This window comes from Talpa europaea (genome assembly GCF_964194135.1).
Source record: "Talpa europaea genome assembly, chromosome: 8".
Classification (NCBI taxonomy): Eukaryota; Metazoa; Chordata; class Mammalia; order Eulipotyphla; family Talpidae; genus Talpa; species Talpa europaea.
The window spans coordinates 97161315-97216890 of record NC_140075.1 but is presented as its reverse complement, the minus strand read 5'-3'; the positions used below and the strand labels follow the sequence as shown (position 1 = coordinate 97216890).

The window sequence follows — 55576 nt, the reverse complement described above, 5'->3', positions numbered from 1 at the left end:
TCCCTCCCCACCCCCCATAGAGTGTTTCTGGTTCACAGTTTTTTGTTGATTTTGATTTTCACTTTCTTATAGTTATTCATTTTCCTGGTCCCTTATTTAGGTTTTCTAGATTCCTGCTATGAGTGAGACCATCCGGTATTTTTCTTTTTCTTTCTGGCTTATTTCTCAGCACCAAGTATTTTAACTTCATCTCCCAGGGCATTTCTGTGCACTGTTTCAGAGCACGAGCCTCCAGGTTCTCCCTCCAATACTTGTGCATGCCTCAAGGCCTTTGCACTGTGCTTCCCTGTCTCTGGAATACTCCTCCCCCAGAGATCCATTTGTCTGCATCACAATTTCAAGCCTTTGCCCAGTGGCATCCAATGGAGGCTTTCCACAGCCCCTTTCTCTAAATTGCAAGCCTCCAAGTCTCCTCCTTTCTTGCCGTGTTTACCCATAGCACTTACCAGCCTTTAGCATATCATACAATTCACTTACTTTTTGTTTCTTATCTATCTTCCTCCACCTCAACATGAGATCCACAAGGGCAGGGATTTTTGCTGGTTTTGTTCTGTGTTGTATCCTCATCTAGAACAGCAACTGACTCTTGGCAGGAGCTGAACAAATGTGATTGAACATACAAATTTGAGCAAGTGACTTCTCTCTCTAAACCTATATCCTCCCTCTTTTAAAAAGAGGGTGTGAGAATTAAATAAGAAAACTGCTACAGATAAAAATAATAGCCTACACATATCAAGTGCTTATTCAGTGCCAGTTTACAAATGTGCTAAGTGCTTTACATGGATTATTGTGTTTAATACTTTCCCAAATCCTCTGAGATACTCATTTTATCTTCATGTCACAGAAGAGGAACCTGAGGATTAGGGAATTTGAGTCACCTATTCAGGGTCACACAAAGGTCAGGTCCATGTTTATCTTCACCCAGAGCGAGTGCTCAGACCTGGTACATAGTCAGAGCTTAACCACTACTAGTTTCCTTCTCCACAGTGTAAGACTTGCGATCTGTTGGTCCCTCCTCTTCTGTGAATGTGTCCTTCCACTGAACCCTGACATCTGGACATATGGAAGCACCCTTTTTCCTCAAGAGGCAGCATGGTATATATAGCAGTGGGAGGTAACATTGTCCGCTGAGAGACCTAGTTTCTGGCACCTTCTTTACCACTAACTTATTGTGTGATCTTGAGCAATCCCTTGGCCTCCCTGGGCTCCACTCTCTACTGGTGTGATGAGCACCGAGGTTTCTCCCAGCTCCAAGAGTGCTCAGAATGGGGAGAGGACACCTCGGGGCTATGTGGTAGGCCAATCATCTTGCAGGATCCTACCCCAGGCTGTGGCCTCGACTAGACTCTACTCAGCTGTACCTCTTGCACTTGAATTTCATATGCTGGACTTGAGTGGGAAGATGGAAGAGGCAACATTTCCAGTTATTTTCTAAGTTGGTCTCTAGGCAAGAGGAAGAAAGAAAAGGACAGCCCTTCCCACCGAGCCTGGGATAGTCACACCAGGGAATAGACTTTCTTGGGGAGTCATGGGGGAAATTCAGTCAGTGCTCTGGAGGCTCTGTGGAGGGCTGGGGGCTGCTTGTGTGAGAGACCTCTGCCTGACAGTGCCTTTCCAAGCCCCCAGTCACACCTTCTGCCCAAGGAGTCCATCATTTGCTAACACTTCAGTTCTAAGTTCTAAACTGTACATTTTTCCCTCTTTGTGAAATAGAAGTGAAGAGGAGATTGAATAAGTCAAGCTAGCAAATTGCTTGAGTTATTTTCCTCATTCACTCATTCATTTAATAAGCATTAAATGAATATATGATAGACTCTGCCTGGAACTCAAAGAGGAAATGAGGTCCTGACAAACTTAAACTGAGTAATTGGTAACTTTGGGAGGGTTTAATATGAAACTATTCTTAAAGGTGAGAGGAGAGTATAGAGATACAAGGTATAGTGTAGGAACTAGGAATATCAGAAAGTTATTATCAACATTACATTGAAAGTACAGGAGGAAAGTATGGTGGCAGAAGGGGTTAAGCACAGCACTGTGAAGCTATCCACAGCCTCTGAGGCATGAGTTCAATTCCCTGGCCGGCCAGGGAGCTACCCACATGGCACCGCAGACCTCTCCTGTCTTGTCCGCTGCTCCCCTCAGCAGTGTATTTCAGTAGATCCGCCTTCTCCGCTACCCACTCTGTCTCTGGTGAATCCTCTCACCCCCGGCACCTCTGGCCTGTACCCCAGTTCTTGTATGCATAAATAAATAAATCTTTAGAAAGAAGTATAGGAGAGAGAAATTTTGCAGAATCCAGAATGAAAGAGCCATGTGTAGAGGGAGCTTGGCTGAAGGGACTCATGTAGCAGGGGGAGAGAAAACCTTGGCCTTCCTCTCTTCTTTTCACTGGCTGAACTCCTTTGATGTAATTAGTCTGGGTCAGCCTCTTGGGGATCACAGCAGACTAAGGATATGGAAGAACAAACAGATTTCTAGACAGAATCAGATACAACCTCTGCTTCAGGGGGTTTGCATACTTTCGGGGGAGACGGGTGCAAAAATAAATTACAGTGTGATAAATGCTTTAATAAATAAATGAACGAAGTACAAGAGAGGCTCAGGTGCTATTTAAGGTGTTAATGTGTGTGAAGATTGGTAGAGGATGTTGGTTTCTGGGAAGGGAATGAAAAGTTGTTCCTCAAATGATGAATAGGCTTCCTGGAGAAAGAAGTGTCTGAACTAAGACCTGAAAGAAGAAAAAGAATCAACTAGGAGAAGAGGAACAAAAGGATTTCAGACAGAGTGAAAAACATGTGAAAGTTAGGAACAAAAAGAGAATATACGAATCTTGGGAAACTGTAAGTAATTTGATAGAATAAAGAGTATGTAGGTTTGAGTGTACAGGGAGATGGCTAAGAGCTGAAGCTGGAGAGAGAGGGCCCAGTGCAAAAAGAATTCTTTGAGCAGACTAAGAAATTTGTTGCTCTAAGGTAGGTGGTTAATCTTTAGAAGATTTTAATCACAGCAGTGATATCAATGTATTTATGTTTTAGAAAGCCCTTTTGGCTGAAGAGGAGAGAGTGAATTATAGGCAGGGATATTGCAAAGAAGATTATTTGTAATCTAAGTGGGAGAAGACAATATCCCAAAGCCAACTCGCTAAAGAGGGGATGGGAAGAGATGTTAAGAGGATAAAAATGGGTAGGATTTGGAGCCTGGATATAGGAAAGTTTTTTCTTAGGAGATGGTGATACAGTTCACTGAGAAAAAGATCTTTGGAGAAGAAAATGTGTGTGTGTTTGTGTGTGTGTGTGTCTGTGTAAGGGGGGAGATTGGTAGATAATCCAGTTGAAGCCTATGAAATGATGACACCAATGAGGTGTCCAAGTAGAGCTGTTGGTGCTTTGCATGAATTGTTTAGAAGAGGTCTTGGTGGAAGCCACAGATGGGAGAACCATCTTAATACAAATGATGATAGCAACCATGGAGTACATGAGATAACCATGAAAAGAACTTAGAGTTAGGAAGAAAGAATGATGACTCATGTGTGTGTGCATGTGTGTGTGTGTGTGTGTGTGTGTGTGTGTGTGGTTATTTTATTTACTTTTCCTCACCATTTCTGAAATTCTATTTTCACTTTTTTACAGTACAATATATCTGTAATAGTTAAGTATATGCCTCCTCTTCATCCTGACCAATTAAATAAGTAACTTGTTATTACAAAATTGTGGTCCTTGAGAGTTCTTCACACAGTTGAGGTTAAGCAAAATTTTACTTAAGGCCTGATTATAAATGATATAGGAGTGGAGGGTTAAGAAAGGAAAAATTGACACACAGTGACCATTAGCCAGGTTAACTTCATGCCCTTTATACAAAGTGAGCACTGACACTTTAAAGGATGGTAGAAGTAGAGGAACTCACAAAAGAGAAGGAGTAGCTTGAGAAGAAGGAGGATAGCTAAGAAAGTGGGCTCGTAGAAGTCAACCAGAATATTGAGTTCCAAGAGGGAATGATAAGAGAAGTAATCATGTCAAATATTACTAAGCGTGCCTATGCACAGGAGCTAATTAATAACATGCTTGTTCTCTTTCTATCTCTTTTAATCAGATAGATAAGAAATATTTCTTGAATGACATTGAGAACCTTAAAACAATAAACACAGACATACCATATGATCCGCTAGTAGGTATTTATCTGAGGAACATAAAAACTCTAATACAGAAAGATTTATGCACTCCTATGTTCACAGCAGCATTATTCACAATAGCCAAGTCATGGAATCAACCTAAATGCCCATTGACATATGACCGGATAGAGAAATTATGGGTATATGCTTAATGGAATACTGCTCAGCTATTATAAAATATGAACAAAGTGGATGGATCTTGAGGTGATTATGCTAAGTTAGATTAAGTCAGAAAGTGAAAGACAGATACCAGATGGTTTCACCTATTTGTGGAATATAAATAACCAAAGAACACAAACTGGCAAAGCACAGCAAAAAATAATTCATAGACTCTCTGAAAAAATATATTGGTTACTCAAGGGAATGAGGGAAGGGAGGAGGGGGCCAGGGAAGAAAGGGGTTAGACACCGGCAAGAGAGATTTGGTGGAGGTTGAGCGATATAAGGGGTCTGAAAATGTACCCCAATTTATATAGACATGTAAATGACTGACAAATTCATAACATTTGAGGGAGAAATGGAGCTATATCCCAAGCATCTCCAATAAGATTGCTATAGGCTGAGTGTGTTCCTCCAAAAGATATGTCAGCGTCCTCACCCCTAGTTTTTCAGATCATGACTATATTTGGAAATAGAGCCTTTAAAAATATAATTAAGTTGTCAAAAAATAATTAACTAGTCAATCCAATTGACTAGTTGTCTCTTGAGAAAAGGGGACTGAGACTCAAAGAGGCACTGAGGGGAGTCCATGTGAAGACACAGTGAGGAGACAGTCATCTACAAGCCAAGGAGAGAGCCTTCCAGAAGAAACCACTCTGCTGACACCTATTGCTCAGCTCCAGAATTGTAATAAAATAGATTTCTTTTGTTTAAGCCACCTAGTCTGTGGCACTGCCTTATGGCAGCCCTAGCTGCAAGCGTGCCTGCAAAGCTTGACGTAGGACTTAGGACCCTCCAGGTAGGTAGAACTTTTCTAAAAATAGCAGCAACACATAAATTAAACAACTCATCATTAAGTCTAACCAGTATAGTACTCAGGCTCATGTGATTAGGTTATTAAACACTGTTCAGCATTAGAGAAGCAAGCACTTACTCTGAGCTGATGCAATCTGGGAAGGTCTCAAGGAGGAGGTGGGATCAAACTCAGCCTTGAAGGATGTACAGGGTTGGAATTGGAAGGGAAAAGGAGGGAAGACTGGGTCTTGGGCGCAGAGGCTGACTGAGGGACTCTGTCTGTTTTCCTTGGTGGTACTAGAATGGAGAGCTGAGTTAACCTTTCCACGACCCTCCTCCCCCTCACTGTAGAGGACTGTCTGGCCCCAAACACCAATAGAGTCCAGGCTAAGAACCTCTGAGGTCTATTCTACAAAAGCCTGTGTTCTTTCTATGACACCAAATGGAAAGGTGGGCGTTGAAGAAGGGGCACATGAAATGATGATGCAGGAGAATGTCATGCAGAAGCTATATTAGAAGTCATGCTAGAATGGTGAAAAGATGAGTTGGATTTGGGAGGAACTGAGGCTAAGAAGACCTGATGTGGTCCAGGCAAGTCACAGGAAGCTCCTGGAGGGGTAGGTGGGTGAGTCAAAATGAAAAGAATGTAAGGGCAGTGGCGAGAACTTCCTGATCAAGAGCCTACAGAGGACTGGAAAGGCAGGAGGAGCAAAGACAGACCTGTTAGTGATGACTTCTCTTGCTTCCCCTTCACGCCCTGCCCCTTCCAGTCCTCACCTTTCCCTTTCACCTCCCACCCCCTCACCTCTTCTTCCTCTCCCAAGCCTCCCTTTCCCCTGCAGCCTCCCCCACCTGCACTGTTTTCCCCTGGCCCCCAGTTATAGGCTGTGGCTCTGCACCCCCACCCCCATCAAATGCAATGCAGGAGAAATCTGTGTCCTTAGCTTTATCCCCGTGGCAAGAACCAGCAAGCTCCGCCAGCACAGCGACAGCCTCTGACGCATCTTTTCAATCTTGCTTCCTTTCCATTTCCTGTTTGAAGGGTGGATTAAAACTTTGATCAGTGTCTAGGATTGTTATAAAGATAGAACCAGGGCTCCTGGAAGAACCCTGAGGGGATTTCTGACAAGTCAGAGGAGGAAGGAAATCCTTTGTCTCATTTTTGCTATTTTCTCTGGAGTGTTTCGCAAAGGACACTAGCCTGTGGGCAGGGTATCCCCCGGGCTTGGGGGTGGCCTCCCTTCCTTCCTGCCCTGGCCTGTGCCTGTCTTGGCTTCACAGCCAAGGAAACAGCGTTGCCAGGCGGGCCCTGAGCCCAGCCTCCGGAAGCATTACTATATGCTCACCTTCTGCTTCCTGCCCCTCGTTTCCCCAGGACCTGGTAGCCCTATTGAGAGGGGCTCTAGGATCTTGTCTTTGGATAAACTTGGTCCAAGCAAGAAGGTTGCAAGGAGGAGCCCACTGCTTTCAGGCAGCAGCTGCTGTCTGCTGCTGATTGCCTGGGTCTACCATGAATCACTTCTGGGGTTAAGTGGCTTCCCCAGCTCCCCCAACCCTCCTGCTCCCTGACCTGCTACATCCTCTCACCACTTTTCTCAATTCAGCCTGCCTGCATTCCTCCCGGTAGGCCCCCCTCTGCTCACTCCCTGTCTCTCTTCTCTCCTCACCCATGGCGCCAGCACCACCTGCTTCGGGAGCCAGGTCTTGGAGCACAGGAGAGCGAGGCCTGACCTCTCTGGCCTTGGGCTTCAGTCCTTTTTCTGCAGTCTCCCCCTCCCCTCTCTTTCAGGTAGCCGCCTCCTCATGTGCTTCTCCACCCAGCCCACCACCACGCATTCTGAAGAAAGATTGGCGTCAGTTGTGTGTCCCTTTGTGACCTCTTGGCACGGTGTTTAAGAGCATGCCTGCACTCCGGAGTTATTAATAGTTTGGTCTGGAATCCTGGCTCTGTCTCTTACATGCAGCTTTCAATATTTTACTCTTTTAGGCTCCAATTTCCTCAGTCTGGAAACTGGAGCTGATAATAATATATTCCTCGTGGGGTTGTGAGGATTAAGCAAGTAATGCATGTAAGTATTTTGGGCAGTACCTGGCACTTGAAAAATTTCAGGAAAAATCAGGCATTGTTATCTATATGAATATAAAGTGCTCTACCGTAGCTTGGGAACAGTTTGGTGGATAAGAGGGGCCCTTTTCTAGTTCTGCTGGCTGAATCAAGAGCCATCACTGGGTGACCAGGCTGTGGGAGTAGCCAGATCAACACTGGTAATGCCCAGAAAAGGCTGAACCAAGTCCCCCAATCAATGTGAGTTGGCCTCCCAAAAGGAGTCAGACAGGCTTTTCACAGTACACCCAAAACATAGGGCTCTTGTCACCTTGGGGTGGAAATAGAGGTCATGGAGGCCTTGAGCCTTGGGAGTACATTACCATCACTTAATGTAAATTGTGATGATGAGGGCACCCACCTTTTGTCTGTCATGGGAAGTTCCCCACCCTTGATGGCCCCAGCCCCTAAATACAGGATGAGTTCCCTTGTCTGTTCCATTATCCTGTGCAACCATGCACTTTCTCCATATGCAGGCTGTTACATGGGGGCTTTTCTCCTACTAACCTGTTTGATGTTTTAATTTGTTCACCCCTCAAGCTTTAGAAGAATCCAGATAGGGTGGGGGGACTTTCCCTTGCACCCTGACATCAGTACAGCCCACTTGAGACTGGTGGCTGCTGTAAAGAGATTAGGAACTGGGGTCAAAAATTGAAAGAGGGTCTCCCACAGACAGAGGTGACATCAGGCCCATGATCACTGGACCCAGGGTGGTGGGGGGATCAGGCCAGCAGCGGGCGGGTGAACAGAGATTACACATGCCGCAGCTGGAGGACTTGGGGGTCCAAAATGGAAAACACCTGTGCTCCCTGGGCTGGGGACTGGTAGGCAGGCCCCACAGCATTGGGAGGACTGATGGGCCAGCAGAGACACAGCATCTGCCCCCCATTTCCTGTGTCCTTTCCACCCCCTTGCCCAGGTCCTCAGTGCCATTCATGGGCTCTCCTTCCCCCCTAAAGAAAAGGCCTTGCAAAGGGCTCCGACAGCAGCCACACCTAAGGGCAAGGGAATCACCTCCTCTCCATACAGGGGGATGGAAGGCTCTGGCTTTTCTAAAGAAAAGATCTCTTTACTTAGCAGGAGGGCAGAGGGAGGAGGCCCTTCCTGCTGTTTCCTGGCTCAAGGATGGGGTCCTCTTCTTGAATGAGGAGCTGCTCTGGGCACTAGGATTCAGGGGCTCTGCTCATCCCAGAGCCCCACTCAATCTGACCTCTGGAGCTTCCCTGGGGATATCTTCACATACACACCCCCCTCCAGTGCAGGACTCTGCCTCAGAATTCCTTCTTCCCTGTTCTGTGAAAGACAGGTACTTGGGGGAATGTGAGTGTGGGGAGTAGGAGTAAACAGACAGAAATGCAGGGCTGAGAGAGGCCATTGGCTGGGGCAGGACAAGAATAGTTGAAGCAGGGAGGAGGGAGGCCCAGGTTCCACCTCCATCTCTCCTCCGCTCACCTCCTGAGTGAGAGGCAGCTGCACTGCTATGCAGATGATGGATCTCCAGCAGGCCAAGGAGCAGCTATGCACCAACACAATCAACACAACCTGGTTCATAGGGGAGAGAAAAGACTGAGCCAAAGCTGCCAAGAAGCAACTCTTCAGTGTTGTTTTTGTTTGTTTGTTTGTTTGTTTTCTGGCATCTTCCACAGCATTGTCACAGTAATGGAGGGATGAGCCATATCTGATGCTGGGAGCACTGGGCAAACCAGGAGCCCACGAGGCACACAGTCAGGTGTGTGCCCAGTTGGCAGCAGAGGCCAGTGTGCTGGCATGGACCACCCTGTGGTCCCCTGGGCACAGAAGGCACCCTCTCAGACTCCCCAGTAGCACAGTGGTGTGGCTGCCAGGGCTGCAGCTGATGACTCAGCAAGGAGAGTTCCAAGCAAGGCCTACTCTCTTTTATGAGGATTTTGTAGGAGGCACATTGAGGCGGGAGAGTTGTGGCTGCGTCTGTTGCTTTTCCTCTCTTCTGTAGCAACCACCCTACCTGCCTCCTCCATTTATTGATATAATTGTTGTAGTTTTCCATCTTAAAAAAAAAAAACAAAACAACATTGTGCAAAGTATCTCAAACCAAGTGCCCTAGCCCCAGGGATGATGTTCAAACTAGTACCAGACATTAACCCTTTCATGACATGATGTCAGGGAGATTCTAAGGCCCGGAGGAGGGGCCTTTGGTGGCTCAGGGCAGTGCCATTTAGCAGCTGGAGGAGAAGTACTTTAATATACTGGGGTGGGTGGGGAGGGAGTAGGAAGAGTTGCTTTTGTTTGCTTTATTGTAGAACATGCGTAACATTAGATTTACCATCTTAACCATATTTAAGAGTCCAGTTCAGTAGCGTTAAGTATGTTAACAGGGCTGTATAAAAGATCTCTAGAACTTTCTCATCTTGCAAACTGAAATGCTGTACCCGCTGAACCCTTTCTCTCACCCCTTCAGCCCTTGAGCTTTCTTCTTTCTGTCTCTGTGATTCTGACCACTGTCAGTACTTCCTGTGAGTGGAATCACACAGTATGTGTCCTTCTGAGGTTGATTTACTTCACTTACCATAATTTCCTCAAGGTTCAAAGCGCTTTAATATTTTAACAACCTATATACACACACACAGGTGTTGTTCGAGTATCAGCCCCACCCAGCCTCCACCTCAAATTTAAGCCCTGTTGTGAAGTAGTTGCCTGAATATTCCTCATCCTGAATCTCTGCTATGGTTCTTTTCCCAGTGTGAGTTCCGGAAGTGAGTTATTGGAGTGTGAGAACTCTCTCTGTGTCAGCCAGTGTTGTGGTGATGGCCTCCTTTATTGATGTTGGCACATGTCCTTCCTTTATAGTTCATCCCAACGATTTCCTTTCAAACACCACATTCTATCTAAATGGAATTTTGTGCTGTTTTTCTTTTATCAAACACACCCAAACATTCCTGCATTTATTCACACAGTTTCTGCTCCAAGGGTTACCTTCTCTTTTCTCATTGTGTTCAACTCACCCATCTGCTATGGCCTGGTCGAATGCTACTTTCTTCAAGAAAGTCCCCAACTCTGGGCCTCCCTGGTGGTGCAAGGGGTTAAGCACAGCACTGTGAAGCTATCCTCAGCCTCTGCAGCACTAGTTTGATCCCTGGCTACCCAGGGAGCTACACACATGGCGCAGCAGACCTCTCCTGTCTCACCCACTGCTCCCATCAGCCCTGTATTTCAGTGGATCTGCCTATTCAGTTCCCCACTCTGTGTCTGGTGAATCCTCTCACACACACCCCCACCTCACACCTCTGGCCTGTACCCTGGTTCTTGTATGCATAAATAAATAAATCTTTTTTTAAAAAAAGAAAGTCTCCAGTGTGTTAGGACATGATCTCTCTTTCCTCTGACACCCTAAAATTTTAGAATGGCACCTGTAATTCTATCATCATCAGCACCGTTTCATGATATTTACTGAGAATTTATCATGTGTCACGAATATATTCTGTGCTCTGCAGTCTCATCTGCTTTTTTGATCTAGTAAAATGGTTAAGTGTGCATGTTTTCTTCCCTTCTAGGTTATAACAATAAAGAAAATGGAATTTGATATCAAAACAGACCAGGGCCTAAATCCTAGTTCCATTATTGGCTATAGTACTTTGGGCAAATTACTCAGCCTCTCTATCCTCAGCTTCTTCATACTTGGTGTTTCATATTGGGTAGTTGTATTGCATGAAATAATAATAGCTAGCATTGATTGAATGCTGGTCTTATTATGTGCCAGGCAGTGCTCCAAGTACCTCTTCTATATTATCTTATTTAATAATTTAAATCTTTATAACAACTCTAGGAGATGAGTTTACAGAGGGAGAATCTAAGGCAAAAAAGGTTTAAGCCAGTAAGTGGAAGAGCCAGCACAAAAACTTTGGCTTTTGAATCCTTACTCTTTTTTTTTTAAAGATTTATTTATTTATTTATGCATACAAGAACTGGGGTACAGGCCAGAGATGCGGGGGGTGAGAGGATACACCAGAGACAGAGTGGGGAATAGAACAGGCAGACAGACTGAAACACAATGCCGAGAGGAGCAGCGGGCAAGACAGGAGAGGTCTGCTGTGCCATGTGGGTAGCTCCCTGGCCGACCGGGGATCCAACTTGTGCTGTAGAGGCTGCGGATTGCTTAAGCCCTTGCACCACCAGGGAGGCCCTGAATCCTTATTCTTAGTCATCATCAACAACTGCCTCCTTGGAGTAGATAATGTCCAGCACAGACTGCGTAATATCTGTGTAGTACTTAGCCTATTACAGGCAAGCATTTCGTAAGTGGTAGCGGTTACCTACTTTTCACTCTTATTGTTGAGGTCTGGGGCCTCCTGTGCATATTGGTTCCCCCACAGTGCCCCATAGTAGTAAGAGCTTGTATTTGTTTGGCATTTTCCATAAATCTGCAGTGGTAAGTCTCTACTCCTAGTACAATTAACGAATGAATGGTTGAATCTGAATCGGTAAATTTTGAAAAGAGGGGACACAACCTCTTGAACAATGGAGAAAGGCTGTGTGAAGAGGGGTCATCCTTGCCAGGTGGTGAGCCAGGCAAGAAGATGCTGCAGCCATGGAGAGGCCTCCCAGCGCCTTCACCTAGACCCAATATTCATCAGTGTTTTCATTAATGACTCCAAAGATGGAGTGCAGATATGCTAATCAAATTGGTGAAGCCTGCAAGGCGGGATAGAAGCCGAGTACTTAGGAAGCAAGCTCCAGCTTGCAGGCAGTACTTGATAAATGAGAGAAATAAACAGAGTCAATAAACAGAGATGCAGGAGTTGCAGTCCTCAAGTGGTTCTAAGGGAGCAGCTACCTCTAATGGATCTGCCAAGAGGAGCCTTTGGCCTACTTCTCTTTGGGCTTCACCTAGGCTGATAGCATCTTTGGGGCAAGTCTGAATGCAGTGCCCTTGATGAGGGAGTTGGGCCTGAAGGCCTCTTGGATCAAGTTCCTGCTCCAAAGGCTAAGCTGTCCCCTTAAATTTGAGATATTTACTTCTCTGACTTTGGCTTCTTCATTGTCCTCATTCTCTTAGGTCTAGCTTCCTACAAATCAAAAGAGATTGGTGAATTACATTTTTCCCAAATGGCATGATGACAGAGGGAATGCCTTCGAGCTAGACTGCTAGGCTGAGACAGAAAGTTCATCAACCTCCTGTCAACAGGACTCACTCAGGAACCCGAGCTGAAGATGCTCCTTTCTGAGGCAAGAAGGTGTGAGTCAGCAAAAGGGGGGGAGGGAGGTGCCTCCTGCAGTGTTCAGTTTCTTCATTCCCTGTTACCTTTATTCTCATGTTTCTTGTGAGTTGTTTCTCAGAAGGTGAATGAAACTTCTCTTTCGGCTCCTGGGTATGTGGGTGGCAAAGACAAGTTGTGAAGAGGTCCATCTGTGTCTTGGGTGTCACCAGGTCACCCTTTCCTCACTAGCTCTGTTGGGGCCATCAGCTTGTTAAGAGTGCTGCGGAACAATGGCGTGAGCTCACCTAATTCTGGAAAGGGAGAATCTCTGTTTTATGGCAGCATAATCCTGCCAGTTGTCTTGAAACAAGTACAGAACTACTCCTTTAAGTCAAAGATGCAAAAGCTCAGATTCTCCCTCTAATCTTCCTGAATGGGTCACCTTAAGAGTATATTTCCTAAATGACTCCTGACTGAGTGACACTGGCTTGCTGGTTACTTTGTATGGTACTGTTGGGATTATCAGAGGAGTCACATATCCTCCAATTGGTTTTTCTTAGCTGAGATTCAGTGGCCAAACTGTGGTCAAAATTAAAGCTCATTTGGGATTTTTGCTTTGGGGTGCAAATACTGCAAAGTTAGTGTTGATCTCAAAAAGGCAACTGGCTATAATCCACAAACAGGATTATTTGGAAACAAAACAGAAGAAATGGGTGGGTGGGACACATTCATGTCACAAGCCCCCAGGTACCCCTCCTCCTTCTCCGTGGTCTCTCATCTACATGAGTTCAGATAGACCAGCAACTCAGTTCTGCAGGAAAAAGTAACCATGGGAAGATGCACAGTATTATGGGTTTTGTAGTTTTCTGATATATGTATGTGCTGTGCTGTGCTCTCCAGGCTCTCAACCTCATTTAAATAAGGCTCTGAGTATTAATGTTGACTTTAGGCAACAAGAGATGGGTGAAATGCAAACTAAGAGCAGTGGAGGCCTAGGAAAGTTGGGTTTTCTTTAGGGCAATTTTAGGGCATAGGTTTTCCCTTGCTTTAAGCTTTCTGCAGAAGTAGGCATGGCAGAACTAACTCTAACTATTCAATTTCTCTTTCTTGCCCTTGCTCTTTGCCCTCAAGAGATAAGCAGGCTAGGGGCACTATTACCTGCCTATCAGCAAGGGCACAAGTGGGCAAAAGGCAAGATTCTTTCAGGGAGATACTGCTCTGGGCCCAGTGGACCTAAATGTACCCCTTTCCAGTACAGTGTTTCATCACCAAACATTTGGTGAGTAATTGTGATATGCAAGAATAGGTCTTCCTACCTGGACTGCTCCTCCTTCTTCCTCTTCCCTTTCCAGCCAGGGACTTGTTAACCTCAGTCCTAAGCTCCCTGAGGCTTTGATCCCTTTATTAAGTGATAAGACTTAACATGCAAACTCCTCAAAAACTCATGCCTGTTGAGGCACTAATCTGTGTTTTCAGGTCTTCCTCTAAAAGAAAGGCACCTTTGATGTGGAAGGAAGGGAGGACAGAGGACTGGGAAGACAGTCTCCTGAAGTAGGTGGAAGGGGGGCTGTAATGTGGTCTCGAAGGGGTAGCAGGGAGCTTCACGAAGGCTAAGGGTCTCTGGCCAACTTCTCATGTCCTGAAGATGCTCAAAGGTTAAGCCAGATTTTCACAATCCAATGGACATTCAGAGTCTAATTCTGTTTCATTCTAGACAAAGGAGAGATGAAAGTAGCCCAGGTGGGTTAGGACCAGATACAGTTGGACTGAGAAGAGGATGTGGGAGGCCTCCACATCCCAGTAAGAATGTGTTGCTCCCCACATCACCATGGCCAGGAACTTGGGTTTTGGAGTCCAGTGGCCTGAGTCTACATCTTGGTATTTCCACTTTTTAATTGCATGAGTTTGGGTGATTTTTAAAAAATATTTATTTATTTATACATATAAGAACTGGGGTACAGGCCAGAGGTGCAGGGGGTGAGAGGATTCACCAGAGACAGAGTGGGGAGCAAAACAGGCACATCTACTGAAATACACTGCTGAGGGGAGCAGTGGGCAAGTCAGGAGAGGTCTGCTGCGCCAGGTGGGTCACCACCCTGGCCGGGGATCGAACTCATGCTGCAGTGGCTGTGGATAGCTTCATAGCGCTGTGTCTAAAGCCCTTGCACCACCAGGGAGGCCCCAAGTTTGGGTGATTTATTTAACTCCTGGGTCTTGAATTTCTCATCAGCAAAATGGATGTTACAGTAATAACAACCCATAAAGTGAATTTTATCAACCCAATATGATTGAAAGACATTGTTTTGGTGCACGAAAGTGTGAGAAACCCTTCTCTCCACAGTCACCCATCAAGCTCTCAGGCTGCACAAGTGAGATGTGTGAGTTGCTGAGATTTTTAAACTTTATACCAGGATAGGAACCAGATTACATTCTAAATTTAAATTAACTTTATAATTTAGTGGGCTCATCTTTGAATATAGTCTTTGTATATAGACTTACAGCAAGAGGGAAACTTATCACCAGTATGCCTTTGTCATATTGAACATTCTTGGCCTTGGCATATATGCACAATTGAACATCAGCGATATTCAGTATGAATTTTTTTTATCATCAGATGTAATTCCTCTATTAGTGAATTCACTAGACATTCCTTAATGCATACCTTCTATTAATAGTCTTATCAAGATTTCCCCTATTGCCACCTGTCAGGGGATGCAGAAAATCAATTCAGCCAACCTCCAGCAGTCCTGAAGGGCACTTTTAAAATAGTAAATCCCCAAATGACTGAGGCCAGGTTAGCAGTGTTCTTGCTGTGTGCATTATGGTTCCTTGAACATATCACTGCCCTGGGCCTCAGTTTCTGCTCTGCAAAGTGACCTATGTGGTTGACAAAGAAAGATCTAGATTGCTTAACAACTCTTGGATCTCTTCCCTCTTATTTCTTGTCCTACGTTTTTCTAGATCTCAAGACATACTTCAACTAAGACCTTGGTTTCTTTTAGCTGCTCATGCAAAGCTGGCAGGTATAAGATTAGACCCAGCTTAGGACAGTGGGGCTTAGTGGCTCAAAAGGTAGCTGCATTTGCAAGAAGTGGAGGTGGAATGGAGGAAGCTAAAGAATTTGGTCCTTCTGCAAGTACAGTAACAGCTCTGATGGTACCAATGGGCCCTAATTACCTCATTCTCAAAGGTTTTACATTTTGAGCCATTGGAGATGAGGTGTCAGTCCCCCACTTACACTGAATTATGTCCCACATGGAATAGTGGCCTGCCTTTTTAATCTCTCCATTTCCATCAAGTGTCTACTGTCACTTGTCACCACGCCTTATAATCTGTGAGATGTTGAAAAGGGGGCAAATCCAGCTTTCAAATGTAGACCTGTTTCCAGACAAGCAATTTTGTGGAACAGCTGAGATTCCCAATCTTTTGCAAGGTCCTCTGCCTCCTCCCATTTCCCCATGTCTTTACAAATATTAATAGCCAAGAGCCTCCCTGAATGTGGTTTTTAATAGAATCCAATTTCAGTCCATTTAGAGTGGGACTTTTCATGCTGACTTGGTAATTTGAACTCTGTCATGCCTGATGGACTGAGTGCATTTTCTCTGTGCTGCCCGCCCCCAGTAGGTGGAAAGCGAGTGTGTAGGCATTGGGAGGGTGATGCAGGGGCATCTCAAAAGGGCTGCAGACCAGCTATTTTGATCTCTCAGCCAGGCTTGTCTTTCATATCCTGAGGCATGGAATGATATCAGGGCATTGGAAGGGGAATACAGGCAACCACCACTTTTCTCCTTGCAACTCTAAGCCACTGGCTTCTGGGTAGACACACAGGAAGCAGACTGCGTTGGTCTTTGGATGTGACTGGAAGATGCTTGATTCTGAAAACCACCAGCATTTTCCCAAATGATTGTGGTGGAGTCTCTGATATGTGAGGACGCGTTGAGGAGTTGGGGCTTTCTCTGTCTGCTGGGAGTGCAGTGTGGGATATAGAAGATGAGCAAAAGTATTAGTAGCCACAGTATAAATGAGGAAATTGAGGCTGGGGGATGAAATGAAATGCCTTGCTTACTCTGTACCAGGCACAGAGCTAGGAGTCAGGTTTTTCTTACTGCTCCCAACACGCTTCAAAGGAGCATAACATTATCCTCATGGATATTTGAGCCTCTGGAAAATGCAGCAACTCCCCCGACATCACACATTTACTAGAAGGTCAAGCTGGTGTTCAAACAAAGCTCTGTTTATCCACTCTAAAAGGTAACAAGATTTTAAATAGTGAGATTGGCCTTCTGAAATGTCTGCTGGTCCACTCAGCAGTAGCTCCTTAACCCGGTTGGTTATCAGAAACATGTCAGGACATTAAAAAATTAAAAACAACCTCCCCACCCGACCCTGTAGTATCGTAAGCATTATCCCCATGAGTCTGATACAGCGGGTCAAACCAGAACCTGAAAATATTTATTTTTAAAAAGCCCTTCCAGTGATTCTGATGTTTTGAAAACCATAGCATTAGATCACGGGGCTTCTCTCTTTTTTTATTGTAAAGATTTATTTATTTATTCATACTAGAACTGGAGTGTAGGACAGAGGTGCAGGGTGGGGGGCGTGAGAGGATTCACCAGAGACAGAATGGGGAGCAGAACAGATGGACTGACTGAAATACACTGCTGAGGGCAGCAGCGGGCGAGTCAGGAGAGGTCTGCTACACCATGTGGGTTGCCTCCCTGGCCAGGGGTCAAACTTGTGCTGCAGAGGCTTCATAGTGCTGATGCTTAACCTCTTGCGCCACCAGGGAGGCCCACATGGCTTCTCTTTTAACCTAAGGCTTCTACAGTTTCAGAAACACAGATCCAGTCTAGCCCTGCATTTACCTCCCATGACATTAGCCACTGAGTCCATTATTCATTCATTCCAGACTCAACGCTCAACATTTATTCGAGCACTTACTGTGTGCTGGACATTGTGCTAGACATTCTGGCTACAAAGATGACTTGACCAATATGCTCACATTTAGAAATATTCAGGTAGTGGCGGAAATTCTAATTCATTGTAGCAAATGCGAGGCAGAGGCAGGTTCATGTGCCTAGGAATGCAGACCAATGAGTCAAAGAAAGCTTTCAAGCAAGTCCTTTATGCGTTGGCAAGATAAACACAGAGTTGGAGGGCTGAGGCATGGCCAACTAGCCTGAGTGAACAGCTTGGAAAGGCTCAGAGACCCAGAACTATGGAGGATCATAAGGAAAGCAGGACACCTTCAGGGATAGGACAGGAGACAAGCCTGGAAAGTCACGGAGAGAAATCACATAAAAGACTCTGTTTTTATGCTAGAGGTTTGGCCTTTAATCTAAGCGAGTGAAGAACCACTAAAGATGTTTAAGCCATGGAGAGTCAAAATGGTTGTGTTTTAGAAGACTCATTCTGATAGAAATGAGAAGATGAATCATGGGTAAAAGAAGCTGGCAACAGAGGAACAAATTAATTGCAGAATTAAGAATTTATGTATGTCAAAAAGCACCATAACAAAATTTGAAAGCAAAGCACTTGGAAAGCATATCTGCAATGTTTCTTGACAAAAATAATATTCTTAATAAATTACATATTGATAATAAAGGTAACCATATCAGTTTCAAATAAATAGAAAATTCACAAAGAAAGATGTATAAATGGTCAATAAGCACATGAAGATGTTATTCACTAGTAATCAAAGAAGTGCAAATCCAAACAACATTGCCATACTATCATTTTCCCCATCAAATTAGTGGATATTTGTTAAGTGACTATACCCATTACTACTGAGGATTCAGAGCAGAGGGCGCTTTCAAGGCTACACATAGGAGAGTGCTCTGTTTGGTACAAACTTTGTGGAGGAGAGTTGGCGCCATATATCAAAATTCTTAAAGGTAGTCAGGCAATTTCCTTCTAGAATTTCATTCTAAGGAGACAATTCTAGATGTGTGCAAAATTTAGCTACAGGAATGTCTGTTGCAATATTATTTACAGTGAAGATTCGGGACAAATGGAATAATCATTGTTAGGCGATTAGTTACCAAATGAGGGAGAAGCAGGTCTCTCTGTGTCATGAGACAGCCCTTGAAAAAGCTTAAGACAGGCAAAAAATGTGTTACATTCATGATGTAATAAGTGAAGTTGCGCAAGATGCAAAAAAGTGTGTCCAAGAAGCTACCATTTGTGTGTGACAAAAGAATATACATACACAAATATTTGAAAATGCATAAATGTCTCTGGAAGGACATACAAGTAATTAGAGGGAAACTAGATATTGACAGACAGGGCAAAGGAGATTTACTTTTTACTACAGAGTTTTTGAATTTTGTACCTGTTCATTACTACATATCCTAAAATATAAATACGCCTTTTGAAAAGTAAGTTATAAAATAGTATATACAGTGGGATCCAGTTTTTGTTTAAAAAAAAAAAAGTGCATGTGTACATTTACACCAAGGAGAACCAAAAGATACATCCAAAAAAGGTAGCAATGGTTAGCTTGGGTGATAGGATTATGAATTGGAGTTTGTCTTTTTTTTTGTCCCTAAAATTTCTACAATACACATATGAGGCCTTCATAAGAAAAGTATAATATTTAAAAGTGTAATATTTTCTCCAGGAAGTTTATAATGAAAGTCCAAGCAGGACATGACAAAGAGGGTCAGATCCAGGCCTAGTGCTCCAGGTATCATTCAGGTGACACTGCAAACTAAGGGCCCCATTAAATGTTTGGGATGTCTTGGGGAGAGATGGGGAGCAGGGAGCTGAATGTTTGGCAGCAGAAACACATTTGCTTTTGCTTATTAACTTGCTGAAATCCTTGTTGGACAAATGCACAGAAAACTCAGTCCGACCACCCCAAACATTAACCAACACCCCAGGCAACATTTTTCCCTAGGCTCATTTTGCATTGGATCTTAGTGAGTACAGCTCCAATAAGCACGTGTGTCGGAGTCACCAAATGAGCAGACGCCCCATGCACTCTTTCTCTGAGGCCCCACAAGTTTGTCCTCGCATAGTTCTGGTTTTTGACCTTTCTCTTTGGGATAGCAACAATCTTTCTCATTCTTTCCAGTTCTGGCCCAACTCATTCACTGAGGCAAGACCTCTCTCCTGCTCCATTAGGGACAGTTTCTCTGAGCCCCTCCTGGTGGCCTGAAGACCAGTTTGAATTGGTTCTGCATAGTTCACAGTCATTCCACCCTGAACACGCCTGATATCGCCTGAATCGGTTCTGCAGGTCAGCTCTGACCTCATTTTCATCTTTCACATCCTAACAAGCAATCTGCCAATTCACAAGCTTTCTGGCTGGAGGCTTGGGAACACAGTTTTGTACATTTGCCTGTGCTGTGTATGCTGCGGTGGGTCATGTGAAGCCATTTTGGAGGAAGAGGGCAGAGAGAAGGCTATGGTAGGGGTGGGGAAGGAGGTGTCAGCTGTAACAGGCCCTTTTTTTTGCCTGGCTGGAGACTTGGAGCAGCTATGTGACTATAACCTGTACTGCTGGCTTCTGGGCCCTTAGCAGTGACGGAATCCTGCTGTGGTGGAGACTCTGATTAAACAAATAACCCATAATTAACTCTGTGCTTCCTTTCCATCTCTACCTATAATTGTGATTCTTCCCTGATGCTGGGATGGATGAGGAATGGTAGGTAGGTTGGATATGTGCCTGCCCCCTCAGCACATAGAATAAAGACACAGAAATAACTGCTGGGTCTCAGCTGTCTTTTCCTGGTATGACGCTGTTCTGACCACTCAGGAGTCTGGTGTTAGGGCTGTTATTTTTTTGTTTTGGGCTAAAAGCAAGAGGCGGCCCATGTTCCACTGCTGACACAGTCAAGGCTTTCAACTTAATTCACACTATTCTGCCTTTGAATAGCTGTAACTCTTCAATATGATGTGTTGGAGAACAACTAACTGTACAGCAGTTAACAGCTAAAACTTTAGAGTCAGACAGACCTGATTTAAATCATGCAAGCTTTGGACAGTTAACTTCCTGGTTTTCAGTTTTTTTATCTATCAGGTGGACATATTATCTCCTAGGATAATTGCATGAAAGAAATAAGATAATACATATAAAGATCTGAGGATAGTGCATTTAATAAATGCTAACTATTAACATTATTGCATCTGTATTTTAATGTGTACAATATTATCTCTTTCACTAATCACACAAAAAATACATGAAAGTGCTTTGAAAATTTTAAAGCATCATATAAATGAAAGGTGTCATTGGTCATAATCTCAGATGAGTATTTCTCAACTCTTCCATCTCCTTGAAGACTGGAACTACATCCTTTCTTCCACAGCAGATTGCACAACGACAGGCAAACAACCAGCCCTCAGTAAGTGTTTCTTATTTGACTGAAGCAACATGGCGTAGCGCAAAGAACGTAGATATCAGGAGACCAGGCTGAGATGAAATTCGTTTAAGGCAGGAGAGCCAGTCTGCGGTCATAATTTATTCATTCAACAAATATTTGTTGAACACAATCTATGAGCTAGATATTGAGTCCAGATAATTTCATCAAAAAGAATCTGTACAAGTTCCCACAAAGCAAGTCCCTGGGCAGTCTCCACAATCCCAGCCTACTCTAAATGCACAAAGACAGCAGCCCACTTTGCCTACCACTGGACAAACGGCCCTTTGCTTTGGGGGAAGCCCCACCCCGCCTGGCTGCAAGTAGCTCCAACTAAGAGTTGGGGGAGGGGATAAGAGTGAGGGAGTGAGCGGCTTCCAACAGAATTGACAGGAACTGGCTGCCTGTTAATTTATTTTTATTTACACTTAATTAGTCCACAGTTCAACCCCCCATCTATACAATACCCTTTCACCTAGATGTCTACATCTCTCCCTCCCCCCATCACCTGCGTGGTCCACCTCTGCCCTTCTATAAATATGTCACAGCCGCCCGCTGGGTGGGCGTGTGGGAGAATGGTATGTGTGTCACCATAGGGCGCTGAGAGTGGGCCTCAATGGCATGTGAATCCTGGCAGAGTTTCAGATCCCTGAAGGGGAGAGAAGAAAGCACAAGCCAAGACAACAAGTGAGGAAGGGAGGCGGGGGCTGAGGTTACTGGGGCTGGGGGGAATCCAGTGCACAAATTCATAATCCTTGTGTTGGTGTAACAAATGCTTCTGGTGTTTGTCTCATCCCTGGACTTGTCACCATTGCCTTGAAATGCTCTGGTCTGTCTGTCAGAGGGTGTGCAGGGGTTCAGTCTGTGGGCTCCTTGCCTGCCGCCCTTGGGACGGTACACTTGTCAGGCTCTGTGTCTGTTGGAAGCATTGGCCAAAGTCAGAGCCACCACGACATTCAGGGCCCAAGAGTGTCCTCTCCAGTGTTGCTGCAGGTACTTCTTGGCGGCAGACCTTCTGAGAAGAGGATGTCTCTATAGCGGGTCCACCTGCCAGATTCCAGATTTGCACCTCTCCTTTTCACACTGGGAGTAGACAAAGAGTTGAGGGGCAACAGGTGAAGAGGGGGGCCAGAAGAAGTGGGGAGGAAAGAAAAAGCCCTGGTGGGCTCTCCAACAGGGGTGCCTGGAAGTCCCAGGTCAGGTGTGGGTGCAGCTCTCGGAGGTGCTGTAGTTACATGGCTTCCTTCTCTCTCTGGGAGCACCTGCTGAGTTTCATCTCCGTCAGCTGGATATACCGGATCACGTTGGTGTCTGTTAGAGAGAGACATACCTTAGGGAACAGCTGGTGAGGGGACCAGTTGGGTCTCCATAGAGTCAGGCAAAAGCTGTGCCTGTGGATCTTGGACAGGCCAGACTCTCAGCCAAGGATTCTTCTGCTGATCAATGGTGGCTGAGAGGGCAACCAGCATGTCCACTTCCTGACCCAGCCCTAGACAGATGGACAGGTCACTCTGACCCAGGGGACAGATGGGAAGGACAGGAGCAGGGATTTCTCCCTTCTGTGTAGCAGCCTATCTCAGTAGTATGAACTCATGTGGGGTTTAACTTTAGGAAAGTTACCAACTTCTCTCGAGCTTTGTGCAAAAAAACAGTCCCCATTTTTGAAGGCCTATTTTGAAGGCCTTCACATTCCCCTATTTTGAAAGCCCTTTTTAACCTTCATTATCTCATTTAATCCTCATGACACCCCCCAAGGTATGTGTCATCAACCTCACTGTGACAAAAGGGGAAAACTGGGCCTTGAAGAAATTAAGATATCAAGGAGACACACAGTAAATGGTGTGTCTGATTCCAAACCTTGTCTCTCTTGGGGATCATAATACCTTCCTCATAAAAGTATTGTGAGAACCAATATCCATAAGATCAATAAATATCAGTTGCATGTAATTTTCATCAAAGAGCTTAAATTGACTTTGTTTCACTGGTGGGTCTTATAAGTAGGGTCAGCAGCCATCTCATCACAAACTGGGGGATTTCCCCCAATTCCAGTCCTTAAATAGTTGGCAGGGCCTGCCATGGAATAGCTGGTTAGTTGTACACACACCAGAATATACACCAGGGGCTGCCTGGGATGTTTCCTTCTAGAAGTAGAAATGAATGCTGTGAAATACTCCTGCTTCCTTCTAGCCAGCATCCAGAACAGTGCTGGCATATAGAAGATGCTCCAGAAAATTCTGTTGAAACAGTTTAGTTCTTAGTCTTCAAGTTGCTTACAGTATAGTTAGGGGAACATGATTTATATACAGAAAACAGAAGAACAAAGACAAAAATAAAGACATTTACGTTCTTAAAAAAATTAAAAAAGATACATTTGCATATTTATAAGTTGATACTAAAGTTCTTAAAGACTTCTTAGAAGGAGAATTGCATTGAAAAAGATCAGGTATATAAGCAAAAGGGACAACCTGAAGTCAAAGTCATCATTTAAATATGACTTCTTCAGAGAGGTTCTTCCTGACCATCTGGTCTAAAAGAGCACCCCCTTTTACTCTTGTTTATTTTCTTCATAGCACTTACCACTACTAAATATTACATTATCTATTGGTCCATTTGTTCACTGTCCATCTCCCTCCATTATATCATAAACTCCTTAAAGGGAACAACCTTCCTTTGTTTGCTGTTATTTTGTTCACTGCTATGCACTTGGAAGTTTCGGGCTGCTGTACCTGCTCAGTAACTCTGTGAAATGAATGTATGGCTGAGCTCGTGGCCAGGAGTTTAAGCGAATGGCACAGAGAACACATACACTAAAGCAGAGTATCCGGCTCAAGAAGTCAGAGCATGCTTCCTGCAAGATGCTGGACTTAGCACTAAAATGATCCATTTATTTTCTGTATTGCCACCTAGAATGTGGGCTACTCACAAGTAGGGATGAAGTCTTTCATGTATATCCCTGAGTCCTAGCACAAATACTGGCACACAGGATTCAGTGTTTTTATTGGGTCAGTGAAGAGACCTGGAGTCTGGGTTGGAATAGACAAAGGAGTCCATGTTTGGCATTCTTGTATTTGAGGAGAACTGGTGCCAGGAAAGGAGTGGACTAGGGTGCTTTTGTCCTTCCAGGTCCTTGCACAGACCCGGGCCCTACTTTGACATGTCTTCCCCTGCCTTCCCCTGCCAGCCACAAAAGCTGCTGACTGCAAAGAAGAGGCCCCAAAGAGCTGCCAAAGGAGGCTCCCGGTAAGAAAACAGAAATTTCTGTCTTACCTGTTGGTTGTCGGGTCCTCGCTTCTTTCAGGTAGTAGAGTGCTTTGTCATAGTCTCCAAGGTGGTAGAAGGCCACACCAGACCTGTAAAGGGCTTTGAAGTTCTCCCCTTCCTTCTTCAGGACTTTGAGGCAATACTCTTTGACTCGCTCATAGTTTACCAGCTCAGCCTGGAGGAGGCAGGCTATAATACAAGGGGAAATGAAGGGAAAATGCCATCAACCAGTGTCTCACTTTAGTTCTTTCTCCCTGTCCAAAGATGGTTCAGGAATATTGTGCTTTAGTGCCATGGAGTTTGTCATCAAATAATCCTGGTTCTAGGACTCAGTTTCATCAACAACAAGCTGTGTGACACTGAGCAAGTACTAGCTTTGTATTATGGGTTGAGTTGTGTCTCTAAAAAAAAGATATGTTGGAGTCCTAACCTCCAGTACCTCAGAATATGACCTTATTTGCAAATAGGGTCTTAACAAATGTCTTCAGGTTAGAAAGGGATTGTTAGAATGGGTTCTAATCTAATACCATTGGTGGCATTATAAAATGAGTCCTATAGCCTGAATGTTTGAGTTCCTCCAAATTCCTATGTTGAAACCTGATGCCCAAGGTAATGGTATTTGGAGGTAGGAACTTTGGGAGGGGACTAGGCATGAGGGTGGAACCCTCATGATTGGGATTATTAAAGAGACCCTTGGCAACCCCTTTACACCTTCTGCTATGTGAGGATACTGGGAGCAGACAGTCTCCTATGGCCCAGGAAGTGGGCATTCATCAGACACCGAAAATGCTGGTGGTGGTGTGCTTCCCAGTCTCTGGAACTATGAGGAATAAGTGGTTGTCTGAGTACCTACTCCATGATGCTTTGCTATAATGAACTAAGTGAACTAAGCTAGAGAAAGACACACACTGAGGAAAGATGATGTGCAGAGATAACAGGGAGAAGGCAGCCATCTTTAATTCTGGGATGCTTGAGGCAAACAGAAGGTAGGAGAGAAGCATGAAACAAATTCTCCCTCACAGTAGAAACCAACCCTACTAATACCTTGATCTTGGACTCATATCTTCCAGAACTATGAGAGAATAAATTTCTATTTTTTTTAAAGATTTATTTATTTATACAAGAACTGGGGTAAAGGCCAGATGTGCGGGAGGGTGAGAGGACTCACCAGAGACAGAGTGGGGAACAGAACAGGCAGACTGACGAAATACACTGCTGAGGGGAGCAGCAGGTGAGACAGGAGAAGTCTGCCATGCCAGGTGGGATTCTCGCAGGCTGGCCAGGATAGAACCCGCGCTGCAGAGGCTGCGGACAGCCCCACAGTGCGGCACTCAACTGCCTGCTCCACCAAGGAGGCCCAAATTTCTATTATTTAAGTCACTAGTATGTTAGATTTTTGTTATGGCTGCCTAGAAATAAGCTACAAGAGGAAATAACCATTAACATTATCATTAACATTAACAATAACCAATAACATTAAATGTGACTGATCTTTGTCAAGGGCTTACCTTGCACCCAATGCTTGTCTCATTGCTTTACATTTGTTACCTGATATAATCCTTGGAACACTATAGTGTAGATCCCGTTATTATTCCCATTTTACAGATGGGAAAGCTGAGGCCCAGAGAGGTAATTTCCCAAGTTCACACTATATGAAATAGTCAAGGCTGAGATATAAATCAAAGTTGTCTGGCCACCCCACAGAATGGGAGAAAATATTTGCATACCATACATCTGACAAGGGACTGACATCAAAGATCTACAAAGAGCTCATACAACTCAACAAAAAGAAAACAAACAGCCCAATCAAAAAATGGGCAGAAGAGCTAAATAGGAACTTACACAAAATAGATGCATTGATGGTCAACAAACCCATCTTATCGCTTATCAAGTAAATACAAATCAAAACAACGAGATGCCACCTCACACCTGTGAGAATGGCTCCTATTAAAAGAAACAGAAACAACAAGAGCCAGTGAGGATGTGGAGAAAAGGGAACTCTCTTACATTGTTGGTAGGAATGTAGGCTGGTCCAGCCCCACATGGAAAGCTGTGTGGAGGTTCCTCAAAACACTAAAAATGGATCTGCCATATGATCCAGCAATTCTTCTCCCAGGTATCTATCCAAAGAACACAAAAACACTAATCTGAAAGGCAATTTGCACTCCTGATTATTGCAGCACTATTTACAATAGCCAAGTATGGAAAAAACCGAAGTGCTCAAAAACAGATGAATGGATCAAGAAAATGTGGGAATACTACTCAGCAATTAAAAAAAAGAGAAACTCATCTTTTGCAGCAACATGAATGGAGATGGATGGGCTTACGCTCAGTGAAGTAAGTCAGAAGGAAGAAGACAAATACTGGATGGTGTCTAATACCTGAAATATAGAGAAACCGAAAAAGGGTCAACAAAGACAAACTATAAAACCAATCCTTGAAAACTGGTCACAGATCTGAGGCATTCAAGAGAACAGGGGGAGAGGAAGGGAGAGGAGATGGGGTGAGAGTTGTGGGGAGAAAGCACAATAGACAATGGTGGAGGAGAGCTACGGTGCTTTAGTGGTGGGAGAGCTACGGTGTACACGCCTAAGGGTAAAAATCCTATATTATCAAAATATTAACAATGTAAATAATGTACTTCACTACATCATTACATGCTCAATGATGTAATGAATGGTATAAACATTAATTTAAAAAACTTAATTAATAAAAAAAAAGTTGTCTGGCTCCAGAGACCAAGTCTTCTTTATTAAGTTGTTGTGGGGATTATATAAAATAATGGCCATAGAGTACTTACTACAGGGCTTTGTACATGGTAGGTATCCAAAGTGTTATTTAATATTATTACAGTTCTATACCCCTGTCACCCCAGCAATGACAACTGCCTCTTTCTTCAAATTCTCTTCTATACATGTTTGTCTTTGCTGTTTCTGGGAGCAGGGAATCTTCTGATGGGCTAGTGACCAGCCTCATAAAGGGCACACCTCTGGACACAGGATGGCCTGGGCCAGAGGAGGCTCAGGTTGGCAGGTGCCTGTGGTGGAAACGCCTTCTTATTCAAAGTCAGCCACCTCTCAGAAAATCATCTCCCCTGGACGCTTCTCTCACTGGCTCTTAGTCACAGGGCTAGGACCAGGTGGAGGAAGCTGCTAGAGCCCTGGAGAGCAAGCACCTCCTGTAATTCTGTGCCCTAGCTGCTTCGCTTGTCCCCCTCACCCCAGGCCTGCAGAGCTGCCTGGAGTGACTAGGAGTAGGTGATGTTATACACATTGGAGGGATTACCAAAATAAAAAGAGGGAAGAAAGGTACCTGCTTACTTCAAAGCAAAAATCCCAGAGACTTGGGAGGCAAACTGAGACCTGGCCAGGGTGGGGAGTATGCTGAATCTACTCCATCGTGTCCAGCCTGTTCCCCCTGCCTCCCAACACACACACTGGCAGAACTGTCACTGGGGTAGAGGCAAGTCACTCATCTTAATCTTCAGGGGGTCTAACTTCAGCTGTTTCGATCCCATAAATAGCTTCCCAGGTAACAGAATGGCTGAGCACCTGCTTCCTTTTTTAAAATAAGTTTTTGTAGGAGTAACATTGGTTTATAACATTATCTGGGGTTCAGGTGGACGGCATTATAATCTGACAAATGTATATACTCCATCTGATCGCCATGAAAAGTCTCGTTTCCTTCGGCGACCATATAATTAAGCCCCTTTACTTGTTTCACCCACCCCCAGGCCCTTGTCCCCTCTACTAACCACCAATGTGCTCTCTGTATATGAGTGTAAGTTTTGTTTTGGTTGTTCATTTCCTTTGTTTCTTTATATTCCTCATGAGTGAAATCACTGGATATTTTGTCTTTAATCCTTCTGACTAATTTCACTTAACATAATACACTCTAGTCCATTAACATTGTCATAAATAGCAAGAGTCCATCTTTTCTCATAACTGAGAGTACCATTCCAGTGTGTGTGTGTGTGTGTGTGTGTACACCACATCTTCTTTATCCATCTACCCACTGATGTGCACTTTGGTTATTCCATGTCTTTGCTACTAAACTTTATAAGAGATCAGACTTTTTTGGTGGGCATTTTGGACAAAAGAGTCAACATCCTTTTGCAGACTGAGAGGGAGCTGAACCACACACAGTTTCTTAAGTTGAAGGTGTGAAAAGCAGGAAGTGGAAGGGAATCAGCCCAGATCTAGAAACTGACCCATCAGGTTTCACTGGTTACTGGGCAGAAAGCCAAGCAAATGGACTGAAGCAGCAAACTGCTGACCCCAGGGGTGTGGGCAGCTGTGGTTCTCAGAGAACCTGGTCCACTGAGCACAGCCCTCCTTCCTTCACCCCTCACCTCAGCCCCAGGCTTTGGAGTATCCTGGGGTGCTCACACAACTCTGTGGACTGGGAGGGGTTTCTGTGTGTGAACTTGACTGGCCGCTCCCTGTGTGGGACTCAGCTCCAACACCTGCTCCCAGAGCTACAGGATTTCCTGTCTGCTCTTTCCACATGCCCCCAACCCCCACCGTGTGTCCTCTCAGCCAGGCTGAGCAGCCTTCTTCCTATCCGGCCCTCCATCTTCAATCAGGCACTTCTGCTTGCTGACCGGAGCAGTCTAGGAAAAGGACCTTTGTTTATTTTTAAAGTTTTCAATTGTCTAAGATGCAGAACTAGGGGTAGTACAGAGAAAAGAAGCCTGAAACCAAAACGTCACCTCCTCCCCCTGAAGACAAAAGGACCAACAGCAGTCAATTTCTGTGACTCATTCACGAAAATGTTTCAGATTCCTGTGCAGAGCAGTGGGAATTGTGATGCCTGGATGTGGCCCAGGGCGTGGAGCCCACAGGTGTTCAGAGCAGGCCTCGGGGATGTGCCGCTTTAGCCAATGGATATTGCCAGTTCAAATCAATGGAGACGCTGCAGGCTCATGAGATACTTTCACTGCGCCCTAAACTACCTAGAAGGATGCAAATTGGGGGTGTCTTATCCAGAATTAGGGTTACTACCAGAAACAACATTTATCTGAATATAGCAGGGCAGGCATCTAACAACAGAGCACCTGCCCTGTCTTCTCATCATGTGAGATCCCTCCCTCTCTCCATGAAGTCCCAGCCCTTTATCCTGTCCCTAGTTCAGGCTATACACTTCATTTTACATTTCCTTTCTTGGACCCCTCCTGCCTATGCAGTCTGCCTTTGGGTATAAAATTAATTTTTTTTTTCTCATACTAATATGATGTTAATTTGATCAGTTGACCAGTACGAGGAGACCCCAGAGGAGTAGAGGGAAACTTCCCCTTCTCCCTAACAAGCCCCTCTTGGCTCTAGATGTGTAGCCGGGGAACAGGGAGTTATCACAGGTCCAAATGGCCTTCATCCTAAAAGGCTGGGCTGAGATAGGGAACTGAGATAAGAAGCCAGGGGTGCCAGGCCAGAGTCCCTATTGGGGAGGGTAGGGGAAGGGTAAGAGAGCAATGCTGTCCTCAGCCCCACCTACAGGCGACTGCTGGCCACCTCTGTAGTCTGATGGGGAAGCTATTTGGGGCACATATAACAAGCCATGGGATAGGTAAGATAGGATGTCTGTAGACACACCTTCAAGGTGAGGAAATTAAGAAGGAGCAGTTGACCAGCAGTCTGCTGATTGGCTTTCCCTGGCCCGATACCAACTCCCCCAGGCCCTGGGGGCTGCAGTGGACTATCCCACAGGCCTTTCTTCCTCTCAGTTGTTAATCTCTTACCCAATGTCAGAGGTAGGACTCAGTATACATGCATGTACAATATCCTTTCAATTTTATAGCAACTCTATGAACTAGGTTCTATTTTTATTCTTCTTTCACAGATGATGAAACCTAGTTTTAGGGAAATTAAGTAACCCACTAAGGGTCATTCAAGCAGGAGGTAGTAGAGTGATGATATCCATCCACTTCTGCCAGGCTCCCAAGCCTGCTCCTGACCTTGGGTGTCTGGAGTGGCTGCATGTGAAGCCCTTGGAAGTACCCATCACCCATGTAAACTACCATCCTGTGTTCCTGAGTTAAAAAGCAATGCCTAGCTGTACTGGGCACTGGGATCAGTTGATGATGAACCAAACATTCCACTCCATCCTGGAACGGATGGGCTGGCAGGGAAGGCAGACTTAGATCATCTCAAATACTCCTGCATACCAAGTACAGTGAAGGAGAAGGGAAGAATGGGTGGGGGGAGGGGCTCTCGGCCAATATAAAGTATTACGAGAGGGCTTCTTGGAAGGAGTGGTATTTAAGTTGGGGTCCAAAGACGAGTGTTTCTAAACCTCAGCACTACAAAGATTTTAGGCTGGATACTGTTTTTGTAATGGGGTTGCCCTGTGCATTGTAGGATGTTTAGCATTCCCTTATTTCTACTAGATGCCAGTTGTGACAACCAAGGAAAAAAATGTCTGCAATTATCTTCTGGAAGGTAAAACCATGCATTTCAAAATAACTGATTTAGACGGATTAGATGGAAATTTTTATAGACAGAGGAGTTGGGGTAGCGGGAGAGATGGAGGAAGGCAAGGGGAGGTGGAGGGAGGGAGGGATGAGGGAAGGGAGGAGAAAGAGAGAGAGAGAGAGGAATGTATTATCTGAGAAGCTTTGGGAAACCATTCCTGACAGGAGCAGAAAGGCAAAAGACAAAGGTGAAAGGGATCATGCTCAGCGAAATAAGCCAGAAAGAAAAAGGAAAATACCGGATGGTCTCACTCATAGCAGGAATCTAGAAAACTTAAATAAGGGACCAGGAAAATGAATAACTAGAAGAAAGTGAAAATCAAAATCAACAAAAAACTATGAACCAGAGACACTCTATGGAGGGTGGGGGGCGGGAAGGGGAGGGATTGGGGTCAAAATAAGGGGGTTGCAATTGTATGGGGAATATAAAAATAAAATTTATTTAAAAAAAAAAAAGCAAGATGAAACCAGGACACAAAGACCCTCTGGTCCATTTTGAAGATCTGGGACTTTATTCTTGAGGCTAGAACGCATTTGGGTGGTGAAATGATGGTGACTAGGTTGACTCAAGTGCACACAGAAAGGCAGGAGAAAGGGATCAATTTAAATGGTATTCAGGGGACCCCTGAAATATTCTCCCTCTGCTATTACATTCATGTGGTTAGAACCCTTCCGTGGCAGGGGGTTGGGGGAGCGTCTTAGATTGTCATTTAGGATTCAATGAAGTTGGACTCGATGATTCGGGAGTGTCTTCCATGGTGTTGTAACCTGGTCTCTGGTCTCTGTTTGAATTAAAGTTTATGCTACAGTGTCTATGCTCTGCTATGAAATGCATGGGTCATTATTTTAGCATACTGGGTTAGGAATCAGGAGCGCTGTAGTCTAGCCCACCCTTTGCCACTATCAACATTATGAAAGCCACTTTCCCTTTAAGGCCTCAGTTTCCTATCTGTAAAATGAAGGACCTGCACTTCACTGAATAATCTCTACCACCCATTTTGTTCTAACAGCCTATAAATATGAATGTTCACCACTTAATAGAAGAAGGATGTTGTTTCTCTGCTTCCTTTTCAAAAGGAATGCCATTCTCTCTCTGCGTTATGGCAACACACCTTCTGTTGGGGATGATGGCCAGGACTGGTAGGGCAGTGGCCAAAAGCATTTCTGAAAGACAACCTTCCCATTCTGTGGAGTTTTGTTTTGTTTGGGCCTAGAGATCGGACTCTGTTCTGATGTGGTGCTCCCAAGCAAAGCTCTGGGGGCGGATTTTCCCTGACTGCCACTGTCAGTCTCAGCAGAGGCGGCTTTGGACTTGGGGAGGCAGGTCTTAATCTGGATGGAAAGGAAGCTCATTCCTGTCCGGAGTCTTGGCTCTAGTCCATATTTGTACTCAAAGACACAGTCATTTGGTGCAGAAGGGGTGCAGGGTGGGGAGACACATCCACAGTGGACACGGGAAGATGGACCTGGCCTCCCGGCCAACTGTATCTGGAAGCCCTTTAAAAAAAATGTTTTTAACCTCCTGGTGCCCGGATCTTCTGACAAGTTAGAATAAATGCTGCAGCCTGAAATCAGCCAAGCTGTGGAGAATTAAGACAAACAGCTATTCATGCTTGGGAAGAAGTGCTAGAAGAGAAACACCCTTCCCTGAGCTTAATATGCTGACCTGGGCGACACACAAGAGAAAAGTAAAACAGGGGGAGAAGAATTAAGGCTGCAAATCCTTAACCACCCCTCCCAGGTGGCGAGTCCTCATTCACTGCCAACCTTGGATGGCGGGGATATGATTTTATGAAAAGAGCTGGCAGACTTCCACAAATGGACCTGCAGCAGGAAAATCCTAAGGGAATCAGCACCTTAAAGAACCCCATTGCACACTCACGCACTTGGAAAATCTTAAGTATGGTTTTCCTAAAGAACCACACACGAGACCTCAGGCTAAAACATGTCAGGTTCTCCTGGCTCTGGCACCTGTTTTGTTTTTGTTTTTCCTGGTGCAAGCAGGGCATACTGACTGCCCGGGCAAAATGCCACTCACTGGCATGAGATGAAGGGAAACTGGATGCAAGGAGGAAGAACAAGTTCATGTAGCTGTTGGTTTTCTTCTTACGGCTGATTTACTATAGTTTGCCCTGACCTGATGGACGGAAGGAAAGCATGACCCCTCTGGGGCCAGGAGCAAGGAGGAGGCGCCCACTCTGTGGGGTTGAATTATGTTCCGCTCTCCACAAAGGTATGTTGGAGTGCTCATCCTCAGAACTTCCAGAACACGATCCTATTTGGAGAAAGGTATCTTAATTTTTTTCTGTATTGAGTTAGCATTGTGTATATGATTTATATAATTTAGGGGACTAGGTTCACAGCTCCTCAGATGTGTGATATGACACCAATGCCACCGCAAAAGCTGGAGAGAATTGTGTCAAATGAGGTCATTAGGATGGATCCTAGTTCAAAATGATGGTGACCTTATAAAAAGGGCAAGTTTGGATGCAGAGCCAGACACACAGGAAAGACAATGTGAAGAGATGGGAAAATAACTATCTATAAGCCAATGAATGCCCAAGGCCATTAGAAGGTAGGAGTGAAGCTTGAAACAGATTCTCCTTCGATAGCTCTCAGAAGGAACCAACACTGTCATCCCTGAGATCGGGGCCTCCTGTCCTCCAGAACTGTAAGACAACACATTTCTGTTATTTTAAGCCCCCCAGTCATGGTCCTTTATATGGCAGCCTTAGGAAACGAACACACTTTACTACTGTGTAATAGTATATTAGAGAACAGGAAGGAGCTTGGATCTGGACAGAGGTGACATTCAGAATAGTTAACAATTGGGGTAGGTCACAGCCACCCTGGATAGCCTATAGTGTAATCCCAGTTCTAGGGAGTCCTGGCTTTATCTGGAGATACAGTCCTGGGCTGGAATCCAACCTCCCCCTCTTACTAGGCAGGCCCTTGAGCATGTTACTTACTTGCCCTGACCCTTCTTCTTATGTATTAAATGAAGATAATAATAGCTATTTTGTGGCAACTCCTTGGATGGTAAAAATGAGACACTGAATGTATTCTTCATGCCTCACACAGTGTTGAATACAAAACCTGATGCCCCTAAATGCTAGTTCCTTAGAAAGCCATTTACCAAATACGGTTTGTCCAGCAACATGTATATTAATCAGAGAAAAGGTCTATTTTGAGTTCTATTCATTCTATATGATACATACACAAAGTTAAGCTTAATTTAAAGTACAATTTCAAGAAGAGGTCAGATTATATTTTGGAGAGATGCTCAGGGGGTCTTTTATAGAGGAGCAATAGGGATGTAGCAATAGGGATGTAGTGCAGTGATGGGAATTTTTTTTAGATTGATTTATTTATGCATACAAGAACTAGGGTACAGGCCAGAGGTGCAGGGGGTGAGAGGATTCACCAGAAACAGAGTGGGGAGCAGAACAGGTGAACTGACTGAAAATACACTGCTGAGGGGAACAGTGGGTGAGCCAGGAGAGGTCTGCTGTGCCATGTGGGTCACCTCCCTGGCAGGGGATCAAACTCATGCTGCAGAGGCTGCAGATAGCTTCATAGTGCTACGCTTAACCCCTTGTGCCACCAGGGAGGCCCCAGGGATGGGAATTTCTATCAACGATGTTCACATTCAGGATGGCAATGACCTACTCAATTTTACCTTTCCATGAAAATGTTGACTTTCTCTTTTACATACACAAATGCTTGCATTCAGAGTTCTGAAAACAAATCTTTTTAGCGCTCATTCTTGTTTTATAGTCTTGGATGTACACATACTCACACTTGTTTCCCAAACCCAGGCTGGATGCTTGGTTTTACTTGCCAGTTTTCCTTTCAAAAAAGGTATATTTTCCCTTTTGGGGGGTGGAATGTGGCTATATGCAGAAAACATTACAAAAGCAGCCTTGCAGCCTAAAAAGGAGACTTGTAGGAAAGAATAGGGTGGGGTTCTTGGCTTATTTTTTTCTCAAAAATTAGACATCCTCTAGTCAACAGCTAGTTCCAGCTCAACCCCTCCACACAGCAAAATGCAAACCTAATGCTGTCAGCTGCCTGCTGTCAGCACCTTCCTGTACCATGAATGGATGGATGGCTCTCACAAAACCTGCCTGTCAGCTTTATGGATGGACTGGGGGATGCACCAAAAGTTGCTGGGTTCCTCTGTACTCCTAGCAATTCAGGAGAGCTAGGAACTCTAACTACCATTGGTGGTAGGGCAAGGAATAGGCCAAGTGCCTGATTCTCAAGGCCATGAAAAAGTCTATGAAGGAAAAGGGAATATTTTTAGCAGAGGTATTGCTGGCCAGTGTCAGTGTCTCTAAGCTAGATGATTCAAGTCATTGTCCCCAGCGCTGATACTCACTCGTTTGTCTTTGGGTTAAGACACTTTACCTCTCAGGGCCTCAGTGGTAAAAATGAAAGAAATTAGAGCTGCTCTCTGCTTTTTCCTTGAAGGTTTGTTGGTAGGATGAAAAAAGTCAGTGTTTCCCATTTGCCAGAGTTTGACAACTGACAAGAATCCCACAGAGAAGTGTTTCCATTAAAGTTTATTTAACAATAAGATTCTATACCCTATATCCAGAGATGTGGATTATGGTTGAGTCCAGAAATTATGGATTATGGTTGAGTCCAGAAATTCATATAATAGGTCCCTATGTGTGCCGCCAGGTCAGCCTCCTCACCTGCAAAGCAGGTGCTTCACAGTCTGGTATTTTTATCTTTCTTGAGGACCATCCAGTTTTTTAAACCATTGAGAGTCCAGAATGGCCATGGGTTGCTCAAGGATTACCCACAAGGCAAACAGGTCCTAGATGGTCAAGTCCCAGAGCTGGGGCATCTGCACATGTGGGCAAACAATTGTTCGCAGATAATGGTATCAACTTCGGACATTTTGGGGTTTTCTCTTCTCACTGGAGAAGTGGGGCCCAAGCTGGGGAAATGAGGAAATGGGACAGAAGGCTGAGATGCTCTATGACAAGCACAGAGAATCTAGCCCCACGCCTGAGGGCAGCACCCAGCCATCCTCCCAGACGGTAGTAAGAGCAAGCAGGTCACTTTTATTAAGTATGAATGGGACAGGCACTGTTCTAATTAGTCAAATCTTATCGACAACTTATGAGGTAGGTTCTAATATTTTGTTCACTTTCCAGAAGGCAAAACTGAGACCCAAGGGGTTCAGTCACTTGCCCAAGGTGGCAAAATTAGTAAGGTTCAGGGGCAGGATTTGAGCTTAAACCATCTGGCACCTGAGACCGTACATTCACCATGACATGCACTGCCCCTCCTGGGATGCTCTGCTGCCTATAATGAAGTTCAGCTCCGGTCCTCCACTAGACAGCACTCAGGCATGAGTTCTGCTTCCTGTGAAGCTTAAGTGGGAGACACTGATGGCACCCACTGTGCTCACTGTATATGTATACTTCTCATCTGGAAGCTCCCTATATAAATCTCCAGGACCTTCTGCCCTACTTGTTTCTCTGCATTCAAAGAGTAAAACAAACACAAACCAAAAGCAGAATTTCCACCAAGGCTTTTCCTAAAGTTCTAAAACCACAAGCATTTCCAATTTCTTTGAAAGCCTACTGTTAGCCTAATTGGGCTGACATGACACATTGCTGGTTTCTTCCTGAAACACCTCTATTTTAGCTAGTGCTTATAAAACTAACTCCTATATGGTACTTTTAATTGAAATTTTTATTAAAATAATTATAGCGTCACACACAGTTGTAAAAAAAGAATACAGAGCAATCCCCTGTATCCTTTACCCAGTTTTCTCTTCCCCATGGTAACATCTTGTAAAAAACAATATATGGACACAGATACAACCCACAGATCTTATTCAGATTTTCCTAACCTTTTTCACTTGTACTCACTTGTGTATGTGTCTCTGTGTGGCTAGAGAGACATTCCATTTAATCACATATGTGACATCCTCCGTCTACCTCCAAAGTTGAGTTACACAATAGTTCTGTCATCACCAGGATACTTCTTGTTGCCCTTTTATAACCACATCCATGAGCCTCCTGTCTCTCACTTCCTCTTTGAACCCTGATCTGTCCACCATTTCTAAAATGTGGAATGAAATTTCATTTCAGTGTTATATAAATGGGATTAAATGGTATGAACTCTTTTGTAATTGGCTTTTATTCACTCAGCACAAACCCCTCAAGATGAAATCAACTTGTTGTGTGTATCATGAGTTCATTCCTTTTTCTTGCTGAGTAGTAGTCCATGGTATGGATGTACCAGTTTGGTTAACCATTTATCTACTGAAGGACATCTGGGTTGTTTCCAGCTTTTGGTTAGTATTAAGTGGCTATGAACAATATATATAACTATCATTTAATAGTTAATGATAGATATATATAACTATCATTTAATCTAGGATAAATGCCTCTGAGTATAATTTCTGGCTCATGAGGGAAAACATTCAGTTTCTCATCATTAACTATAATGTTAGCATTAGTGTTTTTGCAGAATCTCTTTATCAAGATCATATAATTTCCCTCTATTTCTAATTTGCTAACCGATGATTATTTTTCTAATACCTGTGAATTATAGCACATCCCTGATTAATAGTGATACTTTCACCTAATGCGTTGGTCAGTCTTTTTCTAGTGAGGTCAGACCTAAAGGTACAATCATCAGATGCACCCTTTAGTTTTATGACTACATACCCAGATCATGCACATAATTGCAGTTATAAAACATGTCTTCCTTGTCCTTCCAGACAAGCATCTGTAGGGTTATCTTTACATCCCCACACAGCAAAACCACATCATAGAGGTTTGCACATGTTGCATACTCAATAACTAGCAATACCTACTATTGTTTAGTGTTTTACAACTCACTTGACCTTCTCAGTGACTCTTGGAAATAGGTATTATTAGCCCTGCTGCCAGAAGCTGTGGGCTGGGTAAGGTCAGTGACTTGGTGAGGCGATCATTCAGCTTGAAGGGAAGAGTCGGGACTGTTTATGGCAAGTGCCAAGTCGGTTCCATTCCAGCAGCTCTGCTTGTCAAGCATGGACAACTGTACTCACTAGCCTCTCCAGGTCTTTTCCAAGTCTAAGGCACTGAGAAGGTATGATAAAAGGATGTTGAGGCCCTGTGGTGCAGCGGGTTGAGCACAGCACTGTGAAGCTGTCTACAGCCTCTGCAGCACAGGTTCGATTCCTGGCCGGCTGGGAGATTCCCACATGGTGTGGCAGACCTCTCCTGTCTCGCCCGCTGCTCCCCTCAGCAGTGTTTTCGGTCGTCTGTCTGTTCTGCTCCTCACTCTGTCTCTGGTGAATTCTCTCACCCTCCCGCACTTCTGACTGTTCCCAGTGCTTGTTTAAATAAATAAATAAATCCTTAAAAAAAAAAAAAAAAGATGTTGGCTGGTCCAGGGAGTTAGCACCCTACACAGCGCAGTGTGTTTGCTCGCACCACACTTGCCCTGCTGCTGCCAAATCAAGTTCTCCCACTCATGCTGCTGCTCCCATTCCCAAGAATCATTTGACTTTATCTAGAGGCTAAATCTCCTATGATCCCACTCACATTAATTTGTGACCTTCTATTTTTCCAATCTAGCTCATGCCCTCACTCGATTTAAACAAATAAGCATTGCCAGGTGTGTCTTTGGTTTTCTTTGATTTAGCAACACTACTTTTGAGATCTTTTCATCATGACCATACTGCTCTTTGTTTTCCCACCCTTCAAATTCTTTACAAAGATGCATGAACAAGGACTGCTGTATCCCTCTCACTGTGCACAATACACAGCAGATGCTCTTAGTAAACTTAGTCATCGCAGCCTGTGCCTGGGGCTTGGTGAAGAAAATGGAGAGCATTCACAAGATACTGATAACTTCAAAGGCTTTGTTGGAAGCCTTAGTTGTCAAAGTGGCAGGCAGAAGAGCTATTGTGAAAAAACCATCTAAAAGTCATATAACTCAGGCTTATGTTGACAGTCCTTTAAGGATACTAGAATCTACTCAGGGCAGTAGTGATGCCAAAGTCCAAGGTGAGTTCAGTCTTGGTTGCTGTCATGTGCCACTCTATGGGGAAGGCACAGACCTGGATGCTACAACAGTATATTTTCAAGTTACCCCATACCTGGCCCCTAATTCTCATTCTTGACCTCACTTCCATATATATACAGAGAGGAGAGAGTGGAAGAAAGCAGGTAGGATGGGCTATTATTTATTGGATTTTTCATTAACACCCCTTTCTTGGTTTGAAATGGGATTTTGGAGGCGCCAACTGGGTCATTGGAATGTGATGATGAGTTTGTACTCAAAAATATGCAAAAGAATTCCACCGCCAATATTATATTTGCCTTATTGGCTCAAGCCAAGGATACATGTCATACCCATTGGCAGGAGCTTTGAACCAGAAGGAGGGGACATCTCAGAAGCCAAAATTCCATTCTGTTCTCTTTTTGTTCACTTTAAAGAATGTCACTTCTCCACCATCTATGGTCACTTCTCCACTACCTCTCTGTAACCCCAACAATGTCTCCCCTGTTGCTACTGCCTCTCCCATCATCCTTCCATGATGCTATGTAAACATCATGTCCTTCAGTATGTTTGAAGTTAACGAGCACACTCGCAGCAGAAGGAGCACTTTGCAGCCTCTCTGTGGGAGCACTGTGTGTTGGAAATAACCAACCAGTGGTTAAATAAATAATGGGACCCTGCTGCAGTGGAAACTTACACAGACATTAAAATCATGCTATAGAAAAATAGTTAATGACACTGAAGAATGTTTCCAATGGAAAATACTGGTGGAAAAAATGAAGGTTGTAAAATGTGAACAGTACAATTTGAATTTTGTGAAATACAAATGAGTATGTATATGAGCGTGAATAATTCTTAATAGCAGGTATCAGAATCCCTCCTAGGGTAGAAATTATCTTTTTTTTTTTCCCAAATACCCTTATCAACACCTTAGGTAGGGAAGGTGACGCTTAGAGATCAGTAGGAGGCAAATTCCATAGGTGAAGATGACCAACTGCTCTGCATAGGAAATGACAGGAGTTTGAGACAGAGGGAAGGTGCCTAAATAGTGAGAGGCTAGAGGGGAAAAGTCTGAGGAACCTGGTAGATAGCGGGAACCTGCCCTACCCTTTCTCCCCCCCAAAAAGGCCAATGGCCGATAAGAAATTCCTGGTAGTTTGATGGCCAAATGATTATTAGGAAAAGAATTTCTAATATTCATTCTTTAAAAGCAATGCTTTCAATATCCTGGAGCCTTCAGTATAATCTGTCTGACTATACAGCCTGATGTGGTGGCCTGTGAGATGCAAAAGGGAGGAAGCAGCAAGGGGAAGTAGAAGCACCTACGAGGTGGCACCCAGAGAGTCCTGTGTGGGCAGAGGCAATGAAAGGAGACCAGGGCTTCCAGGAAGTCGCCCTATAACAGAGACATTTCCATAACCGGGGAGGTGCCATGTTCCCGGCCCCACTTAACGATGGGTGGAACTGAGTGGCCAGGTGAAGCTGTGTAACAGGGAAGGCAGGTGGGCTCTGAGACAGAGAGAGACATGTGGAGACGAAGTGCATTCTTGCTTGTCAGCTTTGGAATTGCAACAGGAACTTGAAGAAGACAAGGGAGGGAGAGACATGTAGAGACACTTAGAAGAGACCCGTGTGGGTGAGAGACCTGTGGGGAGGCTGACAATGGCAGCTGTTACCTTCATTTGTTCTGAGTTTGTTTCTTTTATCCCAGGCTTACCTGGCCCCTTGTGCCCCTTTTCTATGATTTCCTACCTGAAGCTGCCTTAGACTTATGGCAAGCTTTTGGGACTCAGTGGCCCCACTTTGGGCCAACCCTGTTTGGCTGAGCATTTACCCATGAGGGGATGGGTAACTTTGGGTGTCTTACTGGAAAACTAGTATCCTTTCTTCTCTCTCTATGCACACTAGTCCTTTTAAAGTTTTTTTTATACCAAGAATATGTTTTGTATTTGTGTGTATGGATGGCTGGACCCCATTAGAGCATGCAGGCTTGGGGGTCTCAGGGTATCCCTCAGTCTGCCCCCTAACAGGCCCAGTACATACAAGACAGATCCCTTCATTCCTAAATAAACCGGAGAAAGATAGACCTTGAAGAGGCCTGGTTGGTGTCTAGTCTTGAAAACGTGTTGATAGATGATTTTCTCCATCGTGTGGACATCATAGAGTGTAAGTACACAAACCTAGATGATAAAACTCACCACACACCTAGGCCACATGGCAGAGCCTACCGAGACCACCACAGTCTATGAGGTCCATGTTGATGGAAATGTGGTTAAGTGACACATCACTGTAGACACAGAAAAAAAAAAACTGGAAGGAAATGAACTAAAAATACAGAGGTGTCGGCATCTTGGGGCAATGAGTGACAAGTGACCTTTACTTTTTTCTTTGTAATTTCCTTTGTTTTCAATCCATTACAATTATGATATTCTACTTTTGTAATTAGAAAGCTATCTTTTAAAAATCACCTTTGACAATAGGATAGTGATCCCTTCCAAGAGAGCAGGAGGGGCACTCGGGAGGAGACGCGCAGAAAAGGCTCCTGAAGGGTTCCTAACCAGAAAGCACTGCCTGTTCTTGGGGCACAGCCATGGGGCGACCGGGGGTCGTGAGAGGTGAGAGGACGCTGAGCATTTTGGTAGAGGGGCAGCTATCACGGGAGACTTCAAGGAGAGCCCAAGGACACAGCTGCTAGTGTACTCTGTGTCAGGACACCTGAGCAAGCAGGGACTTTCCCTAAGTGACACCAGGAAGGAAGCTTAGAATGCTGGAAGCAGCACAAGGCAGAGGAAGGCAGGCCCAGCAGGCACAGGCTCCAGCCTCATAGCCCTTCGGGAACTTCTCCCTCACAGGCCGGCCTTCCTCTGCTTCTCCTCCCAGGGGTTAGCTTTCTTGCTGGTTAAGCTCCCCTAGGGAACCCAACTGATCACAGCAGTAGCCTCTCTTCCTGTCAGATCCTTATTGTCTGCTCTAGAACTCCGATCTGGTCTGACCTGTGAGAGGTGCCCCCCAGAAGTGGTCTCCCTCCTGGCCAGGTTCTCTCCTGCTTGTTCAGTTCAATGAAAGGATCAAGAGAATCCTGGGGCAGAGTATGGGAAGTGGCAGAGAGCAGACTTGGTCACACAGAGTGCTCTCTCTGGCCAGAGACATGTCTGCCTACAACCAGACAGATGTGTATCCTGAGAAGCTGGAAGTAGTCACAGACCATGTGACACAAGGGCCTCTGGTTCAGGTGCCCCTTAAAGGAAGCCTGTGGGTTGCTTGTTCCTGAGCCTCCCAGGATTCCAGGGAGGAACCACACCAAAGGCTGCTGGGTCACACCCCATTCATGACCCCTGCTCCAGTCACTTGGGGAGATGAGACCATGTCCCTGGCTCCTCTTTTGCCCCCCAGTTTGCTCACTCGCTTCTCATATTCTCTCACGGCTTCCTTTGCTGAGTTCCTCTTTCTTCCCTTCTTGAATACTTTCCTAAATTAATGCTGAAGGAGTGAGACTGACATATGACCACTGTTTGTTAAGCATCTGCCATGTGCCAGGCACCGTGTTAGGCATGTGTGCGTCATTTAATTTTAACGACATTCACAATCCCAGATGGAGCACATTATTACTCCCATTCTGCAATGGAGTTAGAAGCTCAAAGGGCTTGAGATTTGCCTAAGGTTAATGGAGGAGTCAATGGGGAAGGCAAGATGCAAACCCAGGTCTCTTCTGCGAAGTAAAGTTCTTTTCCACTAGGTCACATTGCTCCTTACATTTTCTGGGGTCTCAGTCCACTGACTGTGTTCCTCCATTTTCTCTCTCTTCACTCCAACCTCATTAATATACACAGGGATATAGCCCTTTTCCCAGCATAGATATCAGGGAAGAGTATATATAAACAAGTTCCCAAAGACCCAGTGGCTTCTAGAACCAGGGGGTGCAGGTTCATTTGAGGAAGGTGGGCAATTGGGCCAGAATCACTTCCTGAAATGCTTGGATCTGGCTCAGACTCCTCAGGGCTTTCCAGCCTTGGGCCAAGGGTGGCAAGTCCTGAGACACTAATAACTTAGCCAAGAACTGTTCCCTGAAACTCCTGGCTCTGCCAGACTGTTTCTTAAAAGGTTTTTTTCTTTGCCACAGGACTTTCTGGCCTGATGAAGCCAGTATTACCAGGCTTCAGATGGCAAATGATTGCCTGCTGAGAACAGAAGTTTGAATTTTAGAATAATCTGGGAAGTTATAGCAGTAATAGGTAATATCTAGTGCCATCAGTTTATAGTCCAGGACCTAGATAATATTTTAGGTTTGCAACCCCTACCCTCAATTCTCTAGAACTCTGTCTGACTCTATCATCCTATCCTGGGAGCCTGCGACATCCCTTGTATGATTCCTGTTCCCCCCCTACCCCCCAATTTGCAAGGGTTGTTTTGGAAATTTTAGTTGATATATTTTTTTTAATAGAGGCATGTTTTGTTTTTTATTTTATTTATTTATTTGTTTGTTCGTTTTTGTTTATACATGCACTGGGTACAGTCAGAAGCGTGGGAGGGTGAGAGAATTCACCAGAGCCAGAGGGGGGAGCAGAGCAGGCAGAAGGACTGCAGTACACTGCTGAGGGGAGCAGCGGGCGGCAGGAGAGGTCTGCACACCATGTGGGACCCTCCTCCGGTGGCCGGGGAGCAGCCGGGGATCAAACCGGCGGCACAGAGGCCGCGGGCAGCTTCGCAACCCAGCGCTCAACCCCTGCGCCACCAGGGAGGCCCTTAGTTGAGATTTTTTCATGATAATTTGTCAGCACATACCACTAAACTGAAATAAAGGAGAACTTCTTCCCCTTTTCATTCCCCAAATCTGGCTAATCTCAGAGTGAGAGGCCAAGAGAGGAAGAGGGCCAAAGGGCCTTCAAAATCCTAGACAGCTCAACATTTCTGAAAGGAGACTTGGAGGGCCTCTGACTCAACCCTCACTGTATTTCTAGGAAAACTAAGGCTCAGAGTGAGGTGACTTGTCCAAGGTCACACAGCAAATTAAGCGGAATCTGGGCTAGAACCCTGGTCTCACCATCCCCATGCTACATTATATTTAGATTTGGGCTGTGAGGAGCCATGGCAGGGGTTCAGTAAAGATTTGATGAATGAATTTCCTTGCAGGAGCTCTGGCTGCTGTGTGAGTTACTGACAGGGGCTAATGAGACTCCTGGCCCACACCATCCTTTATTCAACACCAGAGGCCATCGCTAATACTGTTTATATCGCACACTCTGACTCACTTTGCGCACATAATCACCTTAAGTTCCTTCCATGTTATAAACAACACAATTTTATTATTCCTTATAGCTGAATAGTATTCAATTTTGTGTCTATACCACATCTTCTTTATCGAAACATCTACCAGTGGGCCCTTCGGTTACTTCCATATCTAAGCTACTGAAAATAATACTGCCATAAACATGTAGACCATATAATTCAAGTTGATAGTTTTGTATTTCAGAAGTGGGATTGCTAGATTGAAGGATATTTCTATTTTTGTTTTTATTTTTTTAAGGAAAGACCAGTCTGCTTTCCAAAATAGCTGCAACAATTTAAATTCCCACCAATAGTATGTGAGGGTTGTTTCTCTGCATCCTCGATAACAGAATTTTTCTTTTCAGAGCTGGAAAAGACCTTAGAGATCTTGAAATCCAACCTTAGGGTTTTATAAACCAGAAAACTACCATGCAAGAGGTAAAATTCCTTTACCTCGGGGCATCTGGCAAGTTAAAAGACAAAATCTGCAGCCCAAGTTCCTCTTCACCAAGTCATGCTTCTGCTGTGATCTTAAAGATGAGGCCATTTAAAGAGATCTGGGGAAATCTTTGCCTTCAGAGAACCTCCCTTGCATTTTCTGCTTCAGATTTTTTTTTTTTTTAATTTGGCAAGAGCTTATTATTGTGGACTATGAAGCAAACTGCATTTGAGGAACTGTTTTAGTGTGTATGTTTGAAACAATATTAGAGAGTTGGGGTCGAGAGATATTTAGTACAGAAACCAGGCATCAGGAGAGTTTACCAGTAGATACTATTCAAGTATCTACTTGAGAATTTCCTTTATTGGATAGATTCCACTTCTTATTTCTCCTCTTTTTTTTTCTTCTATAGATCACTGTCCACTTAAAATAATAATCTACATTTCCAATATTTGTAATTATAAAGTACATTCACATATATTATCTTTCTTGCTCCTCACCATCCCCTATGAGTCAGCTGGCATTATTATACCCATTTAAAAAGTGAGGAAACTCAAGATCAGAGATCTTGTGACCAGATGAAGTTCACATATGTGGCAAACATCCACTAGTTGGAAGCCAGGTTGTGTGAGTCTACCTTGGTTTTTATTCCACCAGACATGAGGTGAGCTGGTCTGTTCCATGCTGAGTTGGGGGAGGTGGGGCGGGGGGCAGTTTCTTTTTGTTTCTTGGAAGGATGAGGTTTAGGCTTATAAAATGAGAATGTACTAACATCCATTACAAAAACATAAACTAACAAAATAAGTAGACTTCCTAGATGTAAGGGAAGCAAATGCTCCATGTCAGACACCTGTCCAACTTCATCTGGCACTTAACAGAAATATATTTTCAAGTGATGTTATCATCATTCTTAGAACATTAAAACTGACCAGGTCTAGACTCATGCATTTGAACAACTCCAGATGTTAGTCTTCTAGTGGGTTGTTTTCCCCTCAATGTATCCACAATGCACTAACTGAAGGGGCAATAGCTGAAACAATGTTCTACTCTTAACACATCCACTTAAATTTTCTTAAGATCTCTTATCTGGAATTTGCATGTTCTGGAGCAAGAAGATAGGAAAGAGTAGGTAAGGGTGGGGTTTTGACAGCCTTTCAGCTCCTTAGAAATTATGACTCATCAGCTCCTCATGCCTCTCTGTCCACACAAATTCAGGTCGCCTTCCTAGTAACACAGGGCTTAGGGAAACTATGGCCTAGTTACTAAACACAGGACACTTTCCCCTCAACCACCAGGATGGTCATGGAATAGGAATCCTAATCATGCAAGGTACAATCACAATGAAAGGATATTTTACCTACAGACAGCAAGACTGGAGGCAGACAAGTGAACTGCCTATAAAATGTCAAAGCTTGTTCTTATTACAATGATGAGGAATATTTCATGTAGTTTCAAAGGGTAGATAGAATATGAATGGTTCAACAGACATTTCAAAGAGCAAATTTTAGTGCTTAAGCAAGAAGCTCCAAACAATGGAGGCCTAGGGGTGAATGATGAAAACTATAGACTTTGGAATATAGGCCTGCAAATGAGAAATCCATTTGCCAGTGTGACCATAGACAAGTGACTTGATTCTTCCAAGCTTGGGTTTTCTGTGTCACCAGGTTGTATAAATCTAATGAAATTTTATTTGTATATGTGGAAGTTAATTATAAGCAGGGACCTTGTCCTTAAAATATATTCCTATATACTCAGGCCCTAGCTCAGGGTCTAGCATATATTACATGCTCAATTAATATTAATGGGATGATTGAATTTATTGGATTCTTAACACAAGGTAGATACTGGAATGGGCATTTTCATTTAATTCAAACCTTCTAGGTGCCTGAACAGGGCTCATTATGTTAGTCTTCAGTACCATTATTGTTACTATTATTGTTGTTGTTGTTATGAGGTGGTGGTTGCTAAATGGGTCACTTTAGCTGTTAGAAGTGTCTGAGTTCACACTGGATGACAAGCTGGTAATATTGACAACGAAATTCATGTTTTTGTGTAAGCCTTGAGTCATATCCAAATCTGAAATCGTAATTCCAGTTTTATGTAACTATCAAGCTTGCTAATAAGCATCACTTTTGTTCTTTATACAGAGATATTTTCCCCATGAGTTTCCTCCATGTAAACTTTGTCTGTGACTTGCTCTTTTAATGTCCTTTTATCAGAAAGGATAGAGAAGGCTTCATTTTCAATCTGGGGCGCTTCTAAATTGTCAACCCTCCTTGGCACTATACATCCTGCTTCCTTATGAGTACTATTAGACACAACATCATTTCATTGCTGATATTAGATGTGTATGAATTCATAAAGGATGATGAGTTTTAAACTTAATAATTTCAAGGCCATGTGAATACTAGCAGGAAAGCTAGACTTTTTTAATCTTCTGTAGCATTACCTTTGGATTTTTTTATTAAATATCTGGTGTACTACTGCTGGTGCTAGAGCTCATGTTGGCTGCTTTATAGTTGGGACTGCATCACTCTAACCATCTTGGTAAAATTGGAAAATTCTGTTCCCAGCATGGACACTGGACTTCCCAAAGTCAGTCAAGTGAGAATTAGGAAATTTGTGATTGGTTGGTAAAAACATTTGATTTTCATCCTGTTTGGGGTAGGCACAGCTTGATGTTGGAAGACAAGAGCTGGAAGGAAAAAACATCCTATTTGGACGTCACTTACAATCCACCAAGTTGTGGGAGCAGTCTTGGCTTCTCCACATCTTGGCCTTTCTGTCTACACTGGAGCTGAGTCCCCTTACCTTGGATGAGGCACTGCCATGTATTTTGGCTATAGAGACTCTGACTTCAAAATGTCTTAAAGGGTTTCTGGTTGAGAGTCATCCAACTCTTTTCCTTGGAGACAAATTGAGGAGTTTCAGAATCCACTTTAGAAACTCAGTCCCAAGTCTACATTCAGAATGTTCTTCCCTTGAAAGCATTCTACAAGTTAAAATTCTCACATCCTTTCTCAGAAGATGGTCTTAGAAGCCACATTTACAGGTTTAAGATTTATTGACAAAGGTGTTGCCCAAAGAACAGTCTTATATCAACAACGGCTTGACTAGTCAAGATCCTCCCATCTGTATGAGCTGAGCATCTTTTTTTTTAAATGAATTTTTATAGAGGTAATATTGATTTAGAATATTATATGAGCTTCGGGTGCATTATAATTCAACATCTATATACACTGAATCGTGAATTTATACTTGTAGTCCCTCACCCCATTTAATTTTTGTTTCATTTTTAATTTTATATTTTATGCATTCCTTTACTAATTAATGTAGTTTTAATTTGTACTACTTTCCTCTTTTAATCTTCATTCTTGCCTTATAAGTAATTGATGTACTACCTTTATAATATATTTACCTTTTTCACTGAGATATTTTCTTTCATATGCTTTCTTGTTGTTAGTGCCATTTCTTTTTAATTTAGAGAAGCCCCTTTAACCTTTCTTGCAATGTTGATTTAATGGTGATTGAGTCCTGTAGTTTTTATCTGAAAAACTCTTAATCTCTCCTTCAATTCTGAATGATAACTTTACTGGCTATAAAATTAATGGCTGGTTGGAGATTTTTATCCTCTCAGCACTTTGAGTATGACATGCCATTCTCTTCTGGCCTGCAAGTTTTCTTTCTTTCTTTTTTTTAAGATTGATTGATTGATTGATTTTTTATTTTATTTATACAAGCACTGGGTACAGTCAGAAGCGCAGGAGGGTGAGAGAATTCACCAGAGCCAGAGCGGGGAGCAGAGCAGGCAGAAGGACCGAAGTACACTGCTGAGGGGAGCAGCGGGCGGCAGGAGAGGTCTGCACACCATGCAGGACCCTCCTCCAGTGGCCAGGGAGCAGCCGGGGATCGAACCGGCGCTGCAGAGTCTGCGGGCAGCTTCGCAACCCAGCGCTCAACCGCTGCGCCACCGGGGAGGCCCTGGCCTGCAAGTTTTCTACTGAAAAACCTTCTGATCACCTTATGGTGTTTCCCTTGTAAAAGTTGTTTTTCCTTTGTTGTTTCGAAGATCCTCTTTTTATCTTTAACTTTTGCCATTTTAATTATCATGTATTTTGATGTGGATCTCTTTGGGTTCCTCTTCATTGGAACATTTTGGGTCTCCTGTATGGATGTCTGTTTCCTTCCCCACACTAGGGAAGTCTTCAGTCATATGTCCTCCAATAATTTTTCAGGTCCTATCTTTCATCTCCTTCTGGGACCCCAATAATGGGAATATAATGTCTCTTATTGTTGTCCCAGAGATTTCTTAAAGTATCTAGGCTTAAATTTTTCTTTTTGTTATTTTACTGCTGTCTTGGTGGATTCTATTGCTTTTTCTTCCAACTTACTTATCCTTTTCTGTGCTTTATTCAGTTTTCTATTATATCTTTCAGTTATATTATTGTTTTCTTTAACTCTAAAACTCATTTGGATCTTTCTTGAATTTTCTATTTTGTTGAAATAGATCAACACTGTATTAATCCATTCTTCTCTTCAGATCAGTGAGCATCATTATAACCATTACTTTGAACTCTTCATCATAATTTGCTTATCTCCATTTCCTTAAGGTATTTTTCTAGGGTTTTGTCTTTTTTTTCTTTTCTTCCATTTGGGACTTGTTCTTCTGTATCCCCATTTTGACTGATTCTCTGTATCAGGCAAATCTACCACCTTTTCCAGTTTTGAAGGATTGGCCTTGTGCAGGTGACATCCTACAGAGTTGTGAGAATACAGTCGTCCCCCCCCCCCACTGGCCACCAGTGCCACTCTCAAGGTGTGTCACCTGTGTGGGCTGTGCATGCCTGCCTGCTGCAACTGGATGTAGTAGGCAACTGTTAGCCTCGTCTGACTATAGCACATGACTGAGGTGTGGTGTGTGGGTATGTGGGTGGGGTTGTCAGCCCAGCCCAGTTGCAGCCCAGGTGTGTGGGTGGTGCTGTCAGCCAAGCCCCGCCACTGTGTGGTAAATGGGTGGGTCAGAGGAGTTGTTCCTCCAGCCTAGCCACAGCATGCTGTGAGTATAACTCTCAATGGGGCTTGCCCATTTGCTTTAGTAGGCTGGAGGAAAAGTTCCAAAATGGTACCTGCCTAGTGCCTGTATTAGCAGGTTATGTGTGATTCCCAAAATGGCACCTATCAGTATTTCTGACCCATAGAGACACTGTCAGAATGATAAATGGGATTCTTCCACCTACAACCCAAACATTTTTTAGAACAGTATTACTGTGCTAGGTCCAGAGATAAGTAAGTCTGCACATGGACCCTAGAGGGTGGGTTCTTCATTCCCCACAGTGCTTTGGTTGTCCAGGACATATTTCCTACAAACCCTCAATGAAAGGTCCTCTAGTGATTTGTCTCTGCCACACAGGATCTTACAGTTGGGATACCCAATGCAGGGCATTAACACTCGTTCCTGGAAAGTTCTACACTTTGAGATCCTTCCCAACTGCAGATTGCCGCACCCAGGGTGGGCAAGAATGCATCTCTGTCTCTCCTATCCGTCTTGGAATTGCTCTTTTTATGCTTTTTCATAGAAGTTCTATTCATTTAGTTCCCAGGTCTTCTTCTGAGAAAATTATTCTATAGGTAGTTGGAGATTTGTTGTGGGGATGGGAGGAGATTGAGTTCAAGTTCTTTCTATGCCACCATCTTTAATTGGTGTCTCTCTGTTGAGCATCTTAAGATCAAAGCCCTCTTCTTTCCCCTCCTCTGATCAATTCTTATGCCAACAACTCATCTTCTGGCTGCCAGGTTACTGCTTGTGTCTAGTTCTTGATCTCCTTTTCACCACCTAGTTCTTGCATTTATAATTCATCTACTGTGTTCCTTTTCCCCTCTAGTTCTAGACCAGTTTAAATTGAGTATTCTCTATCTCTGAATCTCCTCAGAATCCATATCTAATTTTGCCCACCTAGTCATCGTCTGGTGTTCCACTGAGGGCCCCAGGTTTAAGAGTAAGTAATAGGTGCAGTTGCATAGGATCCATGATCAGAGAGGCCCTGAATTTGGTTTAATGCTCTATCTTGCCCTCTTGAAATTCCTAATAATTATAGCTTTGATTTTTCTTTTGTAAGTGAACTCCTATGGGATAATGGACCATGAGAGCGAACAGCGGAGACACACAAAACCAGTCTCTGCAACTCTGCTTGCATACAGCATTCATGATGTTCCATGAGCAAACATTACAGTGGATCCACAATGCATGAGAGTTCAGCAAGGTCAAATTCAAGTACAAGGTGAGAGTGTTAATTCTATCAGTATAACTAAGGCAGCAGACTTACTGACAGCTCCAAGAGCCCATGCTTTTCATTCAACTTAGAATTACTTTAGATGTAAAAAGAAATAGTGTTCTAATACACAAATAACCAAAAACCTCCTCATGTCTTATCTTATTCATACATTTCCCTGTAGGAAACAACCACTTCTGCTGAAAATGATGACATAGAGGGTGTTACCCATCAGAAGTCAGACCTGGTGGAAAGTATGTATATAAAGTGAGCATATAAAGAAGTGAAATGAAAACAGTTGAGTTGTTTATATCAACATTTCCACTCTTGTAGTAAGAATAAACTATCACATGCATGTATAATCTACAAAATGTGAATTATATACCTTATATGTTTTCACATTTAAGTTAAATGCTCTTATATTTCCATTTAAAACTGACATGCACAATATAAAGACAAACAGTAAAATTCATGTCAACAGTTTAAAATTTTAACTTTCTCATAATGACATTAAATAGCAAATAAAAATACCATATCAAGTCAAGAGAGAGCCCACGAAAGAAAAGAAAAAGCTTTATCTTTTAAGACCTTTAATGTTACTTTCCCCCTACTTTTTTTTTTAACATTTTCATTTTGCACTGGGCCCCACAAATTATGTAGCTGGCTCTGGTCACAGGGCTTCAAGACATGTCCACAAGTTGGCTATCATCTCAAATATACCGAGACATGAAAGAGCTGGTTCCCATTCCAGGCCTTTCCCAAAGTGACTCCCTAAGGCTTTGTCATGGCCTTGTCCTGTGACTTCAACTGAGGATGGGTATCTGCCCCTTTTGTAATGTAAACAAACAACAAATTGTCAAGCATAGCTCTATCTGTATGGAAAAATGGTGGTAAAGTGATGTGTAGGGGCTTATCTAAAGCCACAGGATGAGCCAGACATACAGGCATAAACTGACCCTCATCTAGCCTTCCAATCCAACGTCAGGCCTATTGGCACCATCTCCACTGGTATTTAAATTTCAAACATAATTTGGAAATACTAACAAAATCATTTTGTATCACAACCTTTTGGTGTCATCCCAGTTGGGGCTACCCAGCCCTCTAGGAAAACATATAGAATAAAAATCTGTATCCTACAACAGGTTCTGCACAGAACATTCCAAGACCCCACAGGAGTCCTTGTCTTGTCCAAGGTCATTGGACTTGATCAACAAGCCAATACAACCTTCTTTTGCAGCCTTGGTGAGATTCCTACATCTGTCCAGCTAGGCCAGAATATCTTTCCAAATCATATTAAAGTCAGCTGAAATTCAGAAGGGACAGGATGCTTCCCATCTCTTCCTTTAAATTGCTTAGAGATTAAGACATACAAAATCACGTCCAGGGGTCTTGTACCACTGGCCAGATCTCATAATCAGAAGGAATGTCAAGCCAGAAGAGACCCAACCACAAGCACTGGGAAAATTGCCAGCACAGACTTTATGTGGTCCTCTCAAGTCACCCAAATGGATTTTTTACTAACATCTCTTAGCACATTCTAGTTGCTATCTTACTATTCTTTTGGAGCCTTCCTTGCAAGTACAAGAGTCCACTAACCCTAGGTTTTCCCTAGAAGCTTTACAATAGCCTTTTGTTTGGTGCTGAGATGCCCTTAGCAACACAGCCTAACCCTCAGGGACTTCTGGGCTCATCCATGTCCCTTTGAAAACCAAACCTCTCCATCTATGCACAGCTGTGTAAGAGGACAGATTCTGGAGGGACATCTTTAGACTGTCCCTGCCTGTAGCCTTCTAAGCTGCTCAGGCAACACTGCAGCCCTGATGTAAGGGTCATTGCCTTTCTGCCAGAATGAACTTGCAGTTGCTGTCTCTTTCCTTTTAGAGGGCACCAGGAGAGTCTGTCCTGTGGGCCATGCTGCACTGCTCTGGCTCTAACAACAAATAGCCATGATCATCTTTCCTTCCTTTTCCATCAAATGATCATTGTAAACATACATTTAAATTTTTTATGTTGCCATGTATAATAATGTTCATGAAAATATTTTAACGAAATTGCAAAAATGTTGACATAATAATGGTGACACTAAAAGGACACAGGAGGTCCTGAGTTTGATAAATACTTTATATTTATGTATAGAAAAAAATACAGGATGGAAATACATCTCAATGGATTTCTTGAGGTGGTGGGGTTAGAGGTAATTCTGTATTTTCTTCTTTAAACTTTCTGGCATTCTCTCAAAGGTACTATTTTCTCCTTTATGCGAACCCACAATAATGGGAGATAGCCCCATCAGGGTCTTGAATCAAGGCACAGTATTTCTCCTGGTTACCAAGGCTGAGATCCCCCATCACCTTTTTCCAACCTTAGGGCTCTGGAGCCCACCTGAGGGAGGACTCAATGGAGACAGAACCCAGAAGACGCTGACCATGCATCAAGGTGTGATGACAAGAACATTGATTTTGGAGTTGAACAGTTCTGAAAGCTCAGGGCTTTTTTCTCTGCAAAACTGATGATCATATTTCTTTCATCGAGTTATTTTAAAGGTTAAAAAACACAATGTATATAGTGTGCCTAGCCCCATATACACAGAAAATTATTAATATTAATAAGTGCCGAACACTGACGAAGGCAGCAGAGGATGAAATCTGTTCTTGTTACTCTCCATTCTCTTACACTGAATTTTTCCAAAATGTGTGGGTGTGTTGGAGGGGGTGGAGAACCGGGTATGGAGATGGGGCAGTTGTCCAGATCCTAGCCCTGCTCTGTTTGACGAGACCTGAAGGAGGACATGTCTTTGGTTTCACTGTAGAAATGTAACCACTTCTGGGGTAAAAGATAGGCGATACTAGCCAGAGGCTGGCAGCCAAAAGCATGGGATGAAGGGCAACCCTAGAATGCCCATGAATAATATTAAATCGAAGGCTGCATTAGTGATCCAGAGTGCCTCTTCTTCCACCGGGGGCCACTGTGCCCTTTAACTATTCATCAGGCAGTAGGAAGTATGCCAGCAACTTACAGGAAATAAAGGAGAATCGAGCTGTATCCTGTGATGGACTGAAATATTCCATCTTTGCTGTACTATTACTTTATCTGCTGCCGATATTTCTAGTACTGTATCAGCACCCCCTTTTCTACAAAGGCTACTATTACTATTTCTATTAATGCTTTAAGTTTGTAAACTACAATTTACAAAGTGACTCCCTGGCCTGGGTTTTGCCTGATTAAAGATGATCCTGGACTTGGCTTCATGGGAAAGCAGAGGTAGGCTGGCACCAAAAATCTTAAAGGAACAAGCAGAGCTGCACTTGGAGCAGAGCACAGGCCCTGGAGGCAAAGACCATCCCCAGCCACACCCAGTCTCTCCCATCCCCCTCTGCTCACCTGCCCGAGGCGAGGCTACTTCGGCAACTTCAAGGGCCAGGTTTCAGGAGTGACAGCCTTTTATTTGGTCCGAAATTTGGACCAGGCCAAATTCCCAACAAAAGAACTGGGAGAAGAGGCTAGAACGCTTTTTTTTTTTTTTTTTTTTTAAATATAAGGCCATCACCTTTGTCACTATCTCCCACTTTCTCACAAGCAGGTCCTGGAAAGACCCAGAATTTTCCTTTTTTAGAGACTTTCAAATTTCTCATGCCTGACTTAGACTTCAATCCCCAGAGTGAAATCTGGAGTGTATCCCAATAGAAGGCTCCCCGATCCCTCAAGCCTAGATCCAGCCTGTGTGAGGACCTGTGCTCCACGGATTGAGCTGAGGCAGAGAGGAGAGAAGGTAGCACAGCTCCAGCGCTGCCGCCAACTATTTCCCTTCCAGATCCCCTCTCCACCTGGCAACCCGGGCCCCAGCAGAGCTCAGAGAGAAGAAAGTGGCATTTTGGAATCCATTTTGCTTAAGATGCTGAAGGCACGGTGGCAACCTGCCCTGCGCTCCTGGCGCTAAAGGAACTTGGGGAAGGACCTTACTCGGGTCAGTCGGGGGGAGGGGGGGCAGGTGAGGGCCAGCTCTGGCGTCAACGACACCTGAGGCGAGAGAGCGCCCACTGGCTGTGCGGTGGGTGCGGGGGGCCCACCGTGCGCGCTGCTTCCCGCATTTTGACCCGGGTCCCCAGGCGAGCGGCAGTAGTAGCAGTTCCCGCTAGACCAGCTGTCGGGCCAGCTATTTAGGGGGTGGGGGAGGATTCGCGATGGTTGCGGGGGAAGGGACGCGGCATGACAACGAGTTTTGGAAGGTTTCATTCCAAAAGTCACACTTTCTCCAAAGCGCCTCCCTCGCAGGTTCTCCCGTCCGCGGCAGACGGTCCCGGCGGGGGAGTGCGCACCGCGGGCGCGCCGCAGTGGACACCGGCGACCGGGGGGGACAGGGCCGGGGGGCCGGGGGGCCGGGGGGCCGGGGGGCCGGGGGGCCGGGCCCGCGCCCGGCAGGGCCGGGAGAGGAGCGGCCGGTGCGCGGCGCGCCGCAGCTCACCTGCCAGGCTGTTGTAGCAGTCGATCTCGATGGCTTCCACCGTCTTGCTCTGCTCCTCCGAGAGGCGGCCGGGGCTGGAGACCCCCACCGGGGAGGCTGCGCGCGAGTCCCGCTCCCGCTCCCCGGAGGCCGGCAGCAGCCCCTTCAGTTCCAGCAGCGCCCGGTGGTATTTGCCGATGGCTTCGCGGAATTTCTTGTCCTTGTAGCACTGCGCCCCTTGGCTCTTGAACTCGAGCGCGCGCCGGATGAACTCGGCGGGCTCGGCCGCCGCCCCGGGCTGGCCCCGCGCCGGGGCCCCTGCGCCGCCGCTGCCCGGGACGCCCAGCGGAGGCGGCGGCCGCTGCGCCTCGCCGGCCGCGGACGGGCTCGGGTTCCCCTTGGCCCCGGCCGCCGAGCCCTTCCTCTCCATCCGGCCGCCGCCCAGCGCCCCTCGCGCGCCGCGATCACCCGCCGCCGCCGCGCCCTCCGGGTTTAAAAGCGGCGGGCGCGGGCCCCGCGCTGGGCCAGCCTCGCCGCCGCCGTGACACCCCGCGGCGGCCTCGCGCCCCACACTCCCATTCTCCGCGCGGCCGCGGGAGGCGGCTCTCCCCTCCTCCCCCTCGGGTGCCTCCCCGGCTCGCCGCCTCCCCCGCG

General features: G+C 44.5%; 1 protein-coding gene across 1 annotated transcript; it reads right to left on the bottom strand.

The window, feature by feature from the left end:
- Window positions 1-21990: 21990 nt before the first annotated feature.
- Window positions 21991-55352, bottom strand: TTC9 (tetratricopeptide repeat domain 9; the record flags this gene model as incomplete). The annotated part of the gene is made up of 3 exons (XM_084240930.1): window positions 21991-22070; window positions 24027-24209; window positions 54944-55352. The coding sequence occupies 3 exons, from the start codon at window positions 55350-55352 to the stop codon at window positions 21991-21993; spliced, it is 672 nt and encodes a 223-aa protein (XP_084097056.1).
- Window positions 55353-55576: the final 224 nt, after the last annotated feature.